General features: G+C 48.4%; 2 protein-coding genes and 1 long non-coding RNA gene across 3 annotated transcripts; 2 read left to right on the forward strand and 1 right to left on the reverse strand.

Moving 5' to 3' along the window:
- The first annotated feature begins 11,070 nt into the window (after positions 1-11,070).
- LOC136463153 (uncharacterized) lies at positions 11,071-11,557 on the forward strand. Its single transcript, XR_010760923.1, has 3 exons — positions 11,071-11,205; positions 11,282-11,380; positions 11,466-11,557. It is a non-coding gene; the product is annotated as an uncharacterized lncRNA (long non-coding RNA).
- A 3,635-nt stretch (positions 11,558-15,192) lies between these two features.
- On the forward strand, positions 15,193-23,065 carry LOC136463154 (peroxidase 70-like). The gene is made up of 4 exons (XM_066462178.1): positions 15,193-16,605; positions 16,709-16,899; positions 16,999-17,116; positions 22,625-23,065. The coding sequence occupies exons 1-4, from the start codon at positions 16,387-16,389 to the stop codon at positions 23,063-23,065; spliced, it is 969 nt and encodes a 322-aa protein (XP_066318275.1). The 5' UTR covers positions 15,193-16,386.
- A 28,937-nt stretch (positions 23,066-52,002) lies between these two features.
- On the reverse strand, positions 52,003-55,668 carry LOC136463155 (calmodulin-binding receptor kinase CaMRLK-like). The gene is made up of 2 exons (XM_066462179.1): positions 54,356-55,668; positions 52,003-53,047 (listed from the first exon to the last, which is right to left on the reverse strand). Exons 1-2 carry the CDS (start codon positions 55,620-55,622, stop codon positions 52,356-52,358), a joined length of 1,959 nt encoding a protein of 652 aa, XP_066318276.1. The 5' UTR covers positions 55,623-55,668; the 3' UTR covers positions 52,003-52,355.
- Between the last annotated feature and the right edge of the window lie 10,355 nt (positions 55,669-66,023).

Genomic DNA, 66,023 nt, shown 5'->3' on the forward strand with positions numbered 1-66,023 from the left:
GGCTCGCTCGGCGGAAGTGCATGCATCTGCGATGACAGCAGGTGTGCATGCTGTCGCTGCTACAGGTGCATGCTACAAGGCCGCTCACCTCGTGCTCCACGCCCCATGAAGATTCCTTTGAAAACTAAGCTGGACCACACGCTATCCACTCTGAACCCATGCAAGCAAATTTATTCATTTAGCAGGGGCACGTTACGTCTTGTTAGACTATATTTTACTGCTTAGTGGCCGAATAAAACCCCCGCCGCGGCTCGCGTCCGCCAGTGGTCGAGCATCCGCCGTTGCCCGAGCAGTGCAGCAAGGCCGCCTGGCCGCAGGGCCCGCGTCTGCCCGTGCCAGCCCGCCGCCGAGCACGCCAGCCGCCGCGGCCGCGTCCGCCCACGCCAGCCAGCCACGTCTGCCCGCGCAATAGACGCGGCCAAAAGTGTTAGTTAAAAAAACCCGACCGTGTTAGATTTAAAATTAGTTTCCAAAAAGTGTTAAAATTTAAAAAAAATTATGTAGACAGACCCTAAAAATTAGCTAAAATTAATCCTAGTGTATCTAAATAGGTGGGCTTAATAGGTAGGCTAATTGCTATGTGCTTTCATTGAGGGACCATTTTCCATGCTTGATAAGCTCTTAAAATAAATATTTATTCAAATATATACATGTTTACTTGACGATGGAACATAACATATGCTTAATTTTCTTAGTAGGAGCGTAGAAGTCTGCAATTTAGAAAGATATATATCATACTTTATATATATTAGATTAGTATTTGCATGCAGATTTGAGAGATACTTTTTTTTTTATTTTTGTATAACAACGAAGATAGACACCTTTGAATCAACCTTACTTTATATTATTATCATAATGGCATATATGGGCATTCTAAATGGACGGGGGCTAATATACAGCATCTTTTAAAAAGGTAGACATGGATAGTTTATAAAAGATATCAGAGGTGTATAGTTTAGTTATAAACTAGGTCATTATTTTGAATCATCTTTCTAATGAAAGAGAAATTTGATCTCTATTGTGTTAATATTTTTTACAGAATACTAATATAAATATTTTTCTTATCATTAATTGCTTGTTATAGAGTATGCTCTACTTCAGGATCAGTGGCGTGGAGCATGACAGCATGCACACCTGCTGTCATCGCAGATGCATGCACTTCCGCCGAGCGAGACATGCATGCTGACCACGCGACCAGCCGACCACCCTGGTCCCACAGACGCTTGCTGCACTTCACCATCGCTTGGGGCGCGGGCGCGGGGCATACAGGGCGCCAAGCTCGGCGCCAGCGTCTACGGCGCCGAGCTGCCTGCCATCTCGGCGCTAGGGACGATGGCACCGAGACGTGTTAGCTCGGCACCAGCATCGATGGCGCCGAGCTAAGGGTCCATTTTCTGAATTCTTTCCGCTAGGGATCTATTTGTGAGAAACTTTCAAAAAAGGACTAAAAAGTAAAAAATTCGACATTATTGCAGATCCTAGACTTCGGAAACCAATTGAGCAAATGCATCCAAACATTCGAGATGATGCAAAAAGAGAGTATGTCTTGTTAGGTCCATGCCAACCAAAAGGTCATAACTATCCGATAAGGAAGATATCTGGCAAGAATAGGAGGTTCATTGATAAGTGGTTCACAAATCGTGCTTGGTTGAAATATAGTGTTTCTAAGGATGCTGCTTTTTTCTTCTATTCTTACCTTTTTAAACCTTTAACAGTCGAAAACTATGGTAGTGAATCCTTTTCAAAAAATGGGTTCACTAATTGGAAGGATGGACCAAAATTATTTGATGATCATGCTAATTCTGTTGCTCACAATAAGGCAAGAAAGGATTATGAGTCTTACAAAAATCAGCGACAAAGTGTGACACATGCAATGGCTAGGGGAAGCAAGAAGGAGGAACAAGAGTATAAAGGTTGTTTGGTCATTATTTTGGGAGTTGTAAGATTTCTTTTGTTGCAAGCAGATGCATTTCGTGGTCATGATGAGTCCTCTGCATCAAGAAACAAGGGAAACTTTCTAGATATGCTAGATTGGTATAAGAAAAGGGATGAAAGTGCTGCACAGTTACTCAATACTGCTGCTAAGAACCATACAATGACATCACATACAATCCAAAAAGACCTGTGCAAAGCTTGGGGAGGCCTAACTGTGAAGGCAATTGTTGACGACATTGGGGATAAGCGCTTTGCTATTCTTGTTGATGAGGCAAGGGATGTATCTATTAAGGAACAAATGGCTATGATAGTGAGGTTTGTATCTTACTGAACATTTAGTTTCTCGATTTACATTGCTATTAAATTACTAAGTATCCTTCTTGGTTCATATAGGTTTGTGAATTCATGAGGGAAAGTGATAGAGAGATTTATTGGGGTCAAATCGGTTGCCGACACAACTTCAGCTGCTCTAAAGGAAGCTTTAGATGGTATGTCTGCTCTCCATGGTTTGTCTATGTCTAGATTGCGAGGTCAAGGGTATGATGGAGCATCTAACATGAGAGGAGAGTTCCATGGGTTGCAAAGACGGATATTGGATGAGAATCCACATGCTTTCTATATACATTGCTTTGCAATTTGTGGTTGTCTCGGTTGCGAAGTGTTGTTCTTCGGTATTTGATTTTTTAAATATCACTGCTATGATTGTCAACACCATCAATGGTTCATGTAAGTGGAGAGATCCATTAGCCCAACAACACCATGACCACATTGTAGATCAGTTGGAGGTGATAGATAAGCCTAGTGCGCGCTAAAGCACTTGTATCTTACTTTTTCTGCACTTTTTACTTTTCCTTGGCTTCCAAGGCTAGTGTAGGAATATGCTCAACATCCACTTTAGTGGTTGGAATATGCTGTAGCAAGTGAGAGTCCCCTTTGCCTATAAAGGGCAAGGGAGTGTCATTGTAAAAATAGGCCATTGCATTTTTCATTCAATCCAAGCGGCCAAGGGCCTAGCTGCCCTCTGTTAGTTCCAGATTTGAATCTGAGATCCAATCGGGCCAACAGGAGGGTGGTACACCTTTTAGTGGAAGAGGGGGAAAAAAACTAACCTAGCATGGGCAGGGGATACACAATGGGACTCAGATCACAAAACCTTGTGTCGTCTTGACACCATATGGGTTTCGGTCCTAGAGGTATTGGAGAATATTGCCGAGGATGGCATTGGAGATAAGAGAACAACAGCTTCAGGTTTGTTGAAACAGTTGGAGAATTTTAAGTTTGTGCTTATATTGCATCTCATGATCAGATTACTAGGCACAACTAATGATTTATCACAGTGCTTCAAAGAAATGATCAGAACATTGTTCGGGCTGTAAGTTTGATTGGGATCACATTGCAGAAAATTAATGATAAAAGGGAGAATGTTTGGGAGGACCTACTTGAGGAGGTAAATAAATTCTGTGTCAGTAATAATGTTATTGTCCCAAATATGGAAGATACAGTAACTATTAGGGGCCGTGCAAGGGGTCGTGGAGGACAGAAGGTAACCTACTACCATCACTTCAAAAATAAAATATTTAATGTAGTGCATGACAAAGTTATTGTGGAATTCAACAATCGTTTTGCTGAAAGGTCTACTCAGTTATTAAGATGCATTGCCTGTCTAGATCCAAAGAATTCCTTTGCCAATTATGACAGTGAAAAATTGGTTCAACTTGCTGAGATATATGATCTTGACTTCTCCGAATATGAGTGTCGCAAACTTCGGGCACAACTTGATTATTTCATTGATGATGTGAGAGCTGATCCTTCTTTCTCTAATTGTTGTGATCTTGGTGTTCTTGCTACGAAGATGGTCGAAACTGATAGGCACACAATATTTCCATTAGTTTATCGTCTTATTGAGTTGGCCTTGATTTTACCGGTTGCAACTGCCACAGTGGAAAGGGCCTTCTCAGCTATGAAAATTATTAAGACTGACTTGTCAAATAAGATGGGTGATGAATGGTTGAATCATCAGATGGTTTGTTATATTGAGCGAGAAGCATACCCGATGATGATATTTTACAACATTTTCAAGAATTGAAGTCTCGTTTGAAGAAGTTACCTAGTACAGTTCGTTATAATGGTATGCTACATTCAGATTATAAATGTATGTTTAACAATTAATCTTTTTACGACCTTTTCATCTATATTTTGATCTTATTTATATGCAGATCTCGACGAGGCGATGGAAGAGGCGAATGCACCACATCACTAGACAGTATGTATTTTTTTTTTTCAGCTCATCATGTGTACCGTACAATATTCTTAGCTTCTTAGAGGCCTAGTCTTGAGTAAAAGCTGGCTCCGCCACTGACGGCGACCCACTGTGCCCGTGACGGCCCATGTCTGCAAGGGAGGAGCCGAGGAGCTCGGCGCGCCCCGCCTCGAGCCTTGTCGCTGTCGTCGAGCTACTCCTCGTCCCCGCTGCGCCCCGCGTCCTCGTCGTCGCTGCTGCGCCGTCGCAGCCGTGCCTCGAGTGAACACCATCTCACGCGCCGCCGCTGTCGTATAGCCATGCCTTGAGGAGAAGACGAGCGGGGGAGGCCTGGGACCGCCGCCTGCCGGCCTAGGGAGCTAGAGGCGGAGAGGCCACGAGAAGTTTTTGACTGCCTAGGGTTTGGCTGCGATTGTACTCATTTCGGGTGTGAATAAAGTGGCCGGCAACCACGTCAAGGTCATGCATGAGGGCACGATATCAATATGCTTGATTATTATATGCAAATGTTAGATATATCTGATTTTACTCATGGATATCCGATATTCGACAGATATATTAATTACATTATCTCCTTGCTCCAACATTCAATACAAGGATATAACCTGGCAACGACCACAAGATTGGACAAAAAAAAATCATTCTCGGATATCAGATTTTTCACATGGAGTTATATATCCGATCCCCTTTCGACGGTGTCTGCCTCAAAAACTGTCGGCTGATAATAATCAGTATGCATCATGGAGAGCCACTTTCAGTTATGTACTTACACACCACCTCAAACCAGTATCAGCTTTCACTCGCTTTGCTTCAATTCGATGCTATCATGACTTGATTACACAGCTAATAATATAAGTACATATATATGGCACATTACACATCCTTTATATATATCCCTCTCGTGTGTCACCATCAAATTAAATAGTGGAACAAACACGAAAGCTCCATGCACGCATGCTCACTGGTAAAATAACATTAAAAACTAGTTCACACACAGCAGTCAGCAGGCATACCTTTCCTCCTGTATGCATCCCTGCAGTGACGAGACGACGCGCGTCAAACTTAATTCAAAACAGCTGTCTGAGTGCGATCTCTACTCGTAACGACAAGCTACACTTCAACTAAAATCATGTCCAAGCATGACATGCTCTTTGTTTGCGAGCACACTGATCGAGGGGAGGAATGTACAAACGACACTACAAGCCTCCCACTGTTGTCGACCACGAGAGAAAGGCCGAACGAAGAACTCCCTCCCAATTTTCCACAGCCACAGCCTCCAGCGGCTTAACTTAATTTGACTCCAGTTGCGGCGTGGATCGGAGGGCCACGCTTTTGCATGCATGCAACTGCCAACGCCCCTATAAATAGGCAGCTCGATCATGTCAGTGAAATTTTCGTATTTTAGTCTCTTTTGAAAATAATTTTTAGAAAAATACCAACGTCCAAAACAATTTCTAAAAATAGACCATTTTTAGGCGTCTTAGCACATGACGCCGAGATATGAGGCTCGGCGTCGTGTCACTCCACGCCGAGGTACTGCCACGTCACGGGAGACCGGGGTCGTCGTCGACACGTTGGCGCGTGGGTCCGAGACGTCGGCGTCGTGTCAGCCGACGCCAAGTACCCAACATCGGCGCGGTCGGACTGAGCGCCGAGCTCTGGCCCCATCCGGAGCGCGGCCCAGGCGGCCCATCAAAGAACGGTGGCCCAGAAGCTCGGCGTTGGGTCACTTAACGCCGAGCCTCCAGACCTCGGCGTGACCCGACTCAACGCCGAGGCCTGGACCCTTTAGGCCGCGCCGAGGCCCCTTCTTCTTCCTCCCTTCATTCTGAAACCGCCGGCCTCCCTCTTTCTCTTCTCCCCCGCGCCGCCACCAAACCCTAACCCCCAAAATCGACCCCCGGTGCCACGATCTCGGCTCCCGAAGGTTCCTCGAGGTAATGGTCCCTCCCCTCCTCCATTCTATCCGCGTAGATGTGCTTACATTGTCCCTAATCATTTGGAATCATGGTTGTTTGGTGATTTGGTATATTTGTGTTTGCATTTGCAAAATGTATGGCTTAGGATGATTGAGTGCATTGTTGTTTAACTGTTATATGTGATGAACATGTTAGGTTAGTTTGGTTTCTAGTTATTTTGGTCATTAGGGTTATTTGTTTATTGTAGGTGTCATTAGGGTTAGTTATTTGTTGGTCATTAGGGTTACTATGTATTTTATTAATTTGTTGGTCATTACATTTCAATTTGTTATGACTAGAAATGATTATGTTGTTGGGGTTGAAAAACGATGAAATGATATATTTTAGTTTCTACTTATTGGATTGAAATATATTCATATGTTACACTACTTGTTGTGTGATGGCTGTAGATGGATAAATTAGTGAGGTTGCATCATGGAGGCCGTATTGTTAGGACAAGAGATGATAGTTTGGAATTTCTGGACATGTGTGAGGAGTTGTTGATTTTTTCTGAAACACCATCTTTGACCCAGTTAGTGGAGCGAGTGAAGGTTAAGTTAGGCTAGAATGAAGGAGACGTGCATGTTCAGTTTGAAGGTGTCATAGATGTTGGGTCGTCGAAGGGTCCTCGGATCAAGCGGTTGCTCAAAATTACAAACGAGTCTGAATGGAATGATTACAAGGCAGTTGTATTGGCCTCAGAAGTGCGATCTTTGGATTTAGTAGTAAGTAAGGAGTCCGGCTTAGGAAATGATAACTTCGAAGCATGGCCATCTTCCCCCGCTCACATAGGTTATGGTCCTTTGCCTGAAGAAGAAATACTTGTCACACAACTAGGCTACGGTGGAGATGAGGAAGAGAATCCGGTTGCCGATGGTGAGGGCAATCATGATAGTGATGAAGAGGATGATGATTATGTAATTGTTGATGCAGAAGAAGGTTTGGACGACTGCTAGCGGAGACTTTTCTATTGAGGATGAGCTTAGCGACGAAGATGATCTTAGTAGTGAAGAAGACTTTGGTGATGCTAGGGCTACGAACCGTTTTGACATGGAGATAGCTGGAGATGATGAGTCCTTCGTAGAGGAGATAGCCGAAGACTCTGATGACGATCGCCCTGTTGGTCGTCTGAATTTAAGGGAAATAGAGATATTGTCTAGGGTCTTGCCTTGGAGAGATCCACTAGTTGGTGATTTCGAGGACCTTAGCCATGGTCATAGGGCAGTAGCTGATGGTGGGCCAAGTGATACAACTGTGCCTGATGTTAGCGGTTGCCTCATCATACGGAAGGGCATATTGTTTGCTACCATGGATGAGTTGAAATCATGGTTGCAAGAGTACTCCATTGTACACAACCGACCTTTTAGGGTCATCAATTCATTCAAGGAGAAGAGGTACACTGTTGCTTGTGAAGAACAACAGTGTGGTTGGAGAGTATGTGCTAGGAAGACGAAGGCAGGCAAATGGAAGATTACCTCAGTGAAGCAACCACATGTTTGTGCCACTGCTGAGGCAGAAGAGAACCATCTGCAGCTCAATTCTAGGTTCATTGCAAGGCAATTATGCCCCGTGGTGAAGCATATGCCAACCATTACGGTGTCTGCGTTGGTTGAGATCATCTTCCAACGGTATAATTACTATGTCAAGTATGGGAAAGCATGGAGGGCAAAGCAGCGTGCACTGGAAATAATATTTGGAAATTGGGAAGAAGCTTATGAGCGCCTCCCTGTAATGTTGAACGCAATGAGGGCCGTAAATCCTGGGATGCACTTCGAGTATTTACCTAAGGAGGGTGAAACAAGGAATGGTAGCCAGGTATTTGGAAGGGCGTTTTGGGCGTTCGGGCAGAGCATCGAAGCATTCAAGCATTGCAGGCCCGTCGTCTCAATTGACGGGACCTTTCTTACAGGGAAATTTGAAGGCACAATGCTTATTTGTATTGGGACAGATGCAGAGGACCAGCTTGTGCCATTGGCCTTTGCGATTGTTCGGAAGGAGGACACGGATAGTTGGTGTTGGTTTCTCAGGCTAGTAAGACAAGTGGTAATTGGTCTGGGACGTGATGTTTGTGTGATATCCGATAGGCATGCTGGCATTCTGAATGCCGTAGAACAAGAGATTCCTGGTTACGGCCAAATACATCACCGGTGGTGCACCAGACACCTTGCTCAGAATCTTATAAGGCGTGATCACACAAAGGACAACTTCAAATTATTTGAGGAGGTTTGCAGGCAGCAAGAGGTTCAATTATTCAAAGACAAGTTAGATGCCCTGAAGTTAGCCACAAATGTTGATGGCAGGCAATTCTTGAGCGAGTTGATGGCGTCGAAGGATAAGTGGTCACTTGCATATGACACGGGTGGTTGGAGATGGGGCTTCATGACTAGTAACATGGCAGAGATGTTCAACAGCCTTCTAAGAGGTTGTCGTGGTCTGCCTGTGACTGCTATTGCCTCATTCACCTTCTACAAGTTGAATTCTTGGTTCGTTTCGAGGAAGAAGCATGCGAGGTCTCTATGGACAGCAGGCAAAGCTTGGCCACTTTTAGCATCTCAGGAACTAGCTTTCTCAAAGAAAAAGTCTAAACGACAGACGGGTTCATGTTTCGATCCGATCAACCATGGATATGAGATTCTAGAGGGTGGCGGAACTAACATTGGTGGTGAAGACCGGGGTGCTCGAAAACATAAAGTAGTGATCAATGAGAACAAGTGTACGTGTGGAAAACCGATCATATACCATAGGCCTTGCTCCCACATGATTACAGCCTGTCGCCTTAGACGTGTTGACCCTGAGGTCCCTCCCCGTATGGCCGCGGAGTTCTCTTTGAGGAACCTAATGAGCACCTGGAATCCTCAGTTCGAGCCATTTCTTGACGAGAGTCAATGGCCTACTTATGATGGCCCCAAGTATGTGGCTGATCTTGGTTTACTCTGGAAGAGTAGAGGACCTAGGCGGCGGAAGCGGTTCAGGATGGACATGGACCGAGCCACGAAAGGTAGATCAACCACGAGTAAGGTTGGGAGACATTTTGTAGAGGACACCCAAAAGAGCCGTTGCTCTGGTTGCCATAAGCCGGGCCACAATAAGAGAAAATGTCCTGAACTACTTAGACAACAGGTATCCATCAAGCTAGCTACTAGAATTGCTTTGTGTAATGGTACATTGGTTTACTTTTGTTTTTTTTATTTTTATGTTACTAATGGTTTGGCATTGCTTATGTTGCAGGATGGATCGGTTCCCCCTTCTTGATCCAAGGTTCGATGAGCACCACCGGGCTCGGAGGATCGAGAACGGAGAGGTATATTCAACAATTCGTATGAAAACACTGCATTGTTCATGTTTTGCTCTATAGTCCATGCTCTTTATAAAGTGACATGAACTAATACTTTTTCATGCTTGTTTTTTTTGCAGGTTTTGAATGTGCTGAGGCCAATGACACATGAGGCCTCTACGACCATGGTCTACGACGAGAGGTACATGCCCCTCCTGAAGCTGGCGAACCTTGCTACCGTTGCTCGTGTTTGTCGTCGAGGCACGCCACCTTTCAACCCAGCGGCGCTGACGGCGTTGATAGATCGGTGGCGTCCGGAGACACACAGCTTTCACCTACCATGCGGGGAGATGACGGTCACTCTCGAGGACGTTGCCATGATCCTTGGAGTCAAAATCCGAGGATTCCCAGTGACAGGAGACACGGAGTCTGAAGGATGGCAGCAGCGGGTTGAGCACTTCTTGGGACGGCCCCTAGCGGCAGTTGAGGCTGGCAAGAAACGGCGCAGCAGTGGGGTGTCCCTGAGGTGGCTTCGTCAGCAGTTTCGGGAGTGCCCACCCAACGTAGACGCCGAGACCGTGACATACTACTGTCGGGCCTACGTCCTCCACATGTTAGGTACGGTTCTCTTCCCTGACGGCACTGGAGACACGGCGTCCTGGATGTACATCCCGTGCCTTTTGAACTGGGAGGATGCCGGCAATAGGAGTTGGGGCTCGGCTATACTTGCCTTCCTGTACCGTCAGCTTTGCGAGGCTTGCCGCCGTCCTGGAGGCGCGCACGCTACAATGTCAGGCTGCATCACACTGTTGCAGGTAATAAAGCAAAGTTGTACAAGTTACCACTACAATTCAATGTTTTTTCTTAACAAAAGTGATTAACATTCATGTTTCCACTCTTTTTTTGCAGATTTGGATGTGGGAGAGGCTTCCAGTTGGGAGACCGCATCAGCTTGATCCCCCACAACCTTGGTTTCCTCAAGGAGACGCAGTTGTCGCCCCTACCGTGGCACACCTCTACGAGCGAGCCCACGGAACATACCACGTGTCACGCCACGCGTACATCAGCTTCACCAACGAGCTGGACACCCTTTTGCCACAGCATGTAAGTTTCCCACCCTTTTGCCCTAATCGAGGATATGTGCACAAATTGAGCGTCGACTAGTTGATGACGACGTTGTGTACAGGTTCAATGGAGCCCATATCGGCGGAGGCAAGTAACGGATCTCAACTTGAGCGCCTTGTGCATGGCAGACGAGGACGTCTGGACGATGAGGACCCCCCTTATTTGTTTCTATGCAGTTGAGTACCATCTCCCTCACCGTGTAGCACGGCAGTTTGGTAGGCTGCAGCCTTCTCCGCCCGATGATTTCTCCACCGGTTGGCAGCTCCACAAGTACGTAACATACAATATTTTGTTCGTTTCACATGAAAGAATCATTGAGTAGGCCTTCATATTGCCGATTTGGTGTAAAATTTGCAGGTTCAACAGACAAAAAAATAAGAAGATCACCAACTGGCAGCTGGAGCACCAGCGCTACATTGATGAGTGGATGTTGATGGAGCAGAACAACATGGGCATCCACGCCGTCCATCGTGACAAGGCATTCCATGATTACCTTGTTTGGTTTGGTCAACTGAACAAGGCTTCAATTGAGGCCCGCTTGGACGGAGCAAGACATTGCTGACATTGCGAGCGAGGATGAGGGCAACAACCCATATGACCAAGCTACCCGAGAAGGCAGGCAAGTTGAGATCGCCCCTGCGTTAGCCAGAGCTGTAAGTGATACAACTATTTCAATCTCTGAAGGTCTTTACTGTGATAGAGACTTAAATTATTGTTTTTGTTGCATAGAGCATGGAGATAATGAGGACAGTGGCCGACCAAGGAAGGGCATTGATGATTCCTGTGGGCGATCCTGATGAGGCCTCCATGTTACGACAGCACATTCAGGTAGTCTTCTCTCATTCAGTTGATGTTACATCTTTATATAGTTTTGCGACCAACCCCACTTACTAATAGTGCTTTCAAAATGCAGCGTGCCATGCATCGCCTACGAAAGGTAGCTGCACGCCTTGGATGTAGACGTTCCCCGGATGTGGCAGTCCCACAACAGCTTGGTGCTGGACCTTCTACTACACATGTTGGAGGGACTTCATCTTCACATGGTGCACATGGTGGCAGGACTTCTTCTTCACATGGTGCAGCAACTACTGCAGAGGGTGGTCAAGGACATGGTCATTATGATGATGAAGTTGATGAAGGACAGGGAGAGTATGATCATGAGTATGATGAGATTGGCATGTCCCTAGCTTGGAGATGCACCCCAAGGAACTCAAGGCCCCTCCGGTTCTGGACGTCCACATAGGACGCTCAGACCAGTGGACAGGTACACTCCAGGTACCTATCCGTTTGGGAGGGGAAAGCGTTACGCTCGCCGTCCACGTTAAGGTACAAGGAGCGATAAAAGATCCAAAGACTTCATATGCTTTATTTTGTGCATGGACTATGTATGCATTGGACCTTGTACTATGTTTGGACTATGTTTGTTGATTGATGAAGCATATGTATGGACTATGTTGGATGTTGAATGTGTTGGACTATGTTGGATGCTTAATGTGTTGGACCTTTTGTATGTACGGATGTTGAATGAATGTGTCTGTCGGTGTGGTCATGTGTTATGTGAATGTGTGGAACGTCGCCATGTTTCATGTTTCCAGCTATTAAGGGCCTCCGTCGCAACTCACAAGGAAGAAGGGGTGTCATCATCCCCATCCTCCATGTTACGATCAACCTCTGTTGGATCCACGGTGACATGTTAGGAGAGTCGAGGGAGCTAGCGAAGGGGACGCAAAGGGGACGAAGCACGCAAAGAAGAGATGATATATTGGTGAACCCAGGGGCTCGGCGTTTAGTCATTTGACGCCGACCCCTGGTACGTACTGGAAAGCATTTCATCGAAGCGCCGAGGTGCCCAAGCTCGGCGTTTAGTCATTTCACGCCGACCCCTGGTACTTACTGGAAACCCTTGCATCGAAGCGCCGAGGTGCCCAAGCTCGGCGTGTTACGACTAAGCGCCGAGGTTTCGGCCCAAACCGGGCCACGGCCGTTGCCAAACCCTAGGGTTGGCGTGGGCCGCCTCGACGCCTAGCCTCAGCCCAACTCGCAGAAGGCCGAGCCAAACCCTAGGGTCGGCGTGGGACGACTCAACGCCGAGCCTCAGCCCACCACACGGCCGCCAAACCCTAGGGTCAGCGTGGGCCGACTCAACGCCGAGCCTCAGCCCACCTCACACACGGCCGCCAAACCCTAGGGTCGGCGTGGGCCGAACTCAACGCCGAGCCTCAGCCCACCTCACACACCCCAAACCCTAGGGTCGGCGTGGGCCGACTCAACGCCGAGCCTCAGCTCAACACGTAAACGCCGACCCAAACCATTTGGTATATGTTGCGATCCTATTTGCATGATTCAAATGAAAAATCTTTCTCAACGATTCCTCTTCGACTAACACGAGTTATACTAATAAGAGTAGACAAGTTATATTTATGTTTGTATATTTGTTCCTGCAGGAAAAACCGATTGTTGGTTCGATTTCAATCCCCTATTTTTAGAGAGACTCAAATCTTTTTTTCAGTTTGGGAATCAACCATAGTACATGAAACTTAGAGGTAGGTAAACTGCAATTTATGAAATAGCGGAGGCACAACGATTACACTCACATCAAAAGTAACAATGGCATGTCGCAAACTAAACCTAGCATGCCTTAGGGGATTGAAAGAAACAAGTGATACAGACATTACAAAGGGAACACACTCACATAAAAACTAACAATGGCATGTTGCAAACTAAACCTAGCATGCCTTACGAGATTGAAAAGAACAACTCATACAAGCATTCCACATTCGGATTGACTAACAAATGTTGGTCCTAATAATGCTCCCACATATTGAACTGAGTTGCGCCTTCCCCATAGTATCCTCCAGTTGACGGAGGCGGTGGTGGTGGCGGTGGCGGTGGCGGTGGAGAAGGAGGTCCGTCCTTCTTATGGTTCGTGCACTCGTAGTACGGATTATTGCATAGTGCCTCCTCTGCATCATTGCTGTTGTCGTCGTCCGACTTGTCCCTGTTACCACTTCCAGGGCCATACTCTAGGTCAAAGATGCGTCCCTGTAGATATGTGATGTACTGTTGATGGGGATAGATAGGAGGAGGGTCGACCCATCTAGTGAAGCCACAGTTATCTGGACAGCTTGAATCCTGAAAACCCATCTACCAATAAGTACTACTAGAAACTACATGCAAATCTAAAAAAGGAGAGAGTTCAAAGGCAATACAAATCCTCGCGGGCATCTGAAGAAACGACGGCCTCCACCGTCACAGTCGTTGTACATCTGCACAACGCAATCCAAACCGTGGCGGCATTTTGGCCAATCTTCAATGCGCTTATCGTATGATCTAAGAGGTCTCTCACGGGTGAAGTCACTCTTCCTCTCCAAAGGAAATTCCTCTATTGCTTCTTCAAAAGAATCAGGACCCAGAGAACCCTCCCACACAATCGGAGGTCCCTTCCTCACCCCCTTTCCTCTCCCTCCACCTAAACCCTTTCCACTCGAGGAACCTCCGCTCGACATTTGCTAAAACTAAACCAGAAAACAAGTTGTGTGGATGTGGAGCAAGACATGGAGCACTATATATAGAGATGAAGGCAGGTTCACCATGAATGCTACGTGACAAAAAACATGTGTGCATACTCATTTATTGAATCTGAAAAGGCTAGATGCTTCATCTGAAAAGCCTACAACCATGACTGGTCATTTCATCTGAAAAGGCTACACCTGTGTTTTGTCACTTCATCTAAATGCAGTACATCACTCTGATATTAATTCATTGCGTATACAGATACAACAGTAAACGAATCTAGGCTTTTCAGTGAGTTTTCAAATAGACTAGTAGCCCTTTCAGTGACTGCAACAGTACTTGTAGCCCTTTCAGTGACTGCAACAACACAAGTAGTCTTTTCAGTGATACAAACAGTACCACTACAGTCTTCGGATAGTTAACGAAGTACATGGCATAAGACCATCTGAAATAAAATCATAGTGCATTACAACATAATAAAAAAAGTCCAGGGAATAAGTTCATCTGAAATAAAAGCAGAGTGCATTACAACATAGTAAAAAAAGTCCAGGGCTACACGACATCGCTCGTGAATGAACCAAATACCTACTGAGTGCAACGAGGCCACTTTCCCTTCCTCTCGGCATCGGGATTCTCCTCCATCGCTGCCTTCGCTCGGCGCACACGCTCAATCTTCTTCTCCCTCTCCGCCCGGTACGCAGCAACACGCCTCCTTTCCTCCTCTTCCTTATGCTCCTTTTCTATAGCCTCCAGTCTGCGTCTCTGCTCAAACCTCTCCTTAACCTCCGCATCCCACTCCTTCAGGCCTTCTAGACGCTGCTTGTCCGACTCCTTGATCTCAGTGTCAATCCACTGCTCAAAGTCACACAGTGGTGGAACGGTCTGCAAGAAAAACAAATTGTTACAAAACAAATAAATAAGCAATACTTAATATCACAAGAAAATTAATTAACAAAATAAAAATTCCTCACAAACGATGCACGGCGTTGTTGCTTTGTAGGTTCCCATGCATAATTGGGACACATCCAGTACCTCTGCCTATATGTTTCCTCATCTTCAGAGATGTCTACCTTGCAAGGATCACCACAAAAGCACATTGGTCGAGGAACACCTTCAGGGAGAGGCTTTAGGTCGTACGGATTTGCCCTCTGGCGACCATAGCTACAATTGAAAGAATTTAGTCATATTAACGGAGAACCAAACCTAAACCTAGGGTTTTCTATTTGTTGCACAGATAATGAATAAACATTGGGATTACCTTGGAATACGAGCTTTACCACGCCTTGGCATCCTAACGTTACGAAGAAAACGCCTTGGTCATAACAAATTGAAATGTAATGACCAACAAATTAATAAAATACATAGTAACCCTAATGACCAACAAATAACTAACCCTAATGACACCTACAATAAACAAATAACCCTAATGACCAAAATAACTAGAAACCAAACTAACCTAACATGTTCATCACATATAACAGTTAAACAACAATGCACTCAATCATCCTAAGCCATACATTTTGCAAATGCAAACACAAATATACCAAATCACCAAACAACCATGATTCCAAATGATTAGGGACAATGTAAGCACATCTACGCGGATAGAATGGAGGAGGGGAGGGACCATTACCTCGAGGAAGCTTCGGGAGACGAGATCCGGGCACCGGGGGTCGATTTTGGAGGTTAGAGTTTCGTGGGGGCCGTGGGGGATTTGGGAGCCGTGGGGGAATGGAGGAGGGGAGGGAAGAAGAAGAAGGGGCCTCGGCGTGGCCTAAAGGGTGCAGACCTCGGCGTTGAGTCGGGCCGCGCCGAGGTCTGGAGTCTCGGCGTTAAGTGACCCAACGCCGAGCTTCTGGGCCACCGTTCTTTGTTGGGCCGCCTGGGCCGCGCTCCGGATGGGGCCAGAGCTCGGCGCTCAGTCCGACCGCGCCGATGTTGGGCACTTGGCGTCGGCTGACACGACGCCGACGTCTCGGACCCACGCGCCAACGTGTCGACGACGACCCCGGTCTCCCGTGACGTGGCAGTACCTCGGCGTGGAGTGACACGACGCCGAGCCTCATATCTCGGCGTCATGTGCTAAGACGCCTAAAAATGGTCTATTTTTAGAAATTGTTTTGGCGTTGGTATTTTTCTAAAAATTGTTTTCAAAAGAGACTAAAATACGAAAAATTTCACATCATGTCACTCCCCACCAGTTAAGCAAGCTAGTTTAGTCTGATCGAGCTGGTGATTTCTTTGTCAAAGAAGATCACCGTACGTACCTGAAGATAGTTTGATTAGCTAGACTGGTCGATCTGATCGAGTTAGCCTTAGCCATGGCTTCGTTCCGGACGTGGCACTGCTTGCTCGCCAGCTGCTGCTTGTTCCTCCTGCACGCTTCGGCGGCGCACGGGCAGCTCTCGCCGTCTTTCTACGCGACGACCTGCCCGATGCTGGGGCTCATCGTGCGGGCCACCATGATCAAGGCCCTCCTCGCCGAGCGTCGGATGGGCGCGTCCCTCGTCAGGCTCTTCTTCCACGACTGCTTTGTCCAAGTACGGGCTGTTCATATATATATACTAGTATTGTACTACTACGCTACGTACTTGTGCCAAAACCTTGCGTGCTGAAGTGGAGTTAATTTGTTATTACCTGCAGGGCTGCGACGGCTCCATTCTTCTGGACGACGTTGGCAGCTTCGTCGGCGAGAAGGGCGCCGGCCCCAACGTCAACTCCGTCCGCGGCTTCGAGGTCATCGACCAGATCAAGGCCAACGTCGAGCTCATCTGCCCCGGCGTTGTCTCCTGCGCCGACATCGTCGCCCTCGCCGCGCGAGACGGCACCTTCTTGATACACACGTGACGTCGTACTACATGTCTCTTGGTAGTTGGTACACGTAGATAGATGAATCTAGTTATTAACTAGTACATCACTTCTGCATCATCACAGCTCGGAGGACCAAGTTGGGCGGTGCCGCTCGGCCGGCGCGACTCGACGACGGCGAGCCTGACGCTGGCCAACAGCGACCTCCCGTCGCCAGCCTCTGGCCTCGCCACCCTCATCTCGGCATTCGGCAACAAGGGCCCGGGGGGCCGCCTGACGGCGCTGTCCGGCGCGCACACCATCGGCTTCTCGCAGTGCCACAACTTCCGTGGCCACATCTACAACGACACCGACATCGACGCGGCGTTCGCCACCCTGCGCCAGCGCAACTGCCCCGCCGTGCCGGGCACCGGCGACACCAACCTGGCGCCGCTCGACGTGCAGACGCAGCTCGTCTTCGACAACGCCTACTACCGCAACCTGCTGGCCAAGCGCGGCCTGCTGCACTCGGAACAAGAGCTCTTCAACGGCGGCTCCCAGGACGCGCTGGTGCGGCAGTACAGCTCCAACCGGGCACTCTTCGCATCAGACTTCGCCGCTGCCATGATAAAGATGGGCAACATCAGCCCGCTCACCGGAACCGCTGGCCAGATCAGGGCAAACTGTAGGGTGGTCAACAGCAGCTGAAACCCTGATATATAGCTCCATCACCAGTTCACCATCACTATTAATGATATGAGTACAGAGTACACAACGAATGGGGTCTGTAAATGTACAAGCACACACTGCTACAGAATTTAACCGTAGGGGCGCCTGCGCCAGCCGTCCTTCTCAGGGTGTTCCTACAGAGGGTGCCTCTGTAGAGGCGGTTTCCTGACCGCCCCTGCAGTGCCCTCTATAGAGGCGGCTGGTGTTTTCAGCCGCCCCTACAGTGCCCTCTGTAGGGGTGGCTGGTAATATCAGCCGCCTCTGTAGTGGACTTCTGTAAGGGCGGCTGTATCACCAGCCGCCCCTGCTGTGTGTATTTGTAAGGGCAGTTCAATCAAGAACCGCCCCTACAGTGGATTTTTCAGCAAAAAAAATTTCAAATCTGACCATATATATAATTCAAATCAAGTAACAACAATCTTTTCTCAACTCTGACATATATTTAAGCATTTTCAGAAAGTACACCAATTCACACTAAACATTTTGACACTGGTTTCACAAAATCACAGCAAGTAAATACAACTAGAATAATAAAGTTCAAACATTTGCTCTAGCCAATACTGAAAATTCAGTACATTTGATGCAGTCACAACTACACATGCAGATATTGCTACTACTAAGAAATCTCCATGGAGACAAATAATTGTTAAGAACAATCATGCAAGGACAGCTACAGGGAAAACCAATTTCAACAGAGATAGATTCATTACATATGAAAGCCCTCACCTTGAGGATTTGTACTTAACATTGTCAAATATTTGGGATACAAACTTTCCTACAAATCAACATGTCTGATGTCTGATGTCTGCTGTTGGGCCATGGAATAGTGAGACATGAGAATTACGTATAGTATTTAATTATTGGATAAAGAACAATAATTAGCAAACATAGAAGTTCCTAGTAGTGAAAACATATATACACCTGTAGCTATAAATTAAAATATGCTGACAAATGAAAAGATATAGATTGTTTGCCCCCTGAAAATGATTCATGTTCAGAATAGATAATAAGAGTTTGAAATCTAAAGTTTTGTGGCATTCCGTAATAGAAGAAATCACTAGGAATCACTTTTGTTTACACTAGTGCATGTCTGGTCAAAATATCTATACTTGGGCTATTGAGATCTGAACCAAAGCATACAGTACTACTACACATGCTTTCAGAAAAGTATACTACGCCGGATTTCAGTTTTCAGCGATGGAATGTACTTCCTGTAATGACAGATAATAATCAGCACCCAAAGCAAATAGCTGCTGGTCCTTACCTTGCCATATGGCAAGACTAGCTACTAAAGTGTCGCGATCTTGTCCCCCGGCTTGTGGCTCCTCATATATGGTGCCTAACATAAAGTAAAACCAGAAAAAAAAATCAAAATCAGAAAAGGAAAACAAAAAGACAAGCCTCCTGAAATGTTTAGCAGTATTGACTAATAATTGTTCCATAGGCACTGTGGATATGGTGCAAAGCACTGGACTCATCACAGAGTCCATAGGCATTGTGGACAGATATTCACATGTAGTGACATTATCTGACAAAGAAGTGCAAAGTAGCAGTGCACGAATAGTGGCGAATCGGCAAAATAAAACAAAAGGATTTGCTCTGAAACATAGGTGTACCCAGCTGTAGTAGCACCTTTCTCTTATCAGTGTCCCAATGTATGGCAGGGCTACATGATGTTCAGTAAAAGAAAAGGAATTTTACTTTCTTGCAGCAGCAGTGTACTTCAAAAATAGAAGAATCCTATCCAAACTAATGAGTCCAAATTAAAGGCACTCTGTAAATTTTGGCATACTTCATAAGATGGACTGAATATAACTTGAGAATCAGATAATTGAGACCCCAATATGATGTAATGATGAATTATTTCCTGATGACATATTTTCCGGCATAACTGGAAACGGAAGCATCAATAAAGGCAGCAACAGCGCCACTACAATCTCATCTCGTCTGGGATAGAATCTAATTTTCATCATACTGAATTCCACTTACTGGCATTAAGCAAGTGAACACAATCGAGCAAAGTATCCTAAACTCATAATTTGTATCATCAATATAGGAAGGTTCTCATAACTGTGAACCCAATGTAAGATAACTCGTGTAGGAAGACGTTGGCAGAAGGTAAGAAGTCATGGTGGATGATATAGTGCACACCCTATCAGAATTATGTGGGATGCACTCAAGCTAACACCAACAGGAATCACATGAACTGAGCAACAACTTTTATTAACAGTAAGCAAAATTATGGCAGTACATTGAATCTGTAATGCACCTAGATAATTTACCTTGGCAAGTTGCAACGCTATTAGATGATCATACACCTCTGAAAATGAAGCAAAACTGTAAGCATTACGATAAAGTTAATTTGTTTAAGAATGTGTAAAACTGAATCCTGTGATCCTTGTTGGAGGACATGTATATAGACACACCATATGCAATCAATGAAGAGAACTAATTTGACTATGATATATGTGCATTTTTTAACCTTAAAAGTAACATATTCATCGAAACATGTTTGGCTGTGGCAAAGTGGAAACAAATATTATGGAATAGATCAAAGAAGCAAAACCGAAAAGCCTAACACTGTTTTTTTTGACAACCGTGGTAGCAGCTTGCACACACGCATCATCTCCCTTTTGTGTTCTTCATCAGGAAATGAGCACATATAATTTAATGAAAGCGGGAGGAAAATCCGAAGAAGAATGTACAACATGAGGGGAACTGTAGACCATAACTCCATCTAAGGTAAACAATACATGCATCTGGTCGCATCGGAGGCATCGCGCGCGCCGACGCCCGGGCTGCGCCATTAGAGGTTGACCCGGCCTTCATCGCGTGCGCCGACACCCGGGCTACGCCGTTAGGGTTTGCCCGCGTCGGGCCTCCCGTGCTGGCGCGGCACAGCATCGGGCCGCTGGAGCGGGGAAGAGGGAGCGGTGGAGCGAACCTACTGGGAGAGGCGAAGCGCGTTGGCAAGTCGAGGCAAGCGGAGAGGGCAGAGCAGCAGCATCCCGGTGTCGTGGCGACCAGTGCCGGCGCCACAGCAACCCGGGGGGGAGGGGGGGTGCGGCGGCGCTGCTGCGGGATGGTGCGGCCACAATGTGCGTCGGCCGGATTCGGAGCAGCGGCGGGGTTTCTCGGTGGCGTCGCCACGGTGAGGCAGGAATTTTTTTTCTCATGCTGCGTTGTCGTGGCGTCTCTACTTCTTTAGGTGCGGCGGCAATGCGGGGGAGGGGCTGACGTGGTGGGCAGCGTGGAGCAGGTGTGGCGGGCATCAGATGCCTGGAGGGACGATCGGACGGTAAGGGGAGGTGCACTATGGATGAATAAGAATCTGGGTGTGCAAAACGAGAGATGAATAATGCACAGTCATCAGGATTAGAGGTCGGTCTTTATATAATAATAATATAATAATATCATACTATACAAATAAATATTATTATTATTATTTATAGATTAATTAATTAATTAATTAATTATATATATGCTTTAACTATGCAGATTAACTTTTTTTATCCAAATGTATTTATTGCAGTGCTGATATATACGTAGTTCTTGACAACTGCTACTGGTCATCTTGTCATTTGACAAAATTTGAACATTTTAAATTTGAAATTTAAAAAAATGACAAGTTCGAACCAAAATTTGAGACCCAAAATGATTTCAATATAAAAAGTGATGAATACTAAAGTTGTTCAACTCATTAATATCTACAATTTTTATTTTAGTGATCTTGTCATTTGACAAAATTTGAACCTTTCAAATTTGAAAATTTGAAAACGACAAGTTCGAACCAAAATTTGAGACCCAAATTGATTTCAACATAAAAAGTGATGAATACCAAAGTTGTTCAACTCATGAATATCTACAACTTTTATTTTAGTCATCTTGTCATTTGATAAAATTTGAACCTTTTAAATTTGAAATTTTGAAAAATGACAAGTTCGAACCAAAATTTGAGACCCAAATTGATTTCAACATAAAAAGTGATGAATACCAAAGTTGTTTAACTCATGAATATCTACAACTTTTATTTTGATCATTTCTTCATTTGACAAATTCTTAGTACACATTGTTCACTAATCTTACACATGTCTCATATAGTTTATAAAACCTTATGAGAGATGTGTCACATTTATGAACAATGTCATTACCACTTTGTCATATGAATAAATGACCAATACAAAAGTTGTAGATCTTGATGAGTTATTCAACTTTGGTATTTATCACTTTTTCAGCTGAAAATCATTTGGGGTACCAAAATCTTGTCTGGAGTTGTATTTTTTTGAAATTCAAAATTTAAATTGCTCAAACTTTTCATATGTATATATTGACAAAACCAACAAAATAAATTGATAAAGAATGATTTTAGAAAATTTTAGGAAAAAAATCATCAGATTTGGAGTTAGTACGAGGAAGAAAAACTAGTTACAAAGTTGACCCACAGATTAAAAAAAAATCATACGGTTCACTATGATCATGTAAGGATCATCTAGAACAATGTGATTTCTCTTTTTAATCTGTGGGTAAACTTTGTAACTAGTTGTTCTCCCTCATACTAACTCCAAACATGATGATTTTTTTTCCTAAAAGTTTCTAAAATCATGCTTCAACATTTAAGTTTGATCAAACTTGGATGTGACAATGTTTTGCACATTTTAAAATTTGAAATTTGACAAGTTCAAACCAAAATTTAAAACCCTAAATGATTTCAGATGTAAAAGTGATGAATACAAAAGTTGTTCAACTCATCAATATCTACAACTTTTATTTTGATTATCTTATCATTTAACTAAATTTGAACCTTTCAAATTTTAAAATTTTAAAAAAGACAAACGGGCACTGCAGGGGCGGCTGGTGATTGAGCCGCCCGTACAGATCAACCCCAACTGTAGGGGCGACTCAGGTTACCAGCCGCTCCTACAGTGCTATCTGTAAGGGCGGCTGGGCTGCTGGGTCCGAGAACGCCCACTGTAGAGGCGCCCCCAACCCTAGCCGCCTCTACGATAAAAATGCTCCCGTTCCTAGCGTAAAAATCTGACATAGTGGTTCGCCAACAAGGGCCTGAGCGCGACGGACATGACGGCGCTCTCCGGCGCGTACAGCATCGGCTTCGCGCAGTGCAAGAACTACCGCAGCCACATCTACAACGACATCAACATCAACAAGCAGTTCGCCAATACGCTCAGGAGCAACTGCTCGCCCACGCCGGGCGCAACCGACACCAACCTCGCGCCGCTCGACACGACGACGCAGCTCACCTTCGACAACGCCTACTTCGGGAACCTGGTCAAGAAGAAGGGCCTGCTGCACTCGGACCAGGAGCTCTTCAACGGCGGCTCGCAGGACGCGCTGGTGCAGCAGTACAGCACCAACCCGACGCTCTTCGCCTCAGACTTCGTCACCGCTATGATCAAGATGGGGAACATCAGCCCGCTCACCGGAACCGCCGGCCAGATCAGGGCCAACAGCGGGAAGGTTAACTAACAAGAGCTGATTGTTGCTGGCCACCAATTGATTGTCATAGACTCACAGTCTCAGGGACACATGCACGCTAGCTGTTCGTTCACGAAAAAGGCACTCCATGATTAATGTGATGTAATACACGGGTCGAGGAAATGGGTATCCGATCCCATTCCCATTTCTAGTAATAAAAATCTGTACTAAATATTGTTTGAGTTTCAAATTGATCAACTCGAACAAATTTAGAGAAAACTGGTCTAGGCAGGTTTCCAAATCGCTAATGCTAGGAAGCAAGCGGCCGGGCGGCCGGCCGCACGGTTGGTGGGCCACACGACTCTCCCCGCTTCTCCGTTTCTAAATAAAAATATCAGCCCATGTATTCGCTCTTATCTGCTCACCTACCACCTTAAGCACTCGCCCGCTGGCCTAGCCAGGCGCAGCGTGCGACTGACTCTGTCGACAAAATATGGTCGACAATCTGCCTAGGGGTATGCCCAAGGTAGTAGATTATCGGCAGACAGATGCGTAAGCCCCAAACAAGACGGTGACGCAAGACAGACATGAGGTTTTATCCAGGTTCGGCCGCCAAGAAGGCGTAATACCTACGTCCTGCGTCTGATTTGTATTGCTGTATGTCAATGAGAGATGTTTTTTAGAGGGATCCCCTGCCCGTCTTATATAGTCCGGGGGGCAGGGTTACAGATCTGAAAACTAATCCTAGTTAGTTACAATTGCCATATGTGGCCGGATAAGGATTCCTATTCTAACCGACCAGGATCCTGCTTGATCGCCAAATCCGCCTTGACTCCTTGCGCGGGACTCCAACCAGGTTTGCTGGGCCGCACGTCGTCTTTCCGATGGACCGGACCCATCGATCCGGGCCGGCCCAAGCTTAGCTGTAAGGGTATAGGGGTTAATACCCCCACAGCTAGTCCCCGAGCACCATGTATTATGCTGCGACACGCCATTTCGACCTTCTCCGACAAGTAAGGCCCGAGTCCTTGGCATCTCTTGACCACCGTCGTCGCCGGAGAAATAGGTTGTCCGAAGAATGTATGGTGCTCTTAAGAAAAAAGAAAAAAGATTTCCGTCCTGGGAAGTGTGCCCACTTGTATTTCTGAAAAGAAATGTAAGTGCTTCTTGAAGCGTAGCATCTTTGATCATCAGAGGCGTAGTGGTCGAAAAACAAGCACATTCACCGCAATGTGAAGTGTGCCCACTTAGTCCCTGAGTCTGGTAGTAGGTGACGTAGGCACGTGGTGCCAGGGTCTAAAAAGAATTCCCAGTTAAGTTGAGAACCCAATCGTCATACAGGCGATACGAGATGCACCGGCAGGTGCATCGTACCGATGTAGTCCCCGAGCTTGCTGGAAGGCGAAGTATGGGCCTTGTAGCAAGGTCTAAATAAATATCTCTCAACTGAATGTGAGTACAAATCACATGTAGCCGAGGAGAACCCTTCTCCGAGCAGTGGTTGGGATAGTCCCCGAGCATATTAGTGGTCGGAGCAGTCCCTGAGCACAACAGTGGTCTGGGCAGTCCCCGAGCACAGCAGTGGTCTGGGCAGTCCCCGGGCACGGCAGTGGTCTGGGCAGTCCCCGAGCATGGCAGTGGTCTGGGCGGTCCCAGAGCATTGTAAGAGTCTGATCCATCCTTGAGCGCAAAACAGTCATCGAAAACACAAACGCCATTGATGTATTTATTCGGTGTATTTATTTATCTCCATTCTCTGCCAAGTCCAGTCTGACACGCCTGGTCAAAAAAGCAGATGGGTATAGTACGTCATTCTGTCTTCTTACTCTTTTCTGGCAAACAGTCGCTTGGCACATGTATGGAGGTGCGTCAGTGTGGGCCCTCTTACACTATCAACGAAGAGGCGCATACACTGGTAACGAAGGAGCGCGTTTATTGGCGTAGATCTCGAGGTTGTGTGAACAACCGTCTGCGGCGTGTGCGCACGTCTCCCAATAATCTCGGGCGGACGAAACGACGGAGCTCTTTGTTTTATATAATGTAGATCTGGTAAGTTACTCACACCGTTCCCCATTGTCATTTGCCGCCGCAACCTTCTTCTTCCTCCTGCCGAACCCTATTCCTTCGAAAATCATCGCCAATCCCCTCGCCACCGCATCCACCCCTTTAGTAAGGACAGACTAATGGCAAAGAGAGACGCCCAGAAGAAAGGCGGAGTCATGGTGAAGGAGTGGTGGAAGTCGCGGAGCAATGAGCAGACCATCGAGGGCCTCGTTGCCATGGGAGTGCTCCACAACAAGGCACTCGCGGGATGGAGTGCGCCGAAAGGAGAAAGCTTCCCCGATTCACAACCAGGTGAGATTGTGGTTTTCGAAGATTTCTTCAAACGGGGTTTCGGGATTCCAGTGCACCCTTTCCTTCAGGGTCTCTGCTTGTATTACGAGATTGGGATTTGCAATCTGCATCCCAACTCGATTCTTCTTGTCTCCATCTTCATCCATCTCTGCGAGTCTTATGGTGGCTTCCAGCCCCATTTCGACCTCTTTCGCCACCTGTTCTGTCTTCGAAAGAAAGGGAGCGGTGGCTCAAAGATAGCCGGAGGCGTCTACCTGAATCTGCGGGACGGCATGAAAGCCCAATACTTGCACTGCCCCTGAAACACCTCGCTGGACGAGTGGTACAAGAAGTGGTTCTACATCCGTGAAGAGCCAAACACCATCACCCTGTGCGACGTGGGGCTGATTCCAGAGAAGAAGAATAGCTGGACAGAGAAGCCCGAGAACCTGGAGCATATCGCCGAACTGCTCGGGATGATCCCGTGGGGAAAGTTAGATGGCCCAAGTGTGGTCGGGAACTTCATCAGCCGAAGGATCCAACCCTGCCAGAAGAGGGTTCATCCAGGCTTCGAGTACCAGGGGAGCGCAGATCCAACAAGGACCAGGAAAGAGCCGCTCGACAAGATGGAAATCAAGGCCAGAATTGGGGAGCTATTCAACCTGGCCGATCCCAATTATGTCAGGCTGAACGACATTGAGCACGCCTTCAAGCTGGCCCGACCTCCCCCAAAGGTAAATGATGCCTCCTTTTAACTGTAGAGTCATGTTGTAACAAGAATTTGACTGTTGTCCCTGTTTTGTGTCTTAGTGTAATGGTCGTGACCGAGCAGCAGTGTTCGTGTCGCCTCCCCTCGGTGTGGATTGGCCGCAAGCTACCGGCCCAGCCGCCCAGACCAGCGCCAGGACCGACGACGTCCACTGGGCGGCACTCGAGACTATGGAGGATGCATCGACCAGAGCCGCTGGCAAGCGTCCGGCTGCCAGCAAACGACGCCAAGCCATCTTCCCCCTGTCGGACAACGAAGCAGAGGATGCGGACATCTTCTGGCTCGTCCCTCGAAAGAGGAGAAGACAAATGGGGTCGACGGAGCAGGGTGGCTCCTCTGTGCCAGCAGTGGTCTCATCACCGACCACTGCATCACAGAGGACAAGCGAGGGAAACGTCGAGCATCAAACCCCGACGCCTGTACCGAAGGTGGAAAGAGTTCCGGTGGAACCTGCCGAGCACGCGGAGCAGGGGCGGTCGAGGAGATGCTCCTTCGCCACATCATTCCGCAAATCAAAGCTATAAGTATCTATATCTTTGATGTAAGCTTGTAATTTGCATTGGATACTATTATCTTCTGAACTTATCTCTGATATATTAGGTCGGCGTCCACCGAGAACCCCGACCAGCTAGCCGGGTGCGGCACAACTTCGCCAACAATTGTGGGACAAACCGCCCAGCAGTTAGCTGTGGACGAGCCTGTAGTAGGAACTCCGCCGGGACCTCAGCAGGCGGACGACCAGACATCAGTCCCCGAGCGGCTGGTCAAGAAGACAGCCGAGCAGAGAACAAGTGCTCCGAGCACAGACCCTGCTAAGGCGGATACCTTGGCGCCAAGGGAATCAGATCTAGCCGAGGAGCAGCGGCCAGAAGTGGCACAGAGCAATCTTGCCGACGCGACGGCTCGTGGAAAAGCCATGGTGGTCGTGGAGTCTGCAGACTCCAGACCAGCGTCGCCTCCCAAACAGGAGGCTGAAGAGGAAGAAGTAGAAGAGGTCCTTGGCCGTCCCCAAGATAGGCGACAACATGTATATATGTCGCGCTGGCGGAACGACGAATGGGTTATGCACGAAGAAATCCCAGAGGTCGAAGAGACCCTAAGAGTCGAACGGGCGGCCAAGCGTCTGGTGACAGAAGTCTAGGTATGTTTGGCTTGAATCCTTGACCCAGTTATGTAGTCGAACTGTCTGACTTAGCTTGTCTGTATGCAGGACTTGATGAAAACCGCAAAATACCGAAAGAGGTGCTTCGACCAGATTGAAGGGATCACGGCGACCAATAAAGAACTGGCGGCCGAAGTGGAATGCTTGCGGCGCCAACTTGAAGCCGCCGACCAAGAGAGGACAGAGCGAGAAACACAGAACCAAAACCTGGTCGGCCAGCTCAATAACAAAGAGCGGGAGAAAACAAGTAAATTTTCATCTTATCATAGCAAGTGCAGGACTTGTGTTGTTGTATTCTTGGCAGTAACAGCTGTAATGCAGGTTTAGAAGCTGAAATGACCCGCCTCTAAGGGGAAAATAACCGTGTGACCGCAGAGTGTGGTCGCCTGAAGGAGGACAACGAGAAACTAGCACGTAGCCAGTCTTAACTCCAAGACCACACCACCAAAATGAAGGAGGAACTGAAAAGTAAGTATTCTAGATCACCTTTCTCATTCTGTTGCCCACTTTGCCTTGTCGTGTCATCACATTTGATGTCTTGTACTGTGTTCAGTTTTGAAAGTCAATGCCAAGAAGCACCTAGAGGCCGTGATCAAAGAGCGTGATGACTGGAAAGCACGATGCCTCAAGGCCACCGAGGAGCGGGACACGTGGAAGAACCGGTGCCAAGAAGTGGCAACTGGCATTGTGCCCGTCCTCGACCTTATTGACCCGGCGCTCACAGAGGAAGAGTCGAGGACGCCCCAGCTCGGACTGGTCGAGAGATGCAGACAAGCGTGGGGATGGTTCCAAGAGTTCGTGAAGGAGGCGGGTGAGTACACGGGTGCCCATGTACTAAGCATGGTGCGTGCCCACTACCCCCTGATCGATCTCAAGCGCCTGGAGGCTGGGTACCCGAAGGAGGTAGACCCAGACAAGGCAGAGGAGCTTCGGACGGCCCAGCTAGACTTATCGTCAAAGATAATTGGCGATATTAACCTGTGTGGAGGTAGGACAGCACCTGTACAGGGTACGCCATCGACAAGTCAGCTGGAAATGCCATCAGCCGCAAGCCAACCAACGAAGCCTGCGGTCTCGACCAGCCAGGCACCGGCGGGGCCATCCCCTTCAGCTCGACTAGCACAAGAGTCCCCGAGACTCGAGTAGGGTATCGGAAGCGGCGAGCAGTAAGTGCCATGCGCCCCGACCAGCCAATGTAATAGGCTTAGAGCTATAGAAGGAGGACATAGTTGTGTTATTATGAACTTGAGCCTCTTCAGGCAAGCTTGTAATAACGTAACTGTATATTATTATAAGCTTGTTTGCTTTGTATAAAGCGTATTTAAGCTTGATACTTTATGTTGGTGTAACTAAGTAAGAACATGTTAACATTCTGTTTAGTTGTACCATCGTGCTCGACACATCATCTCGAAAAGTTTGTGCGGCCCTAGTTTTCCATGTGGTCGGAGTGTGAGGTTCGGTGACCTGTGCACACGTAGACGCGGACAAGTTAAACCAAGGGGGACCTGCCGATCACCTGTAACGTAGAGAGCGGATCCCATGCACGTATTGGGAGGGACCGGAGACAGGGCCTGCTCCAAAAACCATAGAAGGAGTGGTGGTCGGCTTTTACCGGCTAAGTTAGAATAACCATAAAACTCGAAGTGACATATTAGAGTGGTCGGAGAAATCATAATTGCTTTATTGAATCAAATCGAAAGTACAAGAGGAGTACATATCTCAGTAGTTAAGCATAGAAACGTCTAAGCTTGTTGATGTGCCACGAGTTTGGTACGTCCGTACCGTCCAGGTGAGCTAACCTATAAGACGTTGGTCGTGTGACTTCCTTGATCATGAAGGGTCCCTCCCATGGGGTTGCGAGTTTGTGTACACCAGCCTGGTTCATCTTCCACTTTAGGACCAAGTCCCCGACCACGAAGAAATGCTCTTTAACATTCTTGTTGTAGTACCTATGCAAAACAGCAAGTTATTTGGCCGTACGTACACAAGAATCGAGCCTTTTCTCTTCTGCGCTGTTCACTTCTAGCTACCGTACTTTATTGACCTTGCCCTCGTCGAAGTTCTCTACCCGTACTGATCTGAAAGCTATATCTGGTGGGAGGACTGCCTCAGCGCCGTAAACCATAAAGTATGGTGAGACGCCGGTGTTACGACTGGGCTGAGTTCGGAGGCCCCAGACCACCGCTGGTAACTCCTTGAGCCATCTTCCAGGAGCTTTGTCATTTTCTCTGTACATCCTCTTCTTCAATGCGTCCAAGATCATGCCATTTGCCCGCTCGACTTGTCCATTGGCTCTAGGGTGCGCCACCAAGACGTATTTTACTACTATGCTCCTTTCATCGCAGAAGTCCCAAAAAGCGTTCCCGGTGAACTGAGTACCCAGGTCGGTGATGATGCTGTTGGGTATGCCGAAACGGTGGATGACCTGGTCGAGGAACGTTACAGCCTTTTCTGAAGATGCCTGTACTAAAGGCATGTATTCTATCCACTTAGAGAATTTGTCAATCAGCACAAAGACGCATGTAAATTTCCCAGGAGCTGGTCTGAAGGGCCCGATCATATCCAGTCCCCAGCATGCGAAGGGCCAAGAGGCTGGTATCGTCTGGATCTCATGTGCTAGTACGTGGATTCTCTTGGCGAAGAACTGACAACCCTCACAGTGGCGGACTAGCTTCTCTGCGTCGGCTACTGCTGACGGCCAATAGAACCCTGCTCGGAAAGCCTTACCGACCAGTGTTCTTGAGGCCGCGTGGTTGCCGCAGGAGCCAGAGTGGATTTGGTGTAGGAGATGCTTGCCTTCTTCCTGGGTTATACACTTCATCAAGATTTCTTCCTTTGCGTTTTTGCGCCATAATTTGCCATCGACGAGCAGATACTGCTTACTGCGACGCATCAGGAGCTCGTTTTCTGCCCGATCAGTATAACCGCTGCCATCTGTTAAGTACTTGATGAAAGGTACTCTCCAGTCGGGCTCATGAGTGGTCGGAGGCGGCTCGGTTGTGCTCGGCGCCAGAACCGTAGCCACCAATTGCTGGTCCGGAGCTTTGTCGACCGTGGAATTTTCCTCTTCGATGGAAGGCGTGAGCAGGTCTTGGACGAATACGCCATGTGGGATTTTGGCTCGGGATGATCCTAACTTTGACAACGCATCCGCTGCCTGGTTCTTGTCCCGGACCACGTGTATGTACTCGATGCCATAGAACCTGCCTTCCAGCTTTCTTATCGATTTGCAGTATGCGTCCATCTTTTCGCTGGTCGTGTCCCAGTCCTTGTTGAGTTGGTTGATGACCAGAGCTGAGTCTCCGTAGACATAGAGACGTTTAACACCAAGCTCAACCGCAATGCGTAAACCATGCAAGCATGCTTCATACTCGGCGGCGTTATTAGATGCTGGGAAATAAATCCTGAGGACGTACCGAAGCTGCTCCTTGGATGGTGACACGAAAAGAACTCCTGCTCCCGCACCGTCAATGTTGAGAGAGCCGTCGAAGTACATCGTCCAATATTCGTCGGATCCCGGTGAGGCAGGCGTGCTTAAGTCTATCCACTCGACGATGAAATCGACGAGTGCCTGAGACTTGATTGTAGTACGGCTTGCAAATTCCAAGGAAAAGGGGCATAGCTCCATTGCCCATTTGACGATGCGCCCGTTCGCATCCTTATTGCGAATGATGTCCCCCAAAGGATACTCGGTCATGACCACCACATGATATCCGTCGAAGTAATGTCTCAACTTTTGGGATGTTATCAGTATGGCGTAGAGCAGTTTCTGAATCTATGGGTACCTGGTCTTGGATTCGTTGAGTACCTCACTGATGAAATAAATTGGCCGCTGTACCTTATAGGCGTGGCCCGGCTCGTCGCGCTCGACCACCATTGTAGTGGAGACCACCCGATCGGTTGCCGCAATGTAAAGTAGGAGAGTTTCGTCTTCTCTAGGAGCAGTAAGGACCGGAGGTGATGTGAGGTATTGTTTTAGCTACGTGAAGGCAGCGTCTGCTTCCTCCGACCACTCAAACTTCTCGGATGCTTTGAGCAGTTTGAAGAACGGTAGCCCTTTTTCTCCTAATCTTGATATGAAACGGCTTAGAGCAGCCATGCATCCGGTAAGCTTCTGAACATCCTTCACCTTTTTTGGGGGCTTCATGTCTAAGACAGCTTTGACTTTCTTTGGGTTAGGGCGTATGCCATCGTAACTGACGACGTTGCTGAGTAGTATGCCAGAAGGAATGCCAAAGATGCACTTCTTTGGGTTTAATTTCCATTGGAACGTATTGAGGGCTGTAAAGGTGCGTTCCAGGTTGTCAACAAGTGTACGTGCTTCCTTGGTTTTGACAACTACATCATCAACATAAGCCTCGACGAGGCCATCTTTTATCTCATCATTGAGGCAGGCCTGTATAGCGCGTTGGTAGGTAGCCCCGGCGTTTTTGAGCTCGAACGACATAGTCGTGTAGCAGTATGTGCCGAAAGGCATGATGAAAGATGTCTTGATCTGGTCTTCCTTTTTTAGAGCAATCTGGTGATAACCAGAGTAGCAATCAAGAAAGGAAAGCAGCTCGCAACCGGTGGTTGAATCTACGACCTCGTCTATGCGAGGTAAGTTGAAGGGGTCCTTAGGGCAGTGTTTGTTGAGATCAGTGTAATCAACGCACATTCTCCATTCATTATTCTTTTTACGTACAAGAACCGGGTTGGCTAACCATTCCGGATGATACACTTCTTTGATAAATCCGGCTACCAAAAGCCGTGTCACTTCTACCCTAACCGCCTCCTTTTTGTCGCGAGCAAACCGTCGTAGCTTCTGCTTGATAGGTTTGGCCTTGCTGTTGACATTTAAGGAGTGCTCGATCAAGTTCCGAGGTACACCGGGCATGTCGGCAGGTTTCCATGCGAACACATCCACGTTGCTCCTCAAGAACCCGACGAGCGCGTCTTCCTATTTGGGATCCAAGTTGGCCCCGATAAGGGCCATTTTGCTGGAGTCGCCGTCGACCAGCTGGATCACCTTGTGCTCCTTTGACTTGATGTTCTTGCGTGGAGTCTCGAGGTCTGGGATCTCCAGGTGGTCGGCTGAGGTCTTCTTAGCGTCGAGCACGGTCTCGGCCATGCGAATAGAGAGGTCGTGGGCCTCTGCTATTTTGAAGCTGTCGTCCTCGCAGGTATAAGCTGCGTATACGTTACCCCTAAGGGTTAGAACTCCTTTCTCGGTAGGCATCTTGAGCACCAGATACCTGTAATGACGTATGGCCATGAACTTGGTGAGCGACGGTCGACCAAGAATAGCATGGTAGGTGCCGTCGAAGTCAGCGACCACGAAGTTGACGTAGTCGGTGCGGAAGTGGTCCGGAGTCCCAAATTGCACAGGTAGCATGATCTGCCCGAGAGGTATAGAGCTCTGTCCGGGGAGAACGCCCTAGAACTGTGCCTCGTACGGCTTCAGGTCCGCCTGGGCTATTTTCAGGGCGCGCAGGCTGTTCTTGAACAGTATATCGATGGAGCTACCGCCGTCGATAAGTACCCAGTCGAACTGAACCTTGTTGATACAAGGATCGAGGACTAGGGGGAAATGCCCTGGCTCAGGTATGGCGGCCCATTGGTCCTTCCTGCTGAAGTAGATTTCACGGTGAGACCATGGAGGGAGCCGCGGATCGGTGAGAAGGTTGTCGGTGTTTGCCACGTTCAAGCAAGCGCGGGCGAGCAACTTGCGTTCTCGTTTGGTCTCAATGGACACCTTACCGCCGATGATGGTGTGCACGCGATCAGTTGGCTTGACGTATTTATGACGAGGGTCTGCATCGTCGTCGTCGTTATCCTCGTTGCGCTATTCCCCTGCGTCGTTAGGCTTGTCGGACATATCCGGAACCTGTTGACGCGCGTAAATAGTCTTGAGGACGCGGCAATTCTCCATTGTATGGTTCGACTTAGGATGGAGCTGGCAGGGCCCCTTCAATGCTTTGGCGTAGTCGTTTTCGTAGTTACGACGTCCGCCCCCCTTTTTAACGGTATTGACCTCGCCGTCGTCTTCCCGAGCACGCTTGCTCCTGTAATCGTCACGGCGGTTGCACCGCTGATTACGTTGGTCACGGTGGTCGCGGGAGTCATTGCGCTGGTTGCGGCGGTTAAAATTGTCGTTCCGACCACGATTGCCACGGTAATCGTCGTGGTGTGGAGGGTGGTCGGAGCGTGGAACCCTTGCTACTTCTTCAACAATTATCTTTTTAGCGTCGTCGGCGTCTGCATATTTTTTAGCGGTGGCCAAAAGCGATGTGACTGATTTAGGTCTCTTCCGGAGGAGCTTGTCTCTTAGGGCGTTGTGGAAGCGGAGGCCGGTGACGAAAGCCTCGATTGCCTCGTTGTCGGAGATTGATGGGACCTTGATGCGCATCTCCGAGAAACGCCGAACATACTCGCGCAGTGGTTCATCTTTCCGATCTCGGATCCGTTGCAGATCGTACTTGTTGCCGGGTTGTTCACAAGTAGCGATGAAATTGTCGATGAAGGCCTGCTTGAGCTCCTGCCAAGAATCAAAATAGTTCGCCGGCAAGCTAACCAGCCATTGGTGACCTGCATGACCAACAGCGACTGGGAAGTAGTTAGACATGACGTGCTCGTCAGCCATGGCTGATCGACATGCAGTTTCGTAGAGCATGACCCATAATTCGGGGTTTTCCTTGCCGTCGTACTTCTGAAGTTTCTCGAGCTTGAAATTCTTGGGCCATATGACTTGGCGAAGGTGTGGGGTAAACTGCTTCAGACCCGGAGGGCCGTGGGTGGTGTCATACTCCATATGACGGTGGCTTTCGTAGGATGCTCGATCGTCGGCTCTCTGGTTGATGCGAGCGCGCAGATCGCGTCCACCGAGGTAATGGCGGAGATCGTTATTGCCATCGCGGTGATCTCGATTGCCATCTGGATTAGCTTTGCGACCGTGGTTATCGCAGCGATTGTCGCGGTTGTCCCGGCGGTCATTGTCCCGATGACAGTTGTCATTCTGGCCACCATCGTGGCCATCGTTGTTGCGCGAGCCACGTTGGTTGAGTGGCTGTGAACGACTTGGGTGCTGGCGGCTGTGGCTTGACTTGACTGATATGGATGGAGCCCGAGCTTGGTTTGCAATCTCTGCGGTCTGGGCCATAGCAGCCGTCAGATAGGCTTGTATTTTGTCGCGAACTGCTTGGGTTTCCGGGGTGTTCGGTAGCCGTTGCATTGTCGCCATGGCGACGGCTACGTTAGCACTTGGAGTCCTAAAGACTTGTTTGTCTCCCACCCTGTCGAAAGCATCGTTGAGGTCACGTGGCTGGACCCTTATGCACCGTGCCTCCTGGTCTGCTTTGGCTTCAATTTGCCGGCGATTAATCCGGTCAATGTTGCGTGCTTCGCGTGCAGTGCTTTCTTGTTCTATTTCGCCAACTGCCGGTGGTTCGTCATTGCTGACTATGTTGATCAAACCCCCTCGCCTTGGTGGGAAAGACAGGAATTACGGGAATCCCGGGGCGTGATCCGGGATATTCAGATCGTACTCGACGCCTTCATCCTCGTGATGCTGGAGCTTGGTGTGGACGGAGGCATCAGATGCGGTGCCAGACGAGAAGCCGGAGTCACCCTCTTGGATCGTGTAGACGGATCCTTCACGATGATCTTCAATCCGGACCATGTTGACGAAGTTGCGTGGCTTTGGCCAAGGTCGGCGCATAAAACACAGATCCGAGCGGCGTTGTAGGTTGTACGCGTAGCTGGAAGCAGCGTTTCGCAAGCCGTAGGGTTGGACCTGGTGGTTCTCCGTCGAGGCTTCGTACTCGGAGAGTCGGAGACCCGTTGCGAAGGTCGGCTGGCAACGAGTGGAGCGCCCCTCAGAAGTAGATATGACCACGAGATCTGTCCCAAGTCACGTAGGACGACTGGTCTGAGCTGGTCGGATAGATCTGTTGTGGGGAGCGGTTACCTGCTCATTAGGTTGACTTTGAATCGTACTTACCAGAGCTAGGGTTTCAGCGAGTTTGGTGCCAACCCGATCGATGGAGTCGAGCAGGTCGGTGTTGTCGATCTGCTTCCCTTTGTAGCGGGGAAGCGGATGACGGGTCGTCGGCGTGGCTGAAGGTGACATAGGCGTGGTCGGAGCCAGATGTACCATGGTCAGAGCCAGATCCGTCGTGGTCGGAGCCGAATCCATAGTGGTCGGAGCCGTATCCGTAGTGGTCGGAGCCATAGCCGTAGTGGTCGGAGCCGTAGCCGATGCAAGTGAAGTAGTGGTCGGTGCAGACTGAATCCACGCCTCCTCCGTGGTCATGGCGATGGCGTCATCGGAGCCGGTGGTCCAGGTGATCTGGCCAACGGTGAACGTGAGGCCGTTCGACGTAGCCATGGAGCCAGAGGTGATGGCCGTCTTGTTTGCTTGGAGAGCAATACGCACCCCCCTACCTGGCGTGCCACTGTCGACGAAATATGGTCGGCAGTCTACCTAGGGGTATGCCCAAGGTAGTAGATTATCGGCAGACAGATGCGCAAGCCCCAAACAAGACGGTGACGCAAGACAGACACGAGGTTTTATCCAGGTTCGGCCGCCAAGAAGGCGTAATACCTACGTCCTGCGTCTGATTTGTATTGCTGTATGTCAATGAGAGATGTTTTTTAGAGGGATCCTCTGCCCGCCTTATATAGTCCGGGGGCAGGGTTACAGATCTGGAAACTAATCCTAGTCAGTTACAATTGCCATATGTGGCCGGATAAGGATTCCTATTCTAACCGACCAGGATCCTACTTGATCGCCAAATCTGCCTTAACTCCTTGCGCGGGACTCCAACCAGGTTGGCTGGGCCGCACGTCGTCTTTTGGATGGACCGGACCCATCGATCCGGGCCGGCCCAAGCTTAGCCGTAAGGGTATAGGGGTTAATACCCCCACAGACTCCGAGGCTCAGTGCTTGGCCACTGACACTGCCAGGCCACTCCGACACTCTATTGCCGCCATCCCCCACGGCGCCTCCGTCCCCTGCTGTGCCAAGCCCGTCCTCCATCGCGCCTAGGGTGCACTGGCCCAGGCCGCGGAGCAGGTGCTCGCGCGCCTTGCGTAGGTGCTCACCCAGGTCGCTGAGCAGGTCCTCGCCCAGAGGCGCACCGGCGAGCTCCACGCGCCGTGGTGGCATCGAGCTTCATGATTCGTCCAAGCAGGAAGGTGACATTGCGCACTGGAAACACATGTTGCAAGAGTATGTTTCAAGTGTTTCACATGTTTCATCTGGGATGTTGCAATTGTTTTATGTGGATGTTGCGAAAGTAGATCGGGATGTTGCATATGTTGCAGTGATTGTACACATATGTTACAAGCTTTTGTTCTCAGTGTTTCACTTGTTTTTCCAGATGTATGTTGCAAGCGTGTTTATCTGAATGTTGCACGTGTTTCACATATATGTTGTATGCGTTTTATCTGGATGTTGTATATATTTTGCAATGGCTTTTTCAAGCATTTTCAGGTGTTTTTATAATTGTTTCAGACGTATGTTGCAAGTGTTTAAATTGTTTTCGAACGTATGTTACAAATGTTTCATTTAGATGTTTCGAAAGCAGATCGGGTGCTGCATCTCCCTCCTCGCCTTCTGTTGCCTCGTGTCTCGGTGTCTCCTCCTCTTCTCGATGATGGTGATGTTTCGGGCGACGTGGGCCCACGTGTGGACAGGTGGCGTGGGTGGGGTGAGTCGTTCGAGTGGCGCAGAATCTGAGCGGGTGGGGAGTACGGAATGGAGCAGGCGCGGGGCATGGGGAGCAGCGTCCAAACGCGGGCCTCACGCCAAACGTCTGGGCGCTAGTTGTTCCTTTTCCAAATTGGCCTAAACCAAATTTACTTTCTCAGAATACAAATTGGACTTCACTCTTAGATTCTTCTCGTCAAAATCATCGAAAATCATATATACAAAGCCAAAAATTTTAGTCCAAAATAAATGAGGAAATCACACTTCTGGGGAGTTTTCTTCACAAAATACAGCCTAGACCGGTTTCTGGTACTATGCAAATTGGCCTAGGCTAGTTTCCTTGTTTTCATCTTGTCAATAATACTGCAACAAGAGGATGAGTACCATAGCGGGATACGACGATGTCATGTGCCACGACGGGGGAGGGGGCAAGTGCCGCAACAAGAGATGGTGGGAAGCCGAGTGCCACGATGGGAGACAATGGGAGGCCGAGTACCGCAGTGGAAGACGACGAGAGGCCGACGAGTTCCATAGTGGGAGATAGAGTGCCATGATAGGGGACAGAGCGAGGCCTTGCGCTGTAACAAGAGACTAACTGCCACAATGGGAGACGCGCGGGAGGCCTTGCCACAGCAAGAGGCAGGCAAGTGCCACCCCAACATAACGAGTGTCGTGTGATGCCACGAGGCACATCGGTGTTAAGATCCAGCACCTAACTAGTCATTTCTAAAACTTAATCATCAATTCTAGCTGACTCAAATACAAAATTAAACTAATGGCTGGATAACGACTTCACCCCGGCCTTCTATAACAACACTAGAACCTTAGCACACAAGATAAGTGATGCGGCAATAGGGTGACTAGTAAGAAATCTTGCGCAATTCTGGTTTTGCAAGGTAAATCAACCTAAACAACTAGAACAACAAGACTATGTACAAGAGCTTCTACTCATACTAGTGATAAAAGGTGACCAACAAGCTTACACGCACCAGCACAAGCAATTACACTCGCAAAGTCGCAAGAGATATACAAGTAAAGATCCAGTGTAGGAGATGCAAACCACAATGGAGAAAGACATGATTTTTCTGTCGAAGTTTGATGACTTTGTCAACCATCTACTCTCTCGAGGCGAGTCGAAAGATCATCGCTCCTCCAGTAATTTTTCAAAACTGCAAACTTTATCTACCCTGTAAGGTAGGCTCCAACATTAGCCCTAGCCTATTGTGAGCCAGTTGATCAACATGCTTGGTCTACCCGAAGTTTAGCAGGAGGCCTGGCAAAACAGCTAGCACACCGGCCCGCTCCTGCTGCCGACTTGACTTGGCTCCGCTGCAAGCGCCCTGACTGTCATCGCACCAATAGAGCTGCGCCACCGCCGTCCCGGTCTCAACCCGCACGTCCGCACGTGGTACCCAGGCATTATATGCGGCGCGCCCACCCAGTCTCATAGCAAGCAGCTGTGGCAGAGCCGTGTTGGGATGGAAAGCCCAACCAAAGTGAATCCGCTATGGTAGGCCTGTTACAGAAGGCATGTGAAAACAGACGAAATGGGCCAAGGTGACAAAACGGGTTGGAAAAGAAAATGGGCCACGCGAGAAGGAAAATTCTGAGACAATTACAAAAAAATATAGAAAATTTTGAACGGGCTCATATTAATGAAATTTATACTTAAATGTATTCTTTTTTTTTGACACGATAGGTCATGTATTCTTGCATAATAGTATCTGGAAATTAAGGATTTAGTGTAACTTTGCATATAACCCCTCAGAAATTTCTACTTTTACAACATTTGTTAACCTTTTGACCCTAGACTAGATCCTATGTTTATGCATATTTACTATACCTTTTATATTATGCACATATAAGAGTTTGTATATCATATTAAATCAGCAGTTTATTTTTTGTTATTCCTAACTTTATTTTTCTGTAGTAAATAGTAGATTAAATCAAAAACTTTTCTATGTGCTGAATTTACTTCTAAATAATGCTAGTCCAGCCTTAAATATATCATGTAATTGCGAGAATAAAATTTTGAATGACTATACTAAAAATATGGTATAAGGTGTATGCCCTCTTTCAATCCTACATACCTTAGATTTATTAACCTTGATAAGGTTATATTATTTTTTTCCTAGCATGGTAGTTTTTTTAATGAATGTTTGGTACTAATTTTAAAAATTGATGTATGTAATAATTAAATTCTGAAAAACGCTAGGATACTTCTAAGAACATTTTGGATAACCAGCCGCTGCCTTTTTACACATTGCTACTTGTTTACTGTAGTAACTCATATGCTCATGATTTTTTGTTACCATTTCCCGTAGAAGGAATATCTGGGACTTGTCCGAAATGACAGAATTATATGTTATGGTCATTATTAAATTCTTGTAGGATATTACTACCACTGATGCGGAGTACACTCAGTCATTGTGACTTGTTGAGGGGCCTTAGGTGCTTAGATGGCCCTTGCTCTGAGTTGTTCAATTGGACTTCTCCTTAATGAAAAAGGGTGATCCTTATCAACCGCCTTGAATAGTTGTTTCGGACGCGTCCTGGTGCTTGCTCTGTTCTTGCTCTCAAGATTGGTGAGATCTTATGATGAGGTTTTGCTTCATTGTAGCTTGGACTTGCAGACTATTGAATATTTTAGAATGGGTATGGTTCCATTTGGGGTTTCTATGTTCGAAAATTAATGGTTGGCCTTGAAGAGATTAGGGTCAAGCACCTTGGAACAACTGTTGATGATAAGGGATGGTTGATAAACGGATACGCCATGATGTCGGGCTAAGGATCACATTATATTCGATCTAAGATAAGGGAGCCTTTTCGGATTGCAAAAGTATTAACGTGGGCAGGTTTTGGATCGTGACATTGGAGATGTAAATTTTCAGAACACATGTATGTTCACGTATGTGAATGCATGTATGAAAACCGAGAACCTTCAAGAGACAAGTAACTCCTATATTTTATAAGATTAATAAAGTACTAGGCATCATCTCATTATCAACGAGCTGAGTGCATCGCCTCTAACGAAATGAGTAGGACCTTTACTTCTAGAATGAATCTAGAAAAAACATAAAAGCTCAAAGTTTAAGACTTAAATCCGATACAGATTTTAATTACCATACTTCCATAAAAACCCTAATCGACTAAGTTAGCCGTGTTTCACAAAGGGAATGGAAATTTGACGTTACCAGACCATGATGGGCACGGGTACCATATTGCGTTTTGACGCCGTGCATCTTGGTGGTAGCTAGCGTCCAAAAACTTGCAATCATGCACGCTGGCACATAGGGAAAAAAATCAATCATGCAAATACTTGGTACCTTCAGAAGAACGTAACGTACAATCACCGTGGGCGGTGGCACGTACTGACTGGTGCCAGTCAACGGATGGTGCCAGGTACCAGGTGCCAGGACGCGTTTCACCATCTCTGATTCCAGGGGAGGAAGGGCACGAGGCGCAAGCGGACAGGGCAACCGAAAACGTAGCATCGGTGATGGCTAAAGCTGACACGGCGCCGAGGGCGGCGAAACTACCGACCGATCGGGCAAATACCATGGCATTCCCCCCGGCCGGAACGACGTTGCTTGCGTGGTTGACGCGGCACGGGCGACGGGAGACGCAGGCCGGCTGCTGGTCTCCGGAACAGTACGTACGTGCGGCTGGTTACACGTGACCAATGCGAGAGTGAGACCTATATATCGTACCTTTTAAAAATGCCAATTTGTCGTTTCAAAAAAAATCATTAAAAATGTTAATTTGATCTACTTCCCACGTCGCATAGGCAGTGATTAACATATTGCGTAAGACGTTTGGCATTGTCATAGGACTACCTGACGGCGACTGTGTATGTTGATGTAGGCATGTGTTTTGTGTATATTGTATGGCAGGTGCGACACATTTGTACAGTTGCATTTTGTAGCCATCCGAGGCTAGTCCAACGCTAGTCCTGGAGAGTGGAGATATATGAATCCCTCCACGGCTCCACAACCACGTTGGGCATACTTAACAGTAGCTAGTGCCGAATCGTGGGACCACATCTATTGGAGGTCTCTTTGAATAGACTAAGACTAGTTGTTAGCTCTAACTAAAAATTAGTCAACTAAAAATTAGTCAACTAGTTGTTATCCCTTGCCTGTTTGGATTCTTTGCTAATAGTTATATGAATCATTGTTAGAAAGACCATGATGCCCTTGTGTCTATCCCCTTGTTTCTCTTTCTCTCTCCTCGCCTACATGGATGGAACTCCCGACGTAGAGGCGGACATGGCATCAGACGACAGATGCTTGTTGGAAGCAGAGACGGAAAAGTGGGGCCGCATCCGAGGTCGGAGGCGCATAGCGCTCGCTTGACTAATCGAGTCCTAGAAGGCAGAGGCGGACGGGGGGCCGCAGTTGGGGTCAAAGGCGGGACGACGGTGGAGGCGCTCGACGCTCAATCAACTGCAGGCTAGGGCACCCTCCAACTAGGGCTTTGATGTCGGCGTGGATCTGGTGCCTAGGAGACCTCCACCTAGAATAGATGGTGGTGGGGAGCCATGACCGGGGCAACAATGAGGTTGGAGGCCGCCAAGGATGGACGACCGCATGGCAACAAGTGCAACGGAGGCTGGCCACGGGCATGGCGAAGGCAGGCTACAGGTGCGGTGAAGGCAGGCTACGGGTGCAGCGGAGGGAGAGGAGAGAGAAAGGTAGGACACAGGAGCGAGAGGAGAGAGAATAGAGGATATATGACTTTTTTAATAGTTGTAGCACTTCTAGCCCTTTGTTAGCTGGGTTTAATGGACTACTAAACTAACAACTAGTTGGAGTTTTGGCTAAACTTTAGCCCACCCATTAGGCCTCCTGTTTGGATCCTCAAGGGCTATTTAGCAATTAGTTGTTAGTCCAAAAGAGATCCAAACAGGTCCGGGTAATGCTAATTGTACATCTATAGCCATGTGAACACAATATCAATTGAGGTCAACATCCTAGGTATAGTGCCAATATGTAGCCACTAATACTGTTCAAAGCAAGGACATGAACTCTCTCACACAAAAGAAAACAACGGAATTTAATTAGAGAGCACTCCATTTGAAATTATAGATTTTTTTAGTTTGTTCTCAATCAAATATCTCTAAGTTTAACCATGTAAAAAATACACCAACATCAAACTAGCTAGTTTCATTAAATTCTGGATGTTATTTATTTTTTCTAAAAATTGGTCGAAGTTAGATAAGATATTGGTCGAAGTTAGATAACGGGGCCAATAAGACAAAACTAAATTATAGGCAAATTCTGGACATTATTTTTTCTAAAAATTGGTCGAAGTTAGATAACGAGGCCAATAAGACAAAACTAAATTAACCTTTAATTTCAAACCAAAGGAGTAGAAAATTATACAGATAGTTATTTATGGATTAAATGTAGACGAGAACGTACGAGCAAAGCAGTCTACCAGGTCATACTCCTTGTGGCGTAAGACTATAAGGCCAGTATTAGTGGGAGCTTCATGTGAGTTTCATTTGTATTAAATAGGTTATCATATAGGCAATTTTGATGACATGATAGTGTATTTAAGAAAAGAGACAAGAAATGAGTTTCATCTAAATGAAACTCTCTTGGTACGAATACCAACTCTCTATGAGTCTTGAATTTAATGCTATGAAATCATAGAATAAAACTCTCATTTGAGAGTGGGTGTTCCATCCAAATTTTATTTTATTGACAATTTTTGCTGTGGGACATCGCGAAAACAACAAATTGGCTGCAACACACCGCCAACACTTGCTTTTGCTGAGTACCATTATGAAATCACGAATGTTTGCCAGTGGACACCGCCTCCATTAAAATAAAGAAAAACAACAATCGGGAGAGAGAAAGCACGGTAAAGAGACGTTTTTACCCCTGCCGGCCTGAGTCCTGTCATTTAGGTGGTCCGGTTGGACTAGCTCGGCTCGGCCCCGGTCGTCTTCTTCCTTCCCCCGTTCTCGTTCTCGTCAGTCTCTCTCCCCATCCTCATTCCCCATCTCGACGAACCCTAGCTTCGAGCCATGGCATCGAGCTCGCATTCCACACCGTTCGGCGCGCCGCACCCAGCTTCGCCGTCGCTCGACCCCTACAGAGACCAAGCTGGATTCTTGCCCTTGGTTCCTTGCCACAAGTGCGGAACTGTTTTCATCGGGCACGTGTCGCAGAAGCCTGGCAGCAAGGGGAAGAGGTTTTACAAGTGTCCACTGCTTGAGCATGTAAGTGGTCGTTGACTTCTGATCTGGTTTTGAGGAGATGCACATTTTTTTTATTTTTCATCTCTTGTTTGCCAGATCGACTTTGCGTGTGGAGTGTACTACTTTGAGGAACAGTATATCAATTACTTGGTCGCCAAAGGCGTTCTTCCTCGCGCTTGTAGTCAGGTTCGAGTTCAGGGTGCCATGGCGCTCGAGGTGATGAGGGAAGGCAATGACAAGGAGAAGGCCTGCCAAGGATTTGATGGCTGCCAAGATCTGTTGGAGACTGCAGTGATTCATCTCCAAGGTTCAGAGGCACTACTGAAGTCAGTACTTGAGAGCAACAAGAAATTGTTGACCAACATGAATAAAATTGGAGAGCGGTTGCTTGTAGTTGGTGGTGTAATGGTTTTCGTTTTGGTGTTAGTTCTGTTAGTGTTGTTGGTCAAGTGAAGCAGAACAGCAGGTTGTCATGTATCTTGGTTATCATGTATCCAATTAGTGTTGTTGGTCATGGTCATGAACATGTATCCAGTTAGTGTTGTTGGTCATGAACATGTATCCAACTTATCTGTACCTTGTTTGAAATCAATGATGCATCTTAACTATGTTGCAAGAAAATGGTCTGCCAAATTGTATCTGAGTTCATGAATGATGGGGCAAGAAAATGGTGTGCCAAATTGTTGCAAAAACATGCATCTAGGTTTAATTTGATCACTTCACACAACAAAGTCTACCAACTGAGTTCATGGTTGAGATTGCATAACTGAGTTCACAGGTTCATCACACTACATAACATGTTTAGCACACTACATAACAAGTTCATAGGTCCATCATCACCACCAAATAAGTTCACTACATAACAGGTTCATCACACTACATAACAGGTTCACCACAAAATAGATCCATTACATAAGACATGCATCACAAGTCCAGGATGAGCTTCTTCTTGCTGATCCTCTTGCCGGCCTTGCTTGCCTCCTTTTCCCCAGCATGCATTTCTTCTCCAGTAGCCTTGGTGGTCACCACCTTTTTCTTCTTCTTCTTTTGATGCTGCACTTCTACTATTGGGGAGGAAGTTTCACCACCTAGCTCCAATGCCCTCTTGCGGTTGTAGTCATACCCAACATTAGAAAGATAAATAACAGTATGTTGTCATAGATAACATGCATCAAGTCTTTACACTTACCTCCTAGTGTTTGTTGCGGGGCTGTTTGTTAGAGCTGGTGGTGCAATGTTTGGTGGGCTGTTTGTCAGAGCAGGACAGACAGTTGTTTCTTGAGCACCTTCAATCTGTGATTGCTGGGTAGAGACAGTTGTTGTGGCAGTGCTTTTATTTTTCTTTGCTCTCTTGGGCTTTGGTGGTGCATCAGAGTCATAAACGGTTTCATTACAGGTCTTCATCATGTGACCAAACCCTCCACACCTCTTGCACTGGCGCTGGCTTTTTTGCTTGCCACCTTCTTCAGAACCTTTTATCCTTCTTGATCTGGGCCGACCTGCAGCTCTCTTGAACCTTGGAGGCCAAAGAGACTGGAGATGGCGTGGTTGGCTGGAGACGGCGGCGTGGTTGGCTGGAGACGGCGGCGCTGCGGGAGACTGGAGACGGCGGCGTGGTTGGCTGGAGACGGCGGCGCTGCGGGAGACTGGAGACGGTGGCGTGGGTGGCTGGAGATGGCGGCGCTGCGGGAGACTGGAGACGCCGGCGCTGTGGGAGACTGGAGACGCCGCCGGCTAGGGTTGGATAGAGCACAGGGTCTGGCTTGACTAAGTAGTGGTCCGGCTCGACCAACAAGGTCTGGTTCGACCAAGGGGCAACGCTGGTCATTTTGGAATGTTTCTCTCCCGATTGCTGTTTTTCTTTATTTTAATGGAGGCGGTGTCCACTGGCAAACATTCGCGATTTCATAATGGTACTCAGCAAAAGCAAGTGTTGGCGGTGTGTTGCAGCCAATTTGTTGTTTTCGCGATGTCCCACAGCAAAAATTGCCTATTTTATTTTACATGATATGACAGTCTTGAAAACAATGTTATAAAACTCTCCACTAAGACTAAACTAAGAGGCCAGACAGACTCGTCATCATGCTTCTTGAGTCGTTGCAGCATTGTACTACAGTTCAGACAATGGTGATCGTAATTATAAAAAAAAAACATGTTCACACCGGTCACTACAAAGTGGTGTTTCAGTATTTTTAGAGATCAACATAGAGGCATAGAATTACATAGGCTGTATACCAACTGGCAACTGCCAACACAGTTTCAAAAGTGAAATTTACTACTCTTAACCTTTGCTGTAATATGTCAAAAAGTATATTATTCTATAATGTGAACCACCTTGTCTATACAAACATACTAATACCGTTAAAATTTTCCAAAATAAATTGGATATACGACAAAAGGTAAATTTGGATCGTTGTTTAAATTGATCAACTGAGTGCAATCCAAAATGTCCCTTATCTATGAGAGAACACGTAATAGTTTTAATTTACATGTTCATCCTTTATTTCTTATACAAGTTACAGGTAATTCATGGTTTTCTGATTTTATTGGATTGTCCATGTGAAATCAAGTACATTTGACAGTAGTTCGCAACTAAATGTTAGTTTGAACAGATTCAGTAGCGAATCTGCTATTTCAATTTCAACAGATTAAATTAAAACCCGTTTATGCGTGACTTTATTGTCCAAGATGTTGAAATAATTGTGAGTGGTGTAAAGGCGAAAAAGGATATGGTATAATTGATGGTGGTGTTATTTGTACCTTAAGCAACTAAAAAAAATGATGGTTGTGTCATCTGTACCTTAAGCAAAACTAAAAATATTTAAACCTATTTTTATCACGTAGAACATTTTTCTCCTTCAAGTAGAACATTTGTATCACGGTGTAGTATTTTTCTCAACTGAAAAAAAAGAGGAAAGAAAAAATGGTCCACAGAGAGGAAAGAATGTTACGCGCCTGCTCAGCCGTTCGTATCAGTGGCACCAGTGGCGGATCTAGGCTTTAGCTGTGAGTTTTTTTTTTTTGCTTTTTTTTTTTTTTTGCCAAAATAGGTTTATACTCCTTATAAATTTGGCAATTATATATATTGATGATGTCAATTGATCTTGTTAAGTAATTAGACAATTTTCAGATTAAAACCAGAATATAAATTATGACAATCTTAAGAACAAGATTAAGCATAGCTTGTATATTAGTATGATTCAACAGCCTGAACAAAAGAACTAGTGTAAACCTAGCTCGTACACTAGTCATCATATCAAATAGCATAACATAAGACATTGGATCACGAGGTATATACCTTTTGACTGCAGAAGGAGATGACGTCACCGGTGATGGAGATGTAGATGGTGACGTTGCAGGTGATGGTGGCACGAGATGGTCGATGAGCGGTGGAGGAAGAGATCGGAGCAGTTGACGGCAGATGCGTCGGGACATAGCGCCACCTGACTTGGATGGAAGACGACCTGTCGTGAAGGTTGGGAGTGGTGGAGGAAGAGATCGGAGCAGTTGACGGCAGATGCGCCGGGACATAGCGCCGTCTGACTTCGATGGAAGACGACCTGTCGTGATGGTTGGGAGTAGTCGCGCGAAGAGCGCTTTCAAAAACCTTATCCGTCCTCTCCCGGTGCAGGATCGCAGGGACGAAGGCTCTAGAGACCTGCTCGCCCGATCACCGGTGCACGCAAGCGAACAGACTAGAGAAGCTACGGCGGCGGCGCAATAGCAGAAAGAGGCAAAAACCCTAGCTCGATTGGATATGTTTTGGCATGGCCGATAGGCTGCTTATATAGTCCTGTTCGAGTCGATCTCGTATCGCGATCTCGATCTAAACCGTTTAGGACTCGACAAACTTGAAGGCCAAGAAACCAAAACAAAAAAAAATGCAAATGGAAGCTGCACGAGGAGCTAGATTTTGGCGGACCATTCACATAGGTGCCGCACACCCGCGCCCCGCCCCGCCCGGCGAGGCAAGACGAGCGAGCGCGTGTGGGCTTCCCTTTCTCCTCCACTTCCACAGGTAAGGTGGGACTAAAGAGTTCCCACATCCCCTCTTACACATATGATTGAGCCTTTGAGATTTCTTTAGGAATTTTCAGAAAATTCTTATATGGGCCAAGCCCATCTAAATTCGAACAGATCTACAATCAATAACCTTTGGCATCACAGGTTTTCAATCCTAGATCCGCCATTAAGTGGCACGCAGTTTGCAGAGGCACACAGTGCTATATAAGTTTACAGCTGCAGCAGCATCCGTCTTTTAGCTGAAGCAAACGAACAGACCCATAACGGGAAAAAACATTCGATCGAGTGTTAATGACATGGTTGCTGCCACTAGCACTACCGGAATAGTAAGCTTTGCCGAGTGCCAAGAACTTTGCCGAATTTTTTTTTATCTCGGGCACTCGGCAAAGGTTGTCTTTATCGAGTGCCCGAACTCCAACCTTTGCCTCCTGGCCTACACAGCTAAATGGGTACGCTGAATCCATTTCTTTATTCTAAAGCTCAACTATGCAAATTTCTAATCATCCTGCTGTTTCTTTCACAGTCGGCGTCACATGGTGGCGCGCCCGTCTCCCAGTTCGAGGCGTGGGCAATGGCCCATAAGGGCAAGGCGACGTCCGACGTCCACTACAACCCGGAGGACCCGCCCGAGGCGTATAGCAACTCGTCCATCCACACCCGCCTCACTGAGTACACAGTGATGGCAAGGGAGGTCCATGGGCCAGAGTACGATCCCACCTCCGAGGACCTTGACGGAGAAGTCGTCATGAGGTTGGGAGGAGGGAAGAAGCACGGGCGGTACTGGATTGGCGACGGCGCAATCGACCCGACCCGTACTAGGTCTCTCTCTCAGATTCGAGCAAGGAGCACGAGCTCGACCCCGGCCATACGCACACGGCCGGACTGTACACAGCACACGGTGCAGGCACTCAAGGTTATTTCTGTTTTATTCGTCGTTCATTGATTTTTACATATCTTTGCTTTGCGTTGTATCATTGGGGTGAAATATTGTAGGCCGAGGTGGCGGAAGAGAGGAGGCGACGGGAGGAGGCTGAGGCAAGGGCTGAGGAGGATCGATGGAGGATGGAGCAGATGTTTAAGTATATTTAAGGTCTTGGAGCTCACTCAGGCTATGTTCCGCCACCGATAATATTCACTCCACCAAATGATGCTGCTGTCACTCTTGTGAGTTTCTCTACCTTAAATCTAAATGTGAATGTGGATATGGATATATGAATGTGAATCCAAATGATAGCGGTTTTGGTGAGGGTGTAGTAAAGGAGGAGCGATGATGGCAAAATAAGGGGGGGTGCCTAGATTTGTTGATGCTCGGAACTGCAAACAACCTGGTGCTACTTCACAAATTCGTCAGTCAATCATGAGTGGTTTTCTGCTACCAGCGTGCATCATCGAAGGGGACAAGCCTCTTGTCCTCTCTTACTACTTCCCATAGTTTGTTAGTTCCACAACTATATTTATTTTTCTTAAACAAAGAACAAGGTTGTTAGTTAGTATATATATAAAACATGAACTGTACACTAACACTAGTAGTATGCATGCATGATCCGTGAACCATAAGGTTCAGTCAGAACCTTCTTCCTGAAAAAAAAAGGAAAGGAAAATGATGCCACCGGTGTTTGTCTATGTAAAAACTGTCCAGTAGCTCTGCCCTAATGATCCTTTCAAATGGATGTCTGGCCTAGCTGCTTGCTTCCAAGTTCCAACTTCAAATGGCGGTAGTACAGTCCAAACCTGTTTTCTCTGGTAGCAGCACCACAGAACGCAGTCAATGGGCCTGCTTCTGCTTGTCTGAAGCTCTCAATCAGAGACCCTGGAATGACGCCCAAATGGAAGAACGCTAGGGCAGTTGCACCAGCGTCGCTAGCTAGCCGCTAGCCGCCGCTTCATATGAGTGCTCAGCCACTTTCTTTAGAGAGGAACCAAAAGAGAATTTAAGTAAAATACCTTACAATGATTAATCACTGAAAATTTAACTGTCATTACCTGTCTCTTTGAGCTACCACCATCACTCTGCCTCTGCGAGTGCAAGGCACAGGTCACAGTTAAATGACAGCAGAAAGTTCTAGTTGAAGTGACAACCAGCATCTTTGTATAGAGGAAGTTACAATTAATATAATACTACTGAATTACTACTGTCTGCGTTAACATGAAACCCAAATTAAATACGCCCAAAAAAATCCCTATAGCTCAATTTATCTTCACAGCCAAGTAACCACAGTAGTAAATACTCTAGCGGTAAACAGTAACAACCATGCTCAATGCGCCGTTGCTGCCAGTAACTGATCACTAGCCGTTGCATCGGGTTCAGCCAACAGTTTCAACAGCTTTGCCAGTAACTGATCACTTCTCTTTTGTGCAGGGGCAATCGGCGGCGTCGAATGATGTTCATGGCACACCTCCAGCTTAGGGCACACCTCCGTCGCAGTGGGACCGGTGGAGTGGCCGTCAACAATAGAGGTAGATGGACTTGTGCTTGTGATGCTTATTTATGAATGGCGGCACTTGGATGATATTTGTGGACTATGTGATACCTGTGGACAACTTGTGATGATATTTGTGGACTATGTGATACTTGTGGACAACTTGTGATGATATTTGTCATGGTTATGGATTATATGTGATGGCTGTGTGATATATGTGATGGTTGTGTGATATGTGATATATATGTGATGGTTGTGTGATATACGTATGTGTGGATGCAATAAACAAAAAAATGCAAAAAAAGCAAATTTTCCAGCTATGCCGAGTGCAATGACCAAGACACTCGGCAAAGCTGGGAGGCTATGACACTCGGCAAAGGCAGGGAGGCTTTGCCGAGTGTCACCAGGAAGACACTCGGCAAAGCCTCGCTTCCTTTGCCGAGCGCTACAAGTTAGACACTCGGCAAAGCCTCCTTGCCTTTGCCGAGTGTCACCAATTAGACACTCAGCAAAGCGGCCACCTTTGCCGAGTGTAGTGCGAGTGACACTCGGCAAAGAGAGCGGGCTTTGCCGAGTGCCCCCGTGAGGCGCTCGGCAAAGCGACCGTAACCGTCGACTGGCGTCGTCAGATAACTTTTCTTTGCCGAGTGGTTTACGGGCACTCGGCAAAGCCTTTGCCGAGTGCCCGACAAAAGACACTCGGCAAAGAGGCCTTTGCCGTCACCGGCTTTGCTGAGTGATCTTTGCCGAAGGTTACACTCGGCAAAGCCTTTGCCGAATGTATATGGGGATTTGCCGAGTGTCACAGGCACTTGGCAAAGAGCCTGAGTCCGGTAGTGTAGCATATACGTGATGTATACTCCTTCCATTCTGAAATACTATAAGGTAGTACTTTGTACTTGAGTATTTTTTTAAAAAAATTAATCAAATTATAACATATTTCAGATGAGTTAATTCCCATTAATCACCAATCACATACATACATATCATTACTGTCTACCAACAGGCTAAAAAATATAGTAAATACAAGATCTCTCTATAGTTAAGGACCAACTACATGCATCGTTTGTTTTATCCCATAATCTATCTTAGAATTTCTACTATAACTAGGGAGGAAGTAAATATTCACGCCAATTAACACGCCCTTCCGTTCCTGCTTTGCCTTTTCCATTCTGGAAGCCGGACAGTAACAGAACCGTCACTATAATAACGTGACGAGAGTCTATTGACTCTCGTTTATTTGCTACATGGCATTTCAACTAATAATAAAGAAAATAAAAGAAACAAAAAAGTTACACAAAGCAACGACCGGTCATCGTTCCGTCCAATCATAGTCGCAATCAGTCGCCATCTTGGCAACAGTTACGTGTTCAACTCATTCCGGGACACTCCATCCATCACGATATATACTGTAGATACCACGAATAAAATCCAGTGTCTTATGTGTTGTAATGGGATGATTAATTAGCTACTGGGATGGCTTCAAGGCAACGGCACTTGCAGTGTACTGCTTCCTTTGTTCACACACACAATATCTAGGGATCAACGGAGTCAAACTATTTGAAGGGTTTGACTTAAGTACTGCTACATGTCTATTTTCAAATACCTAGAATATGTTGAGGTTATTCCCGTAAATAGGTCAGTCTCAGAAAGGAGTTTTATAGCGCTGTTTCCGAGTCTTTCATGTCAATGATGGAGAGAGAAAATATCAACTCTCAATGGAAAGTTTATTTTATGGTTTTATAGACATTTAATTTCATGTCTCATAGAGAATTGGTAATCGTGTCAAAAGAGTTTCATCCTCGTAAAACTCACTTCTTCTTTCTCTCCTTTAAAAACTTTTCCAATAATACTAAAAGAAGATTAAATCTTCTTTGAAAAATCCATATTATTGTGTATTCGCTTTGTCCACAAAGAAAAGCAATTCTGGCATTTCGAGAAATCAAATAATTCCACGTTTGACCGCAGTTTTATGAAAAAATATTAACATTTATAATATAAAATAAGCATTATTAGATTAATTATGAAATATATTTTTATAATAAACCAATTTGGAGATGTAAATATGAATAATATTAATTCTAAACTCAATTAAATTCGAGCTATTTTAACGGATAGGGATGCCATAACTGTATTTCTTAGGTGGACGGGGACCGTACTTGGAAGTTGGAACACCAAGATAGAATGCCCTGACATACTATGTGGCAGTGGGGGCTCTCCATTCTGGTGAAGACAAACAGCATGTTCGCTTGGTCGTAAACGATTATGAATTATAATCCAAAATAATATTTTTCTCTTACACCAAACTAGTCAGCAGTAATAATCAACCGTCGTTTCAGCCAAAACAAACAGGCCGAAAGTACAGAATGTGTCAGAAGCATATGTTGGTGCAATCGAAAGGAACTCTCACTCTAGGCACCTCGTGTTTATTAATGACAAAAGAGTAGTCCTGCCGCCACAAGCAAAGCTGCGGTTCATACCAACCAATAAAAGTGACATGCTACCTTCAACGAAAACAAGATGGAAACAACACAACCCAACAAAAGGGCCCCCCAAAAAGCAGCGCACAGAAGCGGCATTTCGCTGCCCCAAAAATCACCACGAATCTTCTTGGATTTGTGAGCTACCGTGCGAAAAAGCAGCCTGCTGTGCTCCGATCCGTGCTTGCTACTCTCCAGCTACCACCACATCCTTCCGTAGTCGCGTGCGTGCGCTCATCACTACGCTGCTCACTGCATCATGAGGCCAGCGACCCGAGCGGCGGCACTCCTCCGGCTCCGGCGGTCGCCGCCGGCCTGACGTCCTTGAGCAGCCCCACCACCTGCTGCATGGTGGGCCTCTTCTCGGGCGCGCTGGCCGTGCAGAGGAACCCCACCTGGAGGCACTCGGCCATCTCCTTCTCGGCCTCCGTGCCCGCCGTCTCGTCCCGCAGCCGGTCGTCCACGAGGTTGAGGCCCTTGCGGTTCCGGATCACGCCGCGCGCCCAGCTCGTGGTCGACGCGTCGCTCCACCTCGCCTGCCCCGTCACCACCTCGAACACCAGCGTGCCGAAGCGGTACACGTCGCTCGCCGGCGTCGACGTCTCGTCGCTGCTGCTGGTCGGGTGCAGGAAGTCGGAGATCCGGGGCTCCATGTCGTCGCCGAGGAGGATGTTGGTCGGGACCAGGCGGCCGTGCACGATGGGCCGCCGGGCGGAGCCGGACCCTGCTGCCCCTGCCCATCCCTGGTGCAGGAACGCGAGCCCTCGGGCGATGCCCAGGATGATGCGGTACCGAGTAGGCCAGTCGCCCGCGGGGTTTCTGTCTTCGATGGCTTCCATCGTGTCGATGCAGATGTCCTCGGTGTCCATGCTCCCCACTGGTAGCTCGTGGAGCCACCGGTGGAGGTCGCCTTTCTCCATGTACTCGTAAAGCACAAGCTTCTGGTTCCCTGTTGTCGTATGTATACATAAAAATCCAAAGATCAGAATTCTGATGATCGTAATGACTAATGACCAAAGTATATTAAGCTGTCCTTCCGATAGGAAGAAGATGCAGCAGCAGAATGTTCAGCTCTCGCTGATTCATGATGCTAATTCTTGTTTAGTTCCCCTAAAGTTTATTCCATATCCCATCGACTGAGTGACACATGTATGAAGTACTAAATATAGACTAAAAATAACTAATTGTACAGTTTGCGACTAATTTACGGGACGAATCTTTTAAGCCTAACTAGTCCATGATTTGACAATTTGGTGCTACAGTAACACATGTGGTAATGACGGATTAATTAGACTTAATAAATTCGTCTCGCGGATTACTGATAAATTCTATAATTTATTTTTTTATTAATATCGAACACCTCATGCGACACACTCACGTTACACCCAATAAATTTAAACAAGGCTAGAATATCTCTGCAGTCATGTAGGATAACAGGAGTACAGTATGTGATAACTTATTCTTGTTTCTAGAAGCCAGTTTAACTTAGGGTGCGTTTAGATCCAAAATTTTTTGGATTTTGGCTTACTGTAGCATTTCGTTTGTATTTGGTAATTAGTGTCTAATTATGGACTAATTAAGTTCAAAAGTTTCGTCTCGCGATTTCTTGACTAACTGTGTAATTAGTTTTTCTTTTCATCTACATTTAGGCTCCGTTCACTGGTCTGAATCTTGGCTGAAACTGGCTGAAAAACACTGTTCTGACTGAATTATTGTGAGAGAAAAATACTGTTCCAGCAGAAAAAAACAAGCCAAACAAGCGGAACATGGGGTAAGCCGAACGGGGCCTTAGTACTCCATGCATGTGCCGCAAGATTTGATGTGACGGTTACTATGCAAATTTTTTTGGGAACTAAACAGGGCCTTAAATGACAAATGCAACTTGCCCGGTGGGCCCTGCTGTCACTTCTATGCTCGTGTTCGCTGGTCTGGAGACCAGCTCCAGCCGGCTGGTTGCTCTCACAGCTGCACAGTGCCGAACCAGCCGCTACAGTATTTTCCTCTCACAACAAACCAGCCGGGACAGTGTTTTCCAGCCGCTACAGTATGTTGTTTTCGGTTTCTTCTCTGTCGTCTTGGACTCTTGATATTTATTTATATATATACCAGCATACTTTGGTTCATGTATAAGGTGATACTGTTAATCAGTTTTATTAAAAATTTGTACAATCTTGACAAGAATAGGATGACCATATGTTCTTCTTAATTTACTACTGCCTGGTAAACGAAGTTAGTTTGATAAGAGTGTGAAGCTGACCTGCAATACAGTAACCAAGGAGCGGGAGAATGTTCGGATGCCTGAGCCGTGCAAGCTCCCGGAACGCGGCCCCCGTGGCGGCCTCGTCGGCGTCCTCCCCAACTCCAGCCACGGCGCCCTCCACGACGCGCACGACGACGTGCAGGTCCCCAGGGAGCACGGCGCGGTACGCGGCCCCGCTGCGGCCGCCCGTGTCCGCGAGCTGCGACTCGCGCCCGAACCCGGACGTGGCCGCGGCCAGGTCCGCCAGCGTCAGATCCATTAGCGGCCGCTCCAGCACCACCACCGGCGCAGCGGCGGCCACCTTCACTGCCCCCACCAACACCTCGTCGTCCTCCCACACCGCTGTTTTCCCGTCCTTGTCCTTCTTCTTCTTCCGGCGACGCGTCATGGCGCACGCCACGCACGCGGCCAAGAACGCCAGCGCGGCTGCGGTCACCGCCGCGCCGACTGAGACTAGCGCTATGGTGACCGCACGTTTGTGCTTCTCTCCGCCATTAGACGACGGTGCCAGGTCCGGCGCCGGCGCCGGTGCTATTTCCGCGATCACTCGCAACATGTTGCCGGCTTGGAAGAAGGAGGATTTTCCGAACTTAAGGACGGTGGCGGCGTCAACCACGCCGGAGAAATTGTTGTGCGAGATGTCCAAGACCTGGAGGCCGGCGAGAGGCGGGAGGTCGTCGGGGTACCTCCCGGTCATGTGGTTCCCGGACAGGTTAAGCACGCGCACCAGCGTCAGGCTCTGCAGTCCCGCTGGCACCGTTGCGATGGCGTTCCTCGACACGTCGAGGTACACCACGCCGGAGAGCCCGGCCACGCCTTCGACTGAGGTGAACCGGTTGCCGGACACGTTGAGCGTCGCCAGGCGCGTGCTCGGGTAGTCGAACCGGAGGACGCCTTCGAGGTGGTTACGGGAGACATCCACGGCCCGGAGCAGCGGCGCGCGCCAGAACGAGCTGTCGTCGATGCTGCCATGGAGAGAGTTGTTGGAGAGGTCGACGGTGAGGAGGCTGGTCAGGTTGCCTAGCTCGGCCCAGTTCACGGTACCCGTGAGGTTACGCGACGGGAAGTGGAGCCGCCTGACGGGGCGGCACGCGCGGCGGCCGGGCAGCGGCAAGGGGAAGTTGGCGACCTGCCTGAACGCCGCGCGGACGATTTCTCCGTCACGGAGGGTGCAGTTGGCGGAGCTGTTGGACTCGGCCGCTGCGGCGGCGGCGGCCGCGGCGAAGAGCAGGAAGACGCGGCAGGCGGCCAAGTGGAGTGGCATAGCTCCAGGTAGTAGTCTCGCTTTGCGCGTGATGCCCGGCCGTGTTTTCTCTGGTGGTTTTGTAGGAGAAGACCTGCGGACCGCGGCAGCGTCCTGGTCTGATTGAATGGATGGGGATTGGGGTGGAATAGTCGAGGGGGAGGGGGGACAATTTGCACTCCGCAACGTCGGGCAACGAGCACAAAGGGAACAAACTGTCAGAATTCGGAAGGCTTGGCTTGGAACATGCTCCGTCGACTGTAGTTTGTCCTCTGTGGTGGGCCGCAGGTAAGTGCTGCACGCAACACGCGCATGGACGGCCCAATTAAGGGCACCATGGGATGAAAACTTTCAACATTGGAGCGTTCGCACGTTGGTTTTTTTTTGTGTGTGAGTTAAAATTGAACCAAACAATTATATAAAAAAATGAACCGATCAGATGAGAGGGTGTCTCAGAACCAGAGACGGCGGAAGCAATGGCATGCAGAGAAGGTTTAGCTCTCGCGAGCAACCTCTTGATACGGTCATGATTGCCACTGACCACGCGAACGCAGGGAAGAACATGCAAGGATCTGGAATGAATCTCTATGGCCATGTTATTAGTGTCGGGTTCATAAACCCGGGTCCCTAATGGGCCCGCTTTCTAGCAAAAGCTTGGCCCAGCAGACGGCATCACAGACAACGCCAAACTCTTGGGTCGGCCCAGATACCTAACAACAGGCCGGAAGAGTGATCCAGTCTCCGACCGGAAGGCCTCCGACTCCGACCGGCTTCTCCGGGCGGAAGGCCTAGCCAAGGAGAAGACGACGCTCGCTTCCGACTCCGACCCGCTTCTCCGACCGGAAGGCCTGGCCAAGGAGGGGACGACGCTCGCTTCCGACTCCGATCCGCTTCTCCGACCAAAAGTACACCGAACCTCTGCTTACAGCTCTTCTCCGACCGGCGCGGTCGGAGCCGACTGTGAAACGACTGAACAGGGACGCCCACTCGGTAAGGACCCAAAGAATCAGGCGGGGCAAGTAAGGCAGGGTGCTCAAGTCAACCACAATACCGAGGACCGTACCCTGCACACCCGCAGGACAGTACAGCCAGACCATGTCAGAAGGGTGCTCTGCATCCTTCCAGACATGTCAGAACACGAACAGTGTTGTGGGCGTCGACGTTTGTCCTACAGTATGGTAAGCGCCGACATTCACCATACCAGAAGAACACGATGGAGCCTACCACATGTATTTGGACATCAACAGTATTGTGGGCGCCGACAAACCGTCTTGTACCCGACGGCGTGGGCAACTAGACTAGGTAGCGTGCGCACACACACTCTCTCTTGTAAGGCCATCCCCTTAACCTATAAAAGGGGATGCGCTCCCTCCTAGCAAGGGGGAGAAATGACCAAACAACAGACGGATCATTCCGACTCACTCTCTGCTAGCTTTAGACATTCTAAAGCTACACAGAGCATACGTTCCAATACTTAGCGCACGTAGAAGCTCCCGTCACTCTTGGCCCTTCGGTCCAGAGTCCGATCGGACCTCTAACACCCCCCATCTTACTCCCACTCATTTGTAACCCCACAACAAACTTCGAGCATCAGGAATAAAGTCACTGACCGACTCAAACTGGACGTAGGGCATGTTGCCTGAACCAGTATAAACCCTGTGTCATTGAGTGCTCGGCCACATCCGATCACAACGTACGGCAAAATGACAAATATTTACTTGTTGGTCACTTTTTGCACCGACAGTTGGCGCCGTCCATGGGGATGTCACCATACGTTCACGCTTTTGATCATCGGATGGCCCACCTTTCTACCATCTTCGACATGGTGGGCTCAAGCGATATGACTCGCTTCGGCTCACTGGAGTTTCCTATGCTCCCATCTGTTGGGATGTGGGTTCCTCCCGTCTTCGAGCCGTCCTAGGCCTTCCTCTTCAAAAGCCTGGACTTCGTCGCCGACCAGCTCGGCGTGTTTCAATTCCACGAGGAGGTACTTGTCCCGGTGCCCATCGGAGGAGGAGCGCCCTCTGTCGGCTCCGAGCCACCCCGTGACCTCAACGACGAGGCGCCTGCGCTCCGCTCCGAACCCACGCTAGGCTCAAATCCAACCACGAGTAACGTACATATTGGTCTTTACTCGCTATTCAATATCTTCCGCTGACTCTTCGGAGGGACCCCATTGTCCTCGCCGCAACCGCCATGCGATCGGTTCCCCTACGGCCTCGCGTCCCCCGCGGACGCGTACGCGCGGGGGCTCCAAAAGATGCTAACGCCACCCCCTCTCACATCCGAGTTCGTGGGGACGGCGGGCTACACTCCCGCCTCTTTCCACGACCTCATGGATGACGAGGTGGAAAGCGATAGCGCCAGCATCGGCGACGTCGTGGCGCCTAGCCACCCTCTGTCCTAGGAGTGCGCTATGGCGGATGCTCTGGGACAGCCGCCGGTGGTAGCGGAGTGTCTACAGACTCACACCCCTTCGGACCCTCATGCGGAGGCCCTCGTGCGTGCGCAGGAGCACGGCGAGGATCTATGACAAAGGCGGTAGAGCCAGCCACCACCTGCGCTGTCGCGCTCGGCGCAGCACGCTGCGCCACGCACGCGTAACCCGGCAAGTGATGCCCGGGGTCGCGCCCACCAGGTCCAGCGCAACATCATGGACGGGGGAATGATCCCCCACAATTTTGCTCGGGTGTGCTAGAACATCGCCGCTGCAGCGATGCTTCTGCGTGGCCTTCCAGAGCGTGTCGACCCCCAGGAGCAGGTGGTCCACCGGAACCTCCGGGCGCTGGTGGAAACCGCCGTCGTTCAGCAGGCGGAGAGCTCCACGCCGCGACACCGACTGGCGGCCTCTCTCCCCACCGGAGACATGGGGCACACCAGTCCAACCGCTCCATCCGCTCACCACTACAGTCGCCGGGCGTGGAACAGGAGGACGTAGCTACACCACGGCCTAACCCGACGCCCGCTCCACACCGACCACATGTGCGCGAACGCCTTAGGCTGAACCGAGATGCTCGCAGCGTCATCGACAACCGGCACCAAGCCCGCCGTGATGATGACTTCCATCATGCGACGGTGAGAGCAAGCGGCACAGGCCCCAGCCGAACCATCGAGGGGAGCGGGGAAACGTCCCCTAGGCATGGTCACCGACCGAACGACCGGAGTCCTAGGTCGGACGGCCTAGGACCATGAGCCGTTGGTCGTCGCATCCCAAAAGCTCCGTTCCCACAGCGCTTCCGACCACCTACCAACGTCGCCAAATATACCGGGGAGACGAATCCCGGTATATGGCTCAAAGACTTTCGGCTCACCTGCCAAGCCGGAGGAGTGGATGATGACCACGTCATCATTCAATACCTCCCCATCTACGTTGGGGAACATGTTCGAGCATGGCTCGAATTCCTCCCACATGACAGCATCCGTGACTGGGCGGATTTCAAGAGGATCTTCATCGGGAATTTCTAGAGGATGTATGTCCGCCCTGGGAATTCCTGGGACCTCAAAAGCTGCCAGCAGGAGCCCAACGAGTCCCTACGGGATTACATTCATAGATTCTCAAAACAATGCAACTCCCTTCCTGATGTCGTTGACACGGACGTCATCAGCACGTTCCTCTCCGGGACAACCTGTGAGTCTCTGGTCCATAAGCTCGACTGTATGAAGCCCCATACCACCTGCGACCTGCTCGATGTCGCCACGAACCACACCTTCGATGAGGAGGCGGTCAGAGCGGTTTTTAGTGGTGGCCGAGACAAGGGCAAGGCCAAGCGTGAGGACCAAGACGAGGGCCCCTCCACGCAAAGGGGTAAAAAGAATAAGAAGGATCAGCACCGACTGGCCAACTCCGCTTTGGTCGCCGTGGCCGATCATGCGGGCAAGCAGCCCCAGCAGGGCTAGCCTGACCACTTTGACAAACTCATGGAGAGTCCATGCATCAACCACGCCTACCCCGTCAAGCACCTCTACAAGGACTACGAACTTCTCAAGTGCTTTCTGTGGTAGGCCGATGGGCCAAAAGAAGGAAAGGGCAAGGAGGCAGCGGCCAAGAAAGGAGGCACGACAGGCAAGGATGGGGACGGCTTTCCTGATCCTAAGGAATGCCTCATGATCTTCGGGGAATCTAATGCCATCTACTCCAAGCACCAGCACAAAGTGCGCTACAGAGAGGCATGCATCACCGAAACAGCCAACCCCTCCTTCCTCAGCTGGTCAGAATCTCTGATCACTTTTGATCAGAGGGACCATCCTTCCCACATCGCCAGACCAGGTCGTTACCCGCTCATCGTCGACCCCATTGTCCGTAAGAAGCACCTCACCAAGGTGATGATGGACGGAGACAGCGGCCTCAACATCCTCTACGTCGACACCCTCGACGCCATGCGCATCCCCCGATCGGAGCTCCGTCTAGTGAGCTCTCCCTTCCATGGCGTGATCCCGAGAACGCAAAAATACCCACTCGGGCAGATCGACCTGCCCATCATGTTTGGAGACCGAGCCAACTTTCGCTCAGAGGTCCTCACCTTCGAGGTGGTGGACTTCCCAGGGTCCTACCATGCCATCTTGGGGCGGCCATGCTACGCCAAGTTCATGGTGATCCCCAACTACACCTACCTCAAGTTGAAGATGCCAGGACCGAACGACGTCATCACTGTGGGTAGCACCTTTTCGTACGCTTACACGTGCGACCGCGAGCATTATGAGCTCGCCACTGCCGTCATCAACTCAGCCGAGCTCCCTCGGCTTAGAGAATCATCGACCCCAGCAGTCCTAGACTGCAACAAGCCAACCTCCTCGACTGCCTTCTGCCCACTCGAAGAAACCAAGACAGTGTGGATCGGGACCTAGCTCCCGACCAAATGGGAATGCGAGCTCGCTGACTTTCTATGCGCCAATCATGATGTCTTCGCATGGAAACCTTCTAACATGCCAGACATACCATGGGAGGTCACCAAGCACGCACTACGCCTCATCCTGGGTTCAAAGCCCGCCAAGCAATGCATGCGTCGCTTTGACAATGAGAGGCGCAGGGCCATAGGCGAGGAGGTCGCCAAACTCCTGGCAGCCGGATTCATCAAGGAGGTATACCACTCTGACTAGCTTGCTAATCCTATTCTTGTTAAAAAGAAGACTGGGAGTGGAGAATGTGTGTTGATTATACTAGCCTCAACAAGGCGTGTCCGAATGACCATTTTCCTTTACCACGCATAGACTGGATAGTCGACTCCACCTCGGGATACGAAATCCTCTCCTTTCTAGATGCCTACTCAGGCTATCACCAGATCACGATGAAAGAGTCCGACCAGCTCGCAACCTCATTCATCACCCCGTATGGTTCATACTATTACGTAACCATGCCTTTTGGTCTAAAGAACGCTGACACCACCTATCAACAGTGCATGCAGCAATGCTTCGCCGACCAAATTGACCCGCTCGACCAGCCTAACCAAATCGAGAGGCCAAAACCGACAATCACCGTCTATGTTGATGACATAGTGGTCAAAATGGCTCAAGCTTGCGACCTGATCGCAAACTTGGCCGCAACGTTCACGAACCTTTGAAGGTTCAACATCAAATTGAATCCCGAAAAATGTGTTTTTGGGGTTTCAAAAGGGAAGCTGCTTGGATACATTGTGTCCGAACGCGGTATCGAGGCCAACCCCAAACAAATCATGGCCATCTCCAATATGGGCCCTATACGCAATGCCAAGGGGTACAAAGGCTCACCAGCTTCTTGGCCGCCCTGAGCCAGTTCATCTCCCGGCTTGGCAAGCAGGGGATGCCTCTCTACAAGCTTCTCAAAAAGACTGACGCTTTCGTCTGGACTGAGAAAACACAGTAGGCTTTGGAGAGCCTCAAAGTGTCACTAACATCAGCCCCAATCCTCATCGCTCCTGAATGGGGAGAACCCCTTCTCCTCTATGTCATAGCAAGCAACCACGTGATGAGCGCCGCCCTAGTCATCTAAAGGGAGGAGCTAGGACACCACCTTAAGGTCCAACGACCCGTATACTTCATCGGGGAGGTACTCACCGACGCTAAGGTTCGGTACCCCCAGGTGCAGAAACTTCTATATGCCATGCTAATGGTGACCTAGAAGCTCCTACACTACTTCACCGACCATGAAGTCTTGGTCGTCACTTCATACCCGCTGGGAGACATCATCCACAACTGCGGTGCCATGGGACGAATCTCCAAGTGGGCACTCGAGCTAATGGGCCACGACATCAGGTATATCCCCCGCACCGCTATCAAGTCTTAGGCTCTCGTGGACTTTTGTCGCTGAATGGATGGAGGTCCAGCTCCCAACCCCAGACGTCACCCACAAGTACTAGATGATGTACTTCGATGGGTCGGAAATGGCGCTCGGCTCGGGGGCTGGAGTAGTTCTGATCTCCCCAGACCAGAGCAGGCTCCGCTACATGATCTGCCTCCATTTTTTGGCCTCAAACAATGCCATAGAATATGAGGCCCTCATCAACAGACTGCGCATCGCCATCGAGCTCGGCGCCACGCGGCTGTACGTTCGTGGCGACTCAGAGTTGGTCATCGACCAAGTCATGAAGGAATCCTCTTACAAAAGCCCCCTCATGACAGCATACTGCCAGGAGGTGCACAAGCCCGAGGACAAATTCTAGGGGATTGAACTACATCATGTCCCCTAATAGGACAACGATGCCACCAATTTTCTCGCAAAATTGGCTGCCAGGCGGGTTCCGTCTCCATATGGGGTCTTCATCAACGACCTTCATGAGCTGTCCGCTCGCATCCTGGAAGGTCCAATCTAGACACACCCCAATGACAACCTAGCGCTAGGGGGCTCCAACCTCGGTGCCTCCGTGACACCGTCGCCCACCGACATCGCCATGGTAGCACTCGATCAAGCCGACTGGCGAGCGCCGCTGCTCGCCTACCTCCTTGAGGAGGTCCTCCCACCCGAAAGGACTGAAAGCGCGATGGATCGCTTGACGCACCAAGATGTTCGTCATGTTCGGTACCAAACTTTACAAATGAATTCCGTCAGGAGTACTCATGAAATGCATCCCTACCAACCAAGGAAAACAACTCCTCCTCGAGGTCTATGCCGGAATCTACGGACATCACACGACCCCGAGGTTCCTGGTCGGAAAAGCCTTTCACCAAGGTTTTTACTAGCCCACCGCGCTACGAGATGCTGAGGAGGTCGTTCGCAGGTGTGTGGGATGCCAGTTCTACGCACGGCAAACTCATTTGCTAGCATAGGAGCTTCAAACCATCCCCATCACCTGGCTATTCGTGGTCTATGGCCTCGACATGGTAGGATCCCTCAAAAAGGGCCCAGGTAGCTTCACTCACCTGCTCATAGCAGTGGACAAATTCACCAAGTGGATAGAGGTGAAGCCCATCACCAACATTCGCTCGGAGGAGGCGGTCAAGTTCTTCCTCAACATCATCTATCATTTTGGTGTTCCTAACTGTATCATCACTGACCATGGAACTAACTTCACCGAGAAGAAGTTCTTGGACTTCTGTGATGGATACGGCATCAGGATCGACTAGGCCTCAGTCGGACATCCATGTACTAACAGTCAGGTCGAGCGAGCCAATGGCATAGTCCTCCAAGGACTCAAGCCTCGCATCTTCGTCTGACTCAATAAGTACACCGGGTGATGGGTTGCAGAGGTCCCAGTGATCCTCTGGATCCTGAGAGTGACCCCGAACCGATCCACAGATGTCGGTGTTTTGAGTAAACACCACCTAGTAAATTTATATTTATTGCGCATTGGCCCGGATGGTGTGCTAAAAGACACAAGGTTTATACTGGTTCAGGCAGAATGTCCCTACGTCTAGTTTGCTACTGCTGCTCATGTTATTAGCACTGAAAGATTCATAGTAGGGGGTACAAATGGTCGAGAGAGGGATAGGTCCCAAGTCTCTGATGGAAAGGTTTAAAGGACACTGAGAGCTTGGTTGCTGCTTAGTTGTGTGTTATGTGATGCGTGGTGTGTTGAATCGATCCATCCCCTTAGTGGGGTGCCCTACCCTCCCTTTTATAGATCAAGGGGGAGCAGGAATTATAGATGGGAGAAAGAAGAAAAACCAGAGGCAAAGAAGGTCCTTTGAAGGTGCCGGGTCTTCCTTTTCCTTTGAGCCTACCCTGCTATCATGGTAGACGGTGCCAGGGATAGCACATTAGTTATCCTGATAGGGCCATGCTCTGGCTTCGTTCAACAAGTGGTCACATCCCATCCCGCCCCGGTGGGTGACGCGACGCACCCGGGTTCTGAGTCGCAACCCTACGGGGAGCAGACGACATAGATGCCCCCACGTTCGTTACTATAGATGACATGAGTTTCCTCCTGGACCATAGTGGTTGTCGTATGTTTTTGTCAGGATTCATGTCTGAGGGCAAATGTCGACGCCCATAACACTGTAGGACAAATATCGGCGCCCACAACACTGTTTGGGCTCTGACATGCCTGGAAGGGCTTAAAGCGCTCGTCCGGTCATATCCTGATGGTACTTTCCTATAGGCGTGCAGGGTATGGTCCTCGGTATTGCGGTTGACTTGAGTGCCCTGCCTTATCTGCACGCGTAGTTATGAAGGAGTAGGGCATAGACGTCGGGCGAGGTGAAGTCTGCCCCTAGATGTCGGGCGAGGCGGAGTCTACCCTCGGGGGTCAAGCGAGGTGGAGTCTACCCCTGGACGTCAGGTGAGGCAGAGTCTGCCCTAGGATGTCGGGCGAGGCGAAGCCTAGCCCCTAGACATCGGGCGAGGTGGAGCCAACCCTCAGGACCAGTGAGAGCGGGTGGCTCTACCACCACACCCAAGGTGCCATCGGAGGGGAGTGGCCCCGCTGCCGCATTTCAAGACATAGCAAGGGCGGGCGGATCTGCCGCCGCGCCCGAGGTGCCGGTGGAGGGGGGCGGCTCTGCTGCCGCACCCCAAGAGCTAATAGGGGCGGGCAGATCTTTTGCCATGCACAAGGTGCTGATAGAGGGGGGTGGTCCCACCGTCGCACCCCTGGAGGCAAGCGAGGCGAGCCCCTCTATCATAGAACCGACCAATTTATAAGAGCATAAGTACAATGGCAGCCCGCAAGCGGTCGCATTGTCATACTTGAGCCCATATAAACCAAGTAGTCTGTCGAGTACCACGACGGATCTTGATAAACGATCCACATACAACCAAGATCATACAAGATTCAATATACATGTCACATATTACATAAAGTTCATAGATACAGTTCCACCATCAGAGTACGAAATAAAGTTATTACAAGCTAAGTTTAATAGATAGTAGCGGAAACAAATTAAAGTTCAAAAGTAGCATTTGCTAACATAGTTTAAATACAATGCCAACATATGATCACCATCCACAAAAGCATATAGAAGGATTATTAGAGATGCCTACCCAAGGCTCACTCCTCATCCACGGCAGGATAGAAGCAATTCTTGCAATATCCGTGATAGACAGTACCATCTGCAATAATGGGAATAAAACCCTGAGTCCAAGAAGGTACTCAGCTAGACTTACCCATCATAAACCAGAAATAAATTGACTCCAAGGATTATGAAAGGCTTTATAAGTGGAGGTAGCTTGACAACATTTTGCATAAAAAGCGATTAACTCAGTTATACAATTATAATTCCATCATCAAGTTCATTATATCTATCCATCTCTAGATTAGCAACTATCGTATGCCAAACATGTGGTATATCTTTTAATAGCATACAATAGTAACCATAACCGGTGTAGTAAATCCATGTTTATCCAAACCATCATATTCCATAATACAATTACTACGATGTTGGGACTAGCCAAGTTTCTCACTATCTGGGAGAGACGGCGATTCGAATCTATTTCAACCAGCTGGGAATTTATTCCTAACATAAACCCAGGAAGATCAATCATTAGTCGCCTTAGGTCACCTTTGGTACAACTCAGGTACACATTTCACGAGTTCGTACATCGCCGCACAATCAGGGACTGACGGTAGCCAGGTCGCTCAAGCCATGCCTGCCCACGGTCCCGGACCAGGTTGCTCATGTCATGCTTGCCCATGGTCTATTGATCCACTCCCCGTAGAGGGCACACAATAGAACGAGGCCCAGCCTGAGTTGAGCTACTCAGCTTCACGGTCGGAACGAGTTATCCGGCCAGCTAAGTGATAGGCATGCGTTCAATCTTGTCAAATAGCGCCAACAATGGTACGGTCCTTAATCGACATAGACAGGGATAGATCCACACCTAAGACCTCCATATCTTGTTGCTTCTCTATCGACATCCCGCCCGGTCTCCATTTATATTACCCCATGGTTCTTTTCCACGATAGCAATATAGCCAACCGTGCTTTGGTATCCACCTATATCTCGTAGGTGACAGGAAATCACCTGACTTCTACCGGTCTAAGCATGGCTAAGCATATATTCAATCCTGTACCT

The sequence above is a fragment of the Miscanthus floridulus genome, chromosome 7, assembly GCF_019320115.1.
Source record: "Miscanthus floridulus cultivar M001 chromosome 7, ASM1932011v1, whole genome shotgun sequence".
NCBI lineage: Eukaryota > Viridiplantae > Streptophyta > Magnoliopsida > Poales > Poaceae > Miscanthus > Miscanthus floridulus.

Excerpts from the sequence above, each read along its gene's own strand:
- LOC136463155 (XM_066462179.1), bottom strand. The coding sequence starts at position 55,622 with ATGCCACTCCACTTGGCCGCCTGCCGCGTCTTCCTGCTCTTCGCCGCG. Across the intron at positions 53,048-54,355 it reads CCTTGGTTACTGTATTGCAG|GGAACCAGAAGCTTGTGCTT; the intron begins GTCAGCTTCACA and ends ATACGACAACAG.
- LOC136463154 (XM_066462178.1), top strand. The coding sequence starts at position 16,387 with ATGGCTTCGTTCCGGACGTGGCACTGCTTGCTCGCCAGCTGCTGCTTG. Across the intron at positions 16,900-16,998 it reads GCGCGAGACGGCACCTTCTT|GCTCGGAGGACCAAGTTGGG; the intron begins GATACACACGTG and ends TGCATCATCACA. Across the intron at positions 17,117-22,624 it reads GCCTCGCCACCCTCATCTCG|TGGTTCGCCAACAAGGGCCT; the intron begins GCATTCGGCAAC and ends AATCTGACATAG.